The sequence below is a fragment of the Dipteris shenzhenensis genome, chromosome 11 (assembly GCF_047967505.1).
Source record: "Dipteris shenzhenensis isolate YYH24624 ecotype China chromosome 11, Dip_SZ_1.0, whole genome shotgun sequence".
In the NCBI taxonomy this organism is placed as follows: domain Eukaryota; kingdom Viridiplantae; phylum Streptophyta; class Polypodiopsida; order Gleicheniales; family Dipteridaceae; genus Dipteris; species Dipteris shenzhenensis.
In genome coordinates this window covers 16,554,944-16,627,032 of record NC_141606.1, presented here as the reverse complement: position 1 = coordinate 16,627,032, position 72,089 = coordinate 16,554,944, and the positions used below count along the sequence as shown (strand labels likewise).

Here is a 72,089-nt window from a genome sequence, read left to right as displayed (position 1 = left end):
GAACGGCTTGAATGTCTTTCCACATGCTAGTGGAGTCAATGGCCTAGGTCTCCATTTGCTGGTGGAGGCAAGAGCCTATGTAGTATCCAATAAGTAGGATGGAGATTCTTTGTTGCGGGGTGATCCTTTTCAAGAAGAAGAGACACCATATCTTTGAATGTAGTTGATGTAATTCAAAGTACTTCAAGGGCATTCTCAAAGAAAGAGATCCCTTTCATACTTGTCATGAGGATAGCCATTTTGTTCTCATCATCTAGGGAACACTTCAAGTTGGAGAGTTATTGAACTAAAGACTAAATTTTGCTATATGTGCACTCAAGGTATCACATTCTTCCATTTTCAACTTATAAAATTGCATTTTCAAAAAAAACCTTGGAGTTTGTGATTTTGTTACCAAATATATTCTCAAGGCGTGCCCAAATCTCCTTGGCCATTAACTTGAAGTTGATGTGATGAATCAAAGAATCATCTAGGCAAAGCCCAATGATTGCGATGGCTCTCGAGTTGTGTTGCTTCCAAATCTTGCACATTTGGAGGTTCCATTGTAGCAAGATCGTCATCATCTTCAATGGAATCCCAAATGTTCTCCTTCATGAGAAGGAGTTGGACCTTCATTTACCATGTGGGGAATCCTTCTCCTGTAAATTTCTCCACGAGCAAAGAACTTGTCGATAGTGAGCCCATTGTGGACGAGCTCGGAATGTGAGCAAATAGAGCTGCAGTGTGTCCCTTTGACAGGCAGCTAGTGTAGTGGTAAAGATGTGGTGCCTAGGAGCGGGCTGCTTACTACAGGCAGTGGTAAACTGAGCGGGCAGAAAAGAGGGCAGAGACGCAGCATGGTGGGCACAATGGTAGGTAGAAAAGAGGAGCAGAATAGCGGGCAGAATAGCGAGTAGAATAGCAAGCGGAATAGCAGATAGAATGGCGGGTTGTTTGCTACTTACTACAAGCTGAGTGGCAGGCTGTTTGCTGCTTGCTGCGGGCTAGGCAGTTGGCAAAAGAGTGGCACCTATGAGCTGAGCAGGGAGTTACCACGAGCCATGGAGCTGAGCTGCCATGAACCATTGGAGCTTAGCTGAGTTGCCACTATTGGTGAGGCTCAGGTGGAGGAGTGGAGAGCTCTCAAACATGGAATAGAGAAGGCAGCCCTCCAAGGGGAATGAGGGAGAGAGGCTTCAATGTCCTCAACCTCTTGGAAGTTAACCTAGCTCTAATACCATATGAGGATGCAAGACATGGAATGGAAAGAAAAGTAGAAAAGCAAGACTAGGTAAACATAATGGAAATGAAAGAATGCTAGAAAGAAATGTATAACCAAGCAAAGTACTTACATGATCAAGAAAGGCTTGAGGCTTGATGATTTGACATGAGAAAGTACAATGCCTTTATAGGATAGGCATACTCACACTCTAAGTGTCAAGTGTATATGGGATAAGTCCCATCGTGACACATGGCACTCTAGGATATAAAGTAGTATAGTACTACTCTAGAACTCAATAGAAACACACTAAAAGTCAGTCAAATTGACTCCATTTCCTAACATCCAAGCATCTAAGGATGCTCTCCACTGATTTGGCATCGTTGCTCGGTGTGAGATTTGTGTCGTCTGTGAATTGCCGGCAGACTATTTGTACTCCATTTCCCACTTGGATACCTCTGATGTTCCCATTGTCTTCTTCCTCCTTGATGAGCCAGCCAAGACCATATGCAGCAATGGCGAAGGCTCAGTCCTTCTTCGATTCCCCAAAATCATCATCTTGAGGGAAGGCCTACTTCATGATGTTGATCTCGAGGGAAGGTGTTGAGAGACCATGCTCAACATCATGTGATCATATGTGCATAGCACTAACACATATAGAGTGCTATAAAGGAAAGGGTTAGATGCCCTAACCCTAACCCTAAATGATTTGTATATATTCTACATTTTCAACTAAATCTAGTGTACAATTAGTCATTTGTCATGTGCTCTCTAGCTGTGCCCTCTCTCCTTATTTCCACTCTTCTCCTCTCTTCTCTTCATATTTTGTTAAAACCCTCAACCCATACATTAATGCAAGTTTCTCCCTAGCTTTCTCCTACTTAAATGCTAAATCCACATGTTTATTGAGTTTTGATTTGACCCGAAATCAAATTTTCAAGCTTGGAAATAACATGCAAAGGGGGATCACATCATTGTCAAAACCCTCAACCCATACATTAATTGCAAGTTTCTCCCTAGCTTTCTCTCACTTCAATGCTAAATCCACATGTTTATTGAGTTTTGATTTGACCCAAAATCAAATTTTCAAGCTTGGAAATAACATGCAAAGGGGGATCACCCACACAATGGTGCTTGCTAAATGCATTCTCTACTAGATTGCTTCTCTAGCAATGGCTAGTTGCTCTCTCTCTCTCTCTCTCTCTCTCTCTCTCTCTCTCTCTCTCTCTCTCTCTCTCTTACATTAATTGCAAGTTTCTTCCTAGCTTTCTCTTTCTTAAATGCTAAATCCACATGTTCGTTGAGTTTTGGTTTGACCTAAAATCAAATTTTCAAGCTTGGAAATAACATGCAAGGGGGATCACCCACACAATTGTGTATAGCTTCTTGAATGCATTCTCTGTTAGATCACTTCTCTAGCATTGTTGTTCTCTCTCTCTCTCTCTCTCTCTCTCTCTCTCTCTCTCTCTCTCTCCCTCCCTCCCTCCCTCCCTCCCTCTCTCTCTCTCTCTGTCCCTCTCTCTCTCTCTCTCTCTCTCTCTCTCTCTCTCTCTCTCTCTCTCTCTCTCTCTCTCTCTCTCTAAGGTCTATGTGTAATAATCACATATAAATATTGTGGCTTACAAACTCTTGAAGGCTTTTTAAAAACTTCAATATTTTCAAACTTTTATGTCATATCTTACGTAGCCTAGCCTTTTTGCTCTTGACATAGTATGTTCTTAGATTTTAAAATGAGTATATTCAATAAAAATTAAGGTGACGGTACATGGCTTGTAAGCTAGCCTACTCTGTTAACATCAATAGATATATGAAATGGATGTACTTTTTTGAAATTATGGTATACCTTTGTTGGATACTCTAATAATTGTAAATATTATATATTTGAAATTTAGTTTGGGTATGTTAAAGCTTGTATAGTACAAGAACCTTTGTACTAAGGTTTTTATTCAATATACATTAACTTATTTTGAAGAATTTGTTTAATCTAGTTTTGGGGATACATTATAGGTAGGATTTGGTAGTAGGGGGGTTTTCCAAATGTTGTGTAATTTTTTTATGTTCATTGAAAGCCTCAACATGTACCTAAATTATTCACATGTCAACCCACATGTTATGATGATTTACCAAATAGTCAAAGTTTGAAGACCATCATTATATGTTGACTATTTGTTGAAACACAATAATGGAATCATTTCTTAAGAGTTTGACAACCTCAAACACTTAAAGAGCCTCCCCGGAAGACTACCAGGGTGGAAGGGCTGGCATTGCAGCTACTCGACTAGCAGTGTGAAATCACGTTCCCATGAAGCAGGCCCTGATGTCTCAGAAGTACTCTTGACTTCTGCCAATTATTTTGTAGGCAATTTGAGCCAATCACACTCAAAACAAAGTCCAAAGACCAATCACAATCTTTCGACAGTGCAATACGGGGCTAGCAAGCCATGAAATCGAAATACTGTGAGAGCGTTGGAACCCTAGGGAGGAAGATCTATCAGCGGAGCACTGAATGCGGGGCTGCTCATCTACACTGCTAGTGGGGTTCTCTGAGGGTTCTCTTAGCCCCACTAGCATACGCAAGGAGAGGTTGATAGGGCTTTCACATCTTCTTTCAAGAGAGTCATAATGATGTATTGTTTAAACAAAGGAGACATTAACACAAAGTAAGGTGGGCATTGTACGCAAGGTGTTTTATAAGAACTATTGTAAATCTAAAGCTAGAAGGAACTTGTTGACCTCCCATAAATACGAGGCATCTCCCAAACATATGGACAATCAAGGGACATTCACAGTTTGGAGATGCTTGCCAAGCCTCAATTTTAAAATATAACGTAGTTGAAATCATTAAATAAGCCATCATACTTGTTTTGAAAATCCCCATTAGAAAGTAAAAGAAATGATGGCTTCACTATAGGCTTTTCCAAAAGAACGCAAGTTTAAAGGAACTCGTGTAAGTGTAAAAGTCCACCTTGACTAAGCAAAGAAAAAGTGATTGGTTTTAGTCCAAATATGGTTAACTTTACTACTATTCCATTTGTAGGGAGAGGAGTGAGTAATAACCCTATTAGATTCTCACAAAAGTCCTAAACACTTTGTGAGACGACAACTTCCAAATAGATGCAAGGGACCTAAAAAAGTCCCATGGCTCACTTTTGTCAATGGAGAAATGAGCGTGTCCCATCGAAAGACACAAAGGGTTATGGGTTGGAGAGTGCAACCAAGAAAGGAATGCCGTTATTAGCCAGTTGACTGAGGGGAAGAGGGATGGGGGCAGGCATGAGATTTGACTTATTACATATTGTAGGTTAATGTGTGTTTCTTGGCCATCAAAAATGAAGCCAATTTAAAATACGTGGGGGTGAGAAAAACTCTAACATCTTTTTACAAGTCCTGCAAGAGTGTCGGTGAGGCATTAAAAAGAGGAGAAGGAAAGAAAAGAAAAAGGAAGGGTATTTAAGATGGGGTGTGGGGAGGTGATTTTTAGCACTTCCTTCCAAGCAGCGCTCTAGGTACACTTTTATTAAAAAGTGTCCCACACACTTTGTTGCCATGTGGCCCCTTCTATTCTGGTTCTTTCTCTCTCACACATTCACTCATACACACTTTCTTTTTTTAAGAAAACTCTCTCTCTCTCTCTCGCACACACGCACACGGAGTTTGCAAATCATTCAAACTTTCCTATACACAGGCTTCCATCATAGGTGTTGCAAATTAATCATTTATTCATCTTGACAATTGTTTTCCTTTGACAGAACCAATTTGAAGGTAGTGATCACGAGAACTAGTACTCACTTGTTATTTATGTATTTTTACTTGGCCAGCACTAGAGCGTTTTATGAAACTCTAAAATCCTAGGAAACCATGTGGCACATTCTAAGCTGTTAGATCAACTGGCCTATTATTAGCTACTTACAATATATACTTAGCAACTGGCCAAGCATTCTAGTTTTGTAAAGAAAGAAAGGGGAAGAATTCTTGTTAAGGTAATGTTATTTCGTATTTTTGGAGAGGGGTGTGGAAATTCTATTTTGAGATGTAAAGGTTTTTTTTTTTTAATTTTATTTTTGTAAATTAAATAATAAGGGGGGGAGGATAATTATTAATGCTCAAATTTCTGTGCAGCCGGCAAGAAACGGCGGCATCGGAAGTCCGGAAATCGGGGGCGTTGACTTGTGCCAAAGGTCATCGGGAGGGAATCTAAAATGATGGGGGCGGCGATGCATGGCGGGACCAATGGGGGGACGCCACGGCATGGGGGAACATTATGAATGGCCATAAGCATGCATACGTTACAATAAATGATAATAGAAAAATGATAAGTGGCCAAAGTCAGCGCCACAAACTGTCGAAGCTCTCATCAGTCCTTGGCCAGCCTTCATCTTCATCTTCATCTCCTTCGTTTTCTTCTTCTCCTTCTTCTTCTTCTTCGTCGTCTTCTTCGTCTTCTTCTTCTTCATCTCTGCACAGTTTCTTGTGAGCTTCATCTTCTTGTGAGCTTCATCGTCTTCTTCTTCGTCTTCATCTTCTTCTTCATCATCTTCTTCTTCTTCTTCTTCTTCTTCTTCTTCGTCGTCTCTGCCCTGCTTCAGCTTCGACTCTACTTGTCATCAGCTTCAGCTTCCCTTCTTGTTATCAGCTTCAGCTTCCCTTCTTCTCCCCCTCATCTCCTCTCCCCATCTCTTTCTTCCATTTCCTTATATCTCTTCCCTTCCTCCCCTCCCTCCCTTCCCCCCCACCCATGGCTCATCGCCTCGATGACGGTGACCTCGCCGCTGTCGTTCACGCTGCCAACCTCCTCCGTGCCTCCGTTACGTCCAACTCACATGATCACTGGCCTGTTCCTCCTATGCGTGACTTTGATATGGCGCCGTCCCACAGCTTCGAGTCTTCTAGCTCTGCCGCCTTCTCTTCAAGCCCGTTTCCTTCCGCCTTCGGCTCTTGGCGAAACAACTGCAGGGCTTCGCCCAGCCTACTCTTACAACGCTCCTTCAGCGCGGTTCCGACCTTCGGCCCTCAGCGTCATGAGGAGATGAACCAGTCGCGTCATGGCCAAGGCCGTACACAAATACTGCCGTCCGCCTCCTTTACATTGAACAATTTCGACGATGGTATGCCAACTTCCGCTTGCAATACGGGATTATTGGATTCGATTTCCTCCTCTTGTTCGAAGACAGGACTGCCTTGCAAGAAAGAGATGAAGTCCGAGAATCTCCCGCAGTGTCCGATAGATGCAACCCCAAAGTTTAGAAGCACGACTATGGCAGCTGCTGCTCTTGCCGCCTCAGATATCCTCCGGCGTTATAACCTGAGTATGGAAAAAGAGAACGATTGCACGGCATCTACAGACGAGCCGAAAAAGAAGGCTTCTTCCCCTACAGCCTTGTCGACAGTTTCTGCTTGGGATTCTCCTACTCCCGAACAGCTAACCTCTAAGATGCTCGGACCTGCCGTCCGAAATCAGGGATTCCCTAGATTGTCGTCGAACAAGGTTGAGCAGGCGTCATTAAGCGAACAAGGGAGTCTCGTAACGAAAAGCAGCAGCCTCAAGGATCGACGTGGGAAAAGAGGGTAATGACTGAGGGTCGCTTATCTGTTAAAAGGGAGGGATTCGTTCGCAAGGAAGTAAACGTTACTAAACTTTAGTTCTTGTGGAAACGTAGGAGACCACAGCAGAGGCGAGTGGTGTGCGTTCCAGCGTCAGAAGGGACCGGAAGACCCGCGGGCGAATGCCTACTGAATGACCTATGGGCCTGGCGGAAGTATGGCCAGAAGCCGATCAAGGGCTCTCCGCATCCCAGGTGTGCATATATACAGCGGGTCGTATCTCCTGTGCCTGTTATTACATCTTGAAACTGTGTTTGTCGTAACGGTAGGAGTAACAATTGAGCTTTGCAAATCTGGTACTGTTGGCAGGAACTACTACAGATGCAGTAGCTCCAAAGGCTGCCCCGCAAGAAAGCAGGTGGAGCGGAGTCGGTCCGATCCGTCCATGCTCGTTGTCACGTACCTTTACGACCATAGCCACCCTTGGCCAACCCATCGGAACGCGCTTGCAGGCTCTACACGCCAGAGTTCTTTCGAGAAACAGAGCACTGGAAGCCCAGACCAGGCTCTTGCTGCAGCCCCATCCGGTAGCAGTTGTGAGCGGAGCACCGAAGAGGGCACGACCGTTCGAAATTTGGTCGACTCGGCAGAGGAACAAGAAGAGCAGGTCGATTCTAGTATGGCCCTGAACATGCCGAACGTTGATGGAGCACCTTTCGGCGATGGAGACTTGCACGTTCTCAACTGCGACAACGTGCACGACACTTTGTTCGCGGAGGCGGACGAGCTTCAAGAAGACCAACTATCGAGTTTAAGCATCATGGACGATCGATCGATTGAGGGGGGAATATGTGGAGTGGTAGACCCTTACAATCTCTTCAGCTGGTCGTCCAGCTCGTTCCCTAGTTCAGGGAGACACTGATACATGTAAAGAACTTCGATGTTTACGGAGAAAAATGACACGGTTATAGTTTAGCGTATACGGAGGAGATTCAAAGAAAGGCTGATGTCTTTCTCCACCGGAGATGTACAACAACATTGTTATTGACTTTTGAAGGCTAATAGCTCAACGTAGAGGCAAGAAAAAGACGCCGACCTTGTCCATCGGTTGTCCAAGTATGTGTATCAGTCTTCAAAACAGGCTTACGGCAACGTGTATTTGTTGGCTGAGCAAGCAGAGATGCTAGCTGGGAGCGTGCTCCTGGTTCCGGCAATGGCGTCTGGATTATAATTCAAATTTGATTGGCTTTTATTTAAGTTGAATTGCAGCGTTTGTCTGTCCGACGAGTCTAGATCGGTAGTTTTGATTGATTTTTTGGGCTGTTTTTGGGAGAAGATTGTCCGGCTACTGTCGTTGCATCGGGCATCGTCCCACTGCATGAGGAGTAGGATCGTCCTACTGCGTGAGGAGTGCGAATTACTCCAGATCTTGGGAAAAATTAAGCGTTGCGTGACTCCACATCCGGCAATCGGCCCAGTGCATCGCTAGTACAAAATCTAGACGGGAGTGGGAGTGTTCAAGATTGATGCGAACTGTCAATGCCGCCGCAGCTGCTGGGGAATCTGCTGGCACTACCGTTTGCGGGTGAACTTTTGGGAGCGGCAGGCAACTGTCAAGAGACTGGCAAGACACCGAAGGTCTGGAGGCTGGAGGGAGGCTGCAGGTGTAGCAAGTCCAAAGAAAGATCGCCAGATCTATAGAGACAGTGAAGTGCTGGATGCGTGTGCAGCTGCATGCATGATTGATGAGCGACTGTTGTGGGAGATGGAGCATCGGTTGCAGCCCTTGCAGCTCTAGCCTCTGATTTTTGGACTTGATTTTTGACTCCTGGAAACAACGACAAATCGTTGATGGTGGACGCGTCACGCGCTGTAGGACGACAAGAGAAAGAAAGCTCAACCCTCTGACTTTGTCTGTAGAATGTCCTTGTGTACATCGATCTGCAAAGTCCACCTTCTTGATCAAAAGCAAACAACAAAACACTCGTCGTCGTTCTTCTCGCCGCTTCAAGTCAACCCATTTCTTTCCCTTTTCAATTTTGTATTATATATATTCGCGCATCGCGATTCATGAATCATGCATCCATCATGGCATCATTCGCAACGACATCTCACGAACCCATTCCAATTTTTGCAAAATCCGGTTGGTTATCACTGATCAGTCACCAACTAATAATGGTCATCTGATTGATTGCCGCCTCAACCATCCTTCCTTCTCCATCCTTCCATCGGACCATCACTAAATTGATATTCTTTCCCACTCCATCGCTTCTTCTCTAAGTCACCTCACCGAGCTCCGGACTGCCCCGCAGAATCCAGTCCTCTATCGCTGGGCGTCCTCTATCCGGCTGCTTGCGTGGAAACACTCCATTTGATAATTGATCGAACGCGTCTGCCTCCCCAGTCCCGTGACTCCCGTCCACACAATAAAGGCAAATTGCAATATCAAATATCAGATGCCCCTCACAATGCGTAGCATTGCCCCTCACTATGCGTAGCATTTTTAAGATTTTCTTCTCTCGGCTTCCGAGTCCGTCCCGGCCATCACTGCAAGCAAGCAGTACTATAAGAAGAGGAACAGTTGCCACTGGCACGGAGCACGATAGGTAGTAAAAGCGTGTTCTCTCTCTTTCTAGCCAGATTCTATGTAGTATCCTGTTTCCCTGAACTCTCTCTCTCTCTCTCTCTCTTTCCTGCTGCTGCACCAATGCTTTGTAGATGGTGACCTGAAAGTAGCTTGCAAAATTGTACGATTTGATGCTCCTTAAATCAGGCCATCCATACCATTTCCGCTCAACGAGAGAGAGAGAGAGACACACACACACACAGGGAGAGAGAGATAAGCAGACAGAGAGCAGACAGAGCTACTGGTCCAAGCTAGAAATCGATATATGGGCATAAATTTTCAATAGAAAAAATTGCCATTCGTGATTCACAAAAAAGAAGCTTCATGGGTTGTTCACGTTTCCTCCAATTAGACATCCATTTTCCTCTTGCAATCATTCATTTCCCCTTATGACTATTCTTCTAAGCCCTTTCGTCCTCTCTATGACTATTTTTGTAAACACCTTTCATCATGGAGAAAACATATATCTTGGCTATGTATGCGTCTTCCTATCATATAAGCTTCTATAAGCTTTTCCAAGGTTCCTTTCTTTAGCCCTTCTTTAGCCACATGATAACCACCTTATTTCTCAAATTCATGAAAGATTTTTCATGGTTTCATACCGTGGTCAACAACAAGCGCCTTTAGGGAACAAGGAGGCTTCATAATTCTGCTTCTTCTTGTTTATCGAGCAAGAGGCTTGCCAATTTGCCTCCAAACGTTTGCCTTTCGATGCTTAAATAATACCATCATCTTTGTAGCAACTTGAACAAGAGCACACAAGCGCATATGGGCACTCCTCCTGGTATATTAGGAACCAGATATAAATTATGTAGATAGTTTTATTTGAATATGGTTGAATTTACCTTCACATAAACCTTTTACCTAAGTAACCTTTTACATGTGGAAATTCACAAATACTCTCCATTAAAAGGAGTCAACATGTAAGAAACAAACTCAAAGACCTAACTTCTAATTATAACCAATCAATATGCTATACATGCAAGTTTTCAATGGTGATCTTAAGTAATGCTGCATGTTTGAGCAGCAATACTCCATATGAAGAAATGCTATAGGAGACTTCAATATATAAGCTAGGACATAATCTAAACTCTTTGGAAACACTCATAAATATAAAGCTCTTACCTTCCCCCCCCCCCCCCTCTCTCTCTCTCTCTCGTCACACACACACACACGCCACGGTGTAAGAATCATATTTTATTCATTGAGTGCCAAGAGCATATCTAATAAGACATAACCCTTGTAATCTTATGCAAGTTGACATCAGAAAGATGCAATTAATATCAAACTGCTTTTGACCACATAATAAAATACAATTGGCAGAGCAATTAGACAAAATTTGGTAGTCACATCCCAAATTGACCACATGCACATTACATACATGCATCAACGTACAAGAACATAGCATCGAATCAGACAAGAAATTGCAAAATTTTTCTAGCAAAGGCAACTTGACAAGAAACTCACAAGAAATAAAAGCTAACAAGTGACAAGCCAAGGTCCAAAAAAAAAGAGCAATAATCAATACAAAGAGTAGCAATCAACATAAGGACAACAATCAACAATAGGACAACCAATAAAAAAGCAACATCCAATAAAGCAATTTCCTCCAAAGTAGCATCGATCTTGCAATAAACATGGACAACTTGGAAATTCAAATCATGTAGAAGCTTTCACTACAAGGTATTGGATCATTTTTTACACATATTTCAACAAAAAATGCATTGGGATTTTTTTTTTTTGGTCAAGGAAAACGGCAGTGTGTCCGTCAAAAGCAGCGTGTCAGAGGAGACGGCGGTATGTCCATCAAAAGCACCATGTCAGGCTCATGCATGATTGTGGTAGCCATTTTTTGTAAAGTTTAAGAAACTATTGCATATGGCTAACTTGCTTGATTCGTAACTTATGCATTTCTCAATCGAATTAGACAAACTTGGTGTCTAGACTCCAAACTAATCTACACATTTTGAAATTGAATATAAGATCAAAAATTACACAATTATCATCTTGAATGAGATCATTAAAGTATTATTTACAAATGCTACAATGCCTATGAAGCATGCATTCTAGACTGTATAGGATATCCCAAAATTTTTAAAAACATCAAATAATTATTCTATACATATATGGGAGCAATTTTTTATTTAAAAGTATAATACTTGAACTTCCCATAAACCAAAGGAGGCCACCAATACAGAACCTGCTATGGGTTAGGGGGTCTCCAATACTACGTTGCAATTGTGCGCATATATTTGAAAGCAACCTCAATAACTTTTTCTCATTTGGTCGGAAAGGCAAACTCTTTTAAAAAATGTACTCCAAACTTATGGAGCTCATGCATGGCGCTCTTTAAACTTTGATATTTGGTGAAATTTGTAGCTTAGCTCATCCATAAATGGATGCACTAAAGAAAACTAAATTCATACATGGGTGATGCTCTTTGAATAAATTTCACATTATTTTTCATTTTGCATTGGTTCCTTTTTAGAGTCACTACCTTGCAATGAGGCCCATAAGCATGTCAAATGTGGTTCCATTTCTTAATCCATAGCATCAAACCCACTAATGAGGGGCTAGTGAGTCATTTTGCCTTTTGCTTTCTTTACCATTTTGGGCCTCTTTGCACTCGTTTAGGTAGCTGCATAAGTTAGTGACACGCACAATCGAAAGCGACAAAACACAACCGCTAGTTTTTTTTTTTAATTGATAACTCTCGCTATAACATTCAAAATTTTCATGTCACCTGAACATTCTCCCAAAACCTGATTCGCTTATGTCTGTGACCTGGGCTTCTTCTCCTCATAGCTTCTTTTTTTTAATTATTTTCCTCGCTTCCATGCTCCTTGGGGGCATTTGCCCCAGTGGCTTTCCATCCTCCTCAAGCTCTCTTAGGAAGTTGGAATGTGCATAAGTTTGGATTCCTGTCACAAGCTTTCAGGCGAGTCCTTGATTCTCTTCACAATCTAGCTATCTAATAATATAAATCATTTCTCGTTTCTTAGTTCACTTTCTTTATTTAAATAAGGAACCACATGTTGCAAATTTGTCGTGGATTACAAGAGAACTAGACAAAGGCTATGAGATAGGGAAGTTTATATGCCTGGTTAAAGTACGAGGAGGAAATTGAAGGCCATGAAAACCAATGATATAATATCCAAACAATAATGAAAGATGCAATTTGCGATGAATGTGGAGGGAGAGACAATGCCAGGAAAATGCCTCCTTGCTAAGTAGCAAACCTCAGAGGTAGTAGATGCACCCATTTGAGCAATGCCATCATCAAATCAAAGAACATGAGTTGTGGTTTCAAAACTGGTGGGAGCATTCAAAGCAGCAACATCAAGTCTTTTGGTAGACTACCAGGCTCCTATCCTCAGAAGTTTTACCCTATACTCGAGGCTTCATCGAGTGTCCACTCTTCCAACTCCCAAGAATTGCACACCCAAGAGATCATACTCTCTAACTCAAAGGGATGGCCTCAACGATGTGAGAGCAATGTGAAAGGGGTGCATAGCTTGGATTAGCTACCTGCAAGGAGGGAAACATTAGCTATGATGATTTTGTCTAAAACAAACACGAAATGACTTGAGCGCACAAGGTCAACATTTGCCTGGGTGTAGCCAATTACAAAACTATTTTCGGGCCCATTTTAGGGCCGCAACGCGACACGCTCCTAGGTGAAATTTTGAATTTTGTGCGAACCCGCACTCTCGTCGCAAATTTTTCTCGACATCATGATGACACGCTAGCATAATAATGAGATGCAATCTATTTATTCTGAATATCACAGAGCTCGACACATGGCAACTATGCACTGCTTCACACAACGCAGTCTTTGGCCTGGCCACTTATCATCATGCAACCTTTTGCCCCTGGGGCGCCAACTCAATATGTAATATGTTACTACCCTCGTCAAAATCTAGGGTATGGGGGGACAAGGTTCATATATAATATGCATGGATTTTCTTTTAAATTTTCAAATATGCAAGGGAAAAATATGAAAATTTCATGTCCTACCTCCCACAAAATATAAAGTATATGCTTTGAAAAATATGCAAGATTTTAAGATTTGTACATATTTTTCATAATATGTGAGGCCCAAGGGGGGGGGGTCCTTTTGAATGAGGGGGGGTAAAACAAAAAATACACTAAAATATCAAAACCCATCTCCTTTCAAATTAATGTAACATTTTCATGTGTTACCCAAATTTCAAGGTGTAAAGACATATTTGAAGCTCTTTTAGTGTACAACACAACCATGTTAATTTAAATAATTTCTACTTGGCATATTTTTAAATTCATCTCATACTCAAGATTTTGAAAGGTTTCCTTACTAAAGGAAGTTGGTGCCCCATACTTTTTTTGTAGCTTTGCCACCTATCACTGGGCACCGCGTCCATGCAAATCATTAAAATTCAAAGTTGGCTTGGAGAGACCACCGCCTTGGTTCTTGGCTTACTAATGAGACGCAATCTATCATTCTGAACACCATCGTAGTGCAATCTCTGGCCTGACCACCTATCATTGTGTAGCCTTTGCCATAGCTTTGCCACCTGCCACTAGACAGTGCACCCATGCAAACCATAGGTTGGCTTGGAAAGACTATCGCGCCAGTTTTTGGCGTAATAATGATATGCAATATATCATTCTAAGCATTGCCTCAGTGGCAGTGAGTGCAGTCTCTGGCTTGACGATGTGTCATCGTCCAAAATTCAAGGTTGTCTTGGAACGACTACCGCACTGGTTCTTAGAGTTATAGCTCCATCACCTACTTTTACATAATACAAGAGAATGTTTATGATGACCAACGCACTGGGAAATAGAAGGAGATCTATGACAGCCACCGCGCTAGTTCTTGGAGTTATATATTTGTATACCAACGAAAATGTATTTCCTTTTGCAAACAAGCAAAATGCAGTTGACGATATGGCCCTTGAGAGGTCCCTAGGGGCAAGGGCCATATCAACATGCCATATCTGCCCAATGGCATCCTGGATATTGTATAATGCATGTCGATATGGCCCTTGTCTCTAGATGGGACCCCTTAAGGGCCATATCGTCAATTGCATTTTCTGAAAGTTTAATTGTATTTTTCTAGATGTATCTCCATGCAACCACAACGGTGGGTTTTTCGAGCTATTTTAGCGCTATTTTGGTCCTAAACCAAGGAAACTTTAGCCCTACTTTACTAGTATTTTAGTCCTTGTTACAGTAAATATAAATGTGGGCAAAAGTATTCCGAGCCACCACGGTGACTGGAGGCCCGGTGGTGCCATCCAGATAATCAACTACAATTCATCGAGTGAAAATTGAGCAAAAGAGATTACAATGTACATCTACATTCAATAACAGGTTATATAAAAATTAAAAACTTATACTGAGAAAAATTGAATAGAGGATCTCACATTTATAAAAACTCAGCAATTGCTGAGAGTCTTAAAGGCCAAAAGATTATAGCTAGCGACCATAACCAAACCATTCAAATATAAAAGTTAACAACATTGCATACTGAGAGCCTCAAATTGAACAAAAAGAGATTACATAAATGTAATAAAAACTCAACAATTGTTGAGAGCCTTAAAGATCAAAACATTACATCCAGTGAGCCAAAAGATCGTTGAGAACCTTAGAGGCCAAAAGATTACATGCAACTATTGATGAGTGGCTATGAGCCTCGTCTGAGCAAGAGCGAATTTGTACAACTCAGTATTTCCGCCAGCCTAGGTTGTTGCATTTAAAATTTTTTAGGGAGCCAAAGGAGGAGACGATGGAGAGGCCAAAGACCATACCCTTGTACTCCTCCTGCAGCTTCTATCCCCTCTCGTAATGGACCCTACACAATCCGGGAGCTCCTCACACAATCTTTCCTCCCCCTCTACAGCATAGTGTGAGAGCCTCACCTCCCCTGATCCTGACATATGGGAGCTCCTCTCTCGCTCTTCAAAAGCCCAATTTGGATGCTCTCAAAAACTTCACTAGGCCGGTACAGGAGGTGAATGTGAAGGAGGGGCAACTAGTCTATCAAGGTTAGAAGATTACCATGAAAGCGTGATTGAAAATGCGCTAGGAATTCCTGGAGGCAATTTTGCAAGCACACTTCTTCGAGAAGTAGTGGAAGAATAGGATATTCTAGATGCATACCCCAATGCTCATATTAGTAAAGATGGTAGAGTCAAGCTTTCTAGCCTACCAATAGACCTCCAAGATGTGCTGAAGAAGACCATTCACTTCTTTCTTGATACGACAGGAACCGTGAAGTTCTGGCAGATTCAAGCAGCAGTAGAGAAATTGAAAAGATGTGATGTATCTTTCTCAAGGGCGAGATCTCTAAGAGCATGATAACCAACCTGAAGAATTGCATGGATGGCAAATCCCAATTATCATCTCAATCCATTGGAGTTGCAATGCACCTGATGAAATCTATCATCAAAGGGATTTTTGAGCAATACGATAAGAAGATTCTCAAAAGGTGACTTTTCTACAAGAGAAAGCCACCGATGCAGCAAAGGCAGCGCAACTTTTAAAAATTCCCTAAGAGGGTGTAGAAGCCAAGGTAGAGGAAGGCATAAGCAAGGGCCTTGAGGCATAAGAGGAAGCTGAGGCCGCTACAAAAATGGTCAAACATGGAAAGGCATAGAAGAGAAGAAGCAGAGAAGCACATCAAGGAGCTTTGAGATAGGCTTGAAGAAGTGAGAAGTGATGGGGACATTGTGGACAAGGAGCTAGCAATTATGTGAAAGAAGTTTGAAGATCAGAGAGCCGAAAAGGAGGATCTTTACAAATGGCTTTGCAACATGCAGAACGCATTGAACATTCAAAAAGACCAGATGAAGGAGGAGCTAAAAAGGGAGAGTGCAGAAACCAGAAAGGTGATGCAGGAACTACGAGAGAGCTTTAAGACAAAGAACAGCAGGGTGGAGAAGACAATGAGGTAACTCTCCAGGTTAGGAAGGATGCAGAGAGCAGCAAAGGTGGAGCAAGTTGCAGCAACCACGGTGAGGGTTGTTTTTTTGAAACATTATTGGAAGTTCAAAGAGTAAGCTACAAGACGCTACAACAAGATTACGATAGGGTTGTGCACGAGGTTACCATGGCTTTTGACAGTTTTGAAAAGCAGTCCATTATCCTGAGAGATTTCTAAACTAGAGTGGAATTCTTGGAAACGGCCCATGTTGATGTTTTTGAGCCATTTAAGCAACTTCAACAGATGCTAAGGGATTCAGATGAAGTTGTTGCACAGAGTGAGCAAAGAGTAGAGGAGATGAAGGAGAACATCTGCAGCCTTAGGATGAGGGAGGAAGGAATCAAGAAGCAACTTCATCATATACAGAACAAGATTGTGGTATTGATGGCCTTAATAGTTAAATCGAATGCCTATCCTGCTATGCAACAGGGTCCGAAATGCATGGTCTGCCATACCCACATCATAGATGATAGCATGATCCAATGGCCTGTGTGCTACCACACTGTGAATGTTTTTCCTTTAGGGTGTTTGTGCATGCAAGATTGCTATGTAGAGAATGCCATTTGCCATTGCCCAAGTCATGGACAGATCAAATGGAGATCAAATGTGCCTGCCTAGTACAGCTATTTATGATGAGAAAGTAGATGCTGCAGCTTAATTTGCCAATTGGGCAAAAAATGCAAAAGACAAGGAGCTCAAACTAAAGAAGGCCAAGATCGAGCCTGACAGTGAGGAAAAGGATCCTGAAGGGAGGAACCAGCCCCCTTTAAGACAAGGGCCGAGCCTGAAACCAGGATGCTCAAATCAAGGAAAGAGGAAGCAACATGAAGGGAGGGAGCAGGCCCTTGAAGGAAGGAACCATCCCCCTTCTGGAAAGGAGCAAGGAGGGCCGAACCAGCTATCAAGGAGCTCAAAAAGGCGACCTACTCAAAGCAATGTGGAGCCCCCTGAAGGAAAGGTGTCCTTGACATGTAATCTAAAGGAAAGGAGTCTTTGAGATGTAATCTATGTAATCTATGTGTAATCTATTGAATAATTAATCTTCTCCAGAGTTTACTTGGGCAATGTTTTCTCAGCTATGTGACTAGATAGTGTCCTTTGACATGCCAAGGACCATAATGTGAGATGAAAGATTTGGATTAGACAACTAATGTCACAGTGAAAGATTTCGATTAAACAACTAATGTGAGACGACAGATTTTGATTAGACAACTAATGTGAGACAAAAGATTTGGATTAGACAAATAATGTGAGACTGAAGAATGAGAAGGTCAAGCTCAATGAACTCTCTCCCTATTTAAGTGTAGTGCACACACAACTAAGAGCCCATTATGAAATCTAGCCCCAAAACTCTGTACACCGATCCACCTACTGCGAATCTATGGCATACGGGCCCAAAAGACTTTGGAATGCTTTTGTTCTATCTAAAAACGATGTTGGATGACCTCCTCGCAGAAACAAACCCAAAGAAGGAGGAGGAAAATAGCTACAAGGAGGACATGCATCAGTGGTGGGTGTATTACTTGGAGTTGGCAAAGACGGTGAATATTAATTTCCCTGGCTATTATTTTTTTTGCTCCTTTAAGGTACTTGTCAAGCTCATGATGTAGGTTTCTTTTGGCAGGAGATGATGGAGGCGCGAAGTTGTATAGAGTGCAAATACCAGGATGAAGACCCCAAGCAAAAGGAGGAGTTACTATGGGCATACAAGTCAGCAGAGATAAGCAAGCAACGTGTGATCTGAGTGTGTGAAGAGGTCTCTGATAGTTCATCAAACTAGCCTAAAGTGTTGGGAGATGTTTGCTATAGAGAGGTTGATAAGATAGACTAAGTTGGGAGTTTGGAATTTTCTTGAGCCGTGAAATATCGTCGTATTTTTGAAAAAGTAAAAATCTTACAGGCATTTCTTGGACTTGTGGACTTTCTCGGCCTACCATCATCCATGATCTATGGTGCTCGTAATACCTGATTTTGTGTCAACCTACTTCCATATTAGTACTTAAATGTTTGTAGTCCGGTGGTTGAAATCTGACAGTTAAAGATAACCAATCTAAAGGGGACTTTTTTAGTATAGCATTGTGCAAAAAATTTTAGGATAGCACGGCTGTAGTGCAGGATAAGTGATCCCCAGTGTGATGATTGGTTGCACTAGGATATTAACAGCCACCAACGCGATGGTTTGCTTCTATTACTACAAGATAAATGGATTTGTAGATGTGTGCATTCGTTATGGTATTTAATAAAACCAGCGTGGAGGTTGTTTGGGATATGCTAAAAGCAAGCATGGGATTTATCGTTTGGGATTTACAAAATAATTTAATGAAACCAGCATGTTGGTTGTTTGGGATATACTAAAAAGCATGGGATTTATCATTTGGGGTTTACAAAAACAAGTGCAGTGGTTAGTTTGGGATTTACTAAAAGAAGCATCGTCTCACATACATTTTCCATTTTTTTGGGATAAGTGGAATATTGTTTCCTTGCAATGAGACTATATTTTCTTAGTACTATCTCAGTCGTCCTCGTCCACCGCTCCAAGACACCCCAAGATGTGCTCATGCGTGTCTAAATCCAATTTGAAGACGCTCTTTCCCTTCTTTCATTGTGGCACAAGTTGCATCTAGAACTTAATAGCTCTTACTAGATGAGAGTACACAAATGTTTGTGGGCTCTTATTTAGCAGTTCATAATTGTGGCCTCTCTTGGATGTTTTTTTGTATCAAAATGCTTCGACTACTACATCCCACTTCTCATAGGTTGTTTTCAAATTATCCTTAAATGCTTCCTCAATCTTGTGCTTAGGTTTTGTGCACTACAACAGAAAGTATGGGTCATCTTCCTCGTTCTCCCCAGAGGCAACAACACCTGCAAAGTTATCCCCCTCCTCCAGACAGTCAATGAGGTCATCGAAACTCTCCCCAAACTATGGTGAGTTGTTTTTCTCTCCATTGTTTGTCACTCCATCTGAACGTAGTGCACTGCATAAATAAGAAAGGGAATTTTTTGTATATAGGTATCTTGCATGACCCCCATAATTTATGCATTGCTCAACGAAATTCGACAAACTTTGTCTTCAAGTTGTAATACACATTCCAAACTTGCACATGAGAGCAAAAAATTATGGAATAAGGATTTGTAAAGAGACCCTTAAAGCATTACAAGTGCTATGTTGCATGTGAAGCATGCATCCTGAAGACTATAAGATATAGCAATTTATTCACAAACATCAAAATGTTGTTCTACACATACATGCAACCAAGTAAAAATTTAAAAGTAAGCTATGTGAGCTTCTCCACAACCCAAGGACACACCTAAATGAGAACATTAGGCATGGGTTAACGGCGAGCCTCAAATGTTGTGCTAAAGTAATGCATATCCATTTGAGGGCACGCTCCATAACTTCTTTTTTTATTTGTTGAAAACCAAAACGGATTGAAAATTTGGAATCCAAACTAATGGGATTACTGCATGGTGGTCTTAAAACATTAACAGTTATTGGTATTGGTATCCAGATTCACCCTAAAATGGAAGAAGTTGAAAAAGTGCAATTTGTGCATGTGCAAAGATCTTTTAATAAATCCAACACTATTTACAATTTTGAATTGTTTCTTTTTCCACGCACTTGCTTGCTATATGGCTCATAAGCATGCCAAAGGTATTGCATTTCATAATACACAGCATCAAACCCAATAGTGTGTCGTTTGGCCTATTTGTGTTTTAAAGCATTTTGGGCCACATTGCACTTGTTTGGGATATTCAATTCTACTGACGTGTATCGTCAGAGGGGGAAAAACCGATGGCGGCTAAAAATTTCACCCCTCCCACCCATCCAATCTTGGAAGATTAAGTACCTACAACTTGCCTCGCATGCACTTCGATGTGACCTTGTGCAAACTTTGGTTTGCCATTGTCTTCTTTGAAGTAAGTTTTTTATTCTTTGCTTGCCTCACCAGCTAGCTTCTCTGGGTTTATTCTGGACTAATTGTGGCCATAGCGTCAATGGCAACATGCAGCTCGCTATGCCTACAAGAGAAGAAGACAGAGGCTACGAGACAGGAAAGTTGAAAATCCAGGTCAAGGAATAAGAAACAGAATGTGGGTCAAAGAAAGCACTGGCATGATATCAAAATGGCAACGGAAGACAGTTTTGCAACATCTACGAAGGGATAAACAATGAGAAGAAAGAAGACTCCTTGCAGAGTAGTAGTAGGAAGCGGTTGAAAATGCACGCATTCAATCATTGCCACCGGAGCAAAGAACACGAGCTGTGGTGTCACGATTGGCGGGAGCATTCGAGGCAGCAACATTAGGCGATTCATGTGATTACTAGTCTCGAGTCTTCACAAGCTTTAGCCTGCACCCTAAAGTTCATTGAGTAACAACCCAACTAACACCTCGAGAGATGCACACCCAAGAGGTGATGCTCTCTAACCTGAGAGATGGCCTACAGAAAGTGAAAGGGGTGCACAGCTTAGATCAACTAACTGCATAGAGAGTGACATTAGCTATGTCGGTGTCCCCTCAAACAATGGAGAAATAGCTTGGATGCACAATGTCAAAGATGTTGTCAATCAAAAGGACCAACGTGGCTCCAGCAGTTGAACGTAGAGCAGAAGCAATGCATGATCAATCCCATCCGTGAAGTCTATGGGCTTTAACAAAATGCAAGAAAAGGAGAGACAGCCTAAGTGCGGAATTCATTGCTACACTAATGATGTTTTTGCATGAAAATATGAGAGTTTCTCCAAATAGAAAGGACATCTGTAAAAAGCGAACTGTACGTAAGGTGTTTAAGGAGCACATCATACACATGTTAGATACAATGCAGGTCAGTGGTGCCTAAACCATCTCGGTGGTTGTTTGTGATTGAGCTTTAGGATAGTTTACTTGTTTCATTTCTTAAACCAGGCTTGGACTAAATATGATTGTCCTAAACCAGCCCTGTGGTTGGAACATCATGTAACCATAGGCAGATTTAGCTCAACAATCCTCAGTTATGTGATGGTCATGAGCCAGCGTGGTTGAACAAACATTAGTTGTTGTCCAGCCCGGTGGTGTGGTTGAGCAAAAATTAATAGCAATATATTTCGCAATAAAAGAGCACTATATTGTTATTTTACTAAACCAGTCCAGTGGTTGGAACAGCATGCAAGTGTGATGGATGCTTCAGCTTAATCACCAGTTATGTGATTGTCCTGAACCAGCGTGGTTGAATAGACATTAGTTATTGACCAGCCCGGTGGTTGAAATTATTGTGTTTCTTAGTACTTAAATTTCTTAAATTTAATTTTTGCTATTCAGGTCATATACCACTATTTCAAGACCGGGATGGGTTGGACTTAATGTAATTGTCCTAAACCAGCCTGGTGCTAGTTCAAGACAAACAGCAAGCAGTTACTGACATAAATTGTGATTGAAATTGTGAAATTTAGAAATGAGAAGCAATATATTGTTATTTTCTAATTGTGAAATTCAAAATTAAAAATCAATATACTAGGTTATTGTCTAATATAGGAAGTTGAGACCGAAACTAGCCTGGTGGTTGAAATTGTGATAGTGTCCTAAACCATCCCAGTGGTTGAAATTTTGATTGTCCTAAATGTGTCCTTAACTAGCTCGATGGTTAAGTTAGGCTAAACGTGTCCTAAACCAGCCCGGTGATTGAAATTTTGACAATCCTAAACCAGCCCGGTAGTTGAAATTGTGACTGTCCTAAACTAGTGTGGTCGTTGAAAATTATTTTGCTTAATTATATACTTTAATTAGACTGTGTTTTTTCTCTTTTTAATTATATGCGAAACTCACTGTTCTATTGTTCCCGCATGTTGGGTCAGCAAGATGGAGTTGTATCTCGAGTTTATGGATCAAATCCGGACATTTCAATTAGGTAGAGGAGCTTTGAGCATTGTAAGATGTGGTATGTTAGGTAACTCAAAGACATGAATGTTTTTTGTTGCAAAACACACACAGATTTTGACCTGGCTCGGCAAGCTATGAATGACTTTATATTTGGTCGTGTTGCAGCACTGCTCCATGGTGATCGATGCCAATGCATGTGCAGTCTGTAGGCCACCTAGATCCTCATCATGTGTTGCAAGGGAGAGCAAGTTTTGTAGCCTAAGGTCTCTGTAGGATCCAGTGGTTTGTCCAAAGGGAGACCGTGAGTGGCACCGCATTGAATGCATTCGTGGCACATGCAAGCATTGTAGTATAAAGCTGAAGAAGAAGACATTTCAATCCAAATGAAATGAAGAAAGACAACCATGCTGCTCTAAAATGCAGGAGATTTGAAAATGTCAATGTTGAAGGATCCGATGAAAAGAGGTGGCCACTATCGCATAAGAGCACTCAGCCGAGAAATCTTATAGGTCACGTGGTTCAATCCATCCCAACATATGTGCTTCATAATTTCAGGGGCCAGCTGAGCAGCAGGATAAGCAATTCAGAACGTGCCTTGCCAATTTTCCCCATGACACTATTGTCTCTGTCATAGATTTTGCTGAAAATTATTCATTCCAAGAACAAGATGAGATACAAAGTGCTCACTGGTACAACAAGCAAATAACAATTCTTGTGCATATCACATATAGTAATTTACTTGATTCTTCTACGATTGATGCCAATCTGCTTGCTAACTCACAGGAGTCCAAGTCAGTGCAACGTACATACCATTTCTACATTTTAGATGATAGGGAACATGACACCTTATTTGTGCAGCATGCTTTTCTACTGCATTGGGAATGGCTGAAAAATGAAAATCCCCATGCAGAAAATATAAAACAACATTGGGTGTGGTCAGATGGTGCTGCCTCTCAATTTAAATTAGCCCGTGGATTCTACTTTGTCTCAAGGTTCAAATTTCTAACTGGTCTAGACATGATGTGGAATTTCTTTGGGTCTAGCCATGGCAAGGGTGAACATGATGGATGTGGTGCTATTATTAAGCAAGGTGTGTTTAAACACCAATTGACATGCCCGCATGAAAAACTCAATGATGTTCATGATGCTGTAACATGGCTTACCGCCAACCTCTCCATAGCCGCGCATTCAACATACAATTTAAAAACCTTAACACATAGTGTTTCATGAAGTGAAAGTGAATGAAGTTCCAAGGAGAAGCTAGCACAATTGCAAGAAAATTAAAGGATTTCGTGGTCTACATAGCATATGGGGATTTTCAAACAACCAACTGATTAAAGCAAGAAAATTGCGATTGGTCATGGAGTGGAAGTGATGCAGCTCGAAATGAGAAGCTTGTGGACATCAACTCATTGCAAGAAAAGGAGACTGCCTTAGTGAGGAAGCCTTCACTCAATGATATTGACCTGGCACAATAACACGAGAGTTTCTCCAAACAAGAATGATGCCTATAGGCTGCGTAGGGGATGCAAGTAGCACGAGGAGCACATCAAGCTTGACACAATTCCAATGCTATCTTCGCCTATCTTTTTTCCTCAACACAAAGCATTATGTTGGTTAACATTTGTTTGCATCTTACATAATCAAGAGAGAGAGAGAGAGAGAGAGAGAGAGAATATTCTTTTCCAAGCCCAGTGGTTGAATAAAACCACTATGCTGGTTCTAATTGGGGATCTATGTAAGTGTGATACATGGAGTGTGCTATGTGTGCAGTGTGGTCCAAAGTCTCAATCCTAGCACACCCCCGACTTAGCCACAATAGCAAATTGCTTATGTTGCTAGTTACAAATCTTGATTGTGCTTAATAATGGTCAATCACTCGAGATTGTATGCTTTCATGACTAGGGGCCAATGGATAATTGGGTGTAGCCTTTTTTTTTTTTAAGTTCAAGATGATGATGGAGAGCCCATATTCATTTGCTAGTTTAAGCCACCATGTTGGGTGTATTGGTTTGCAGAGGAAGAATGTCCATTGAATCCATGAGGCTACAACTTGTTGGGAAGGCTTGTAAGAGAGAGAGAGAGAGATGTGTTACAAGCAAAAGGGGCCAATGGCTTAGCACTTTTTAGAGTTCTTATGAGTGTTGGTTGGGGGGGAGAGAGAGAGACACAAACACAGGCACAGACAAAAACAATATTTTTTGGCAAGTGAAAACCACTGTGCTAGTTGCAAAGAGAGAGAGAGAGAGAGAGAGAGAGAGAGAGAGAGAGAGAGAGAAAACTATTTTGAATTAATAACCACCACGTGCTGATCAAAGCCACTGTGTTGGTCAAAGCCACCATGCTGGTTGAAACCATGTTGGTTGCAACCTTAGTCTGCATAGGTTTTCAATGTACTCTTTATAATTTGTTGGATGAACAGACATAGATGTACTTGAGGTTTAACGCTAAGAACCCTAAAAAAGGATCAAGCAAAGGAGCTTCAAGCATTACAAACCTTGGTATGTCAAGAGTTTCAGAGATAGGAATGTGTGTTGCTACAAAATACACATAGACTTCAACCTAGCCTATCACTCTTTAAATGACCTACGAAGTGGTCATACTAGTGTATTGCTTCATGGAGATACATGTCCATGTCTCCCAAGTGAATGTCAATTCTATTAGCCCTTTGGATCCTCATTGTGTGTTGCAAGGGCAGGCAAGTTTCACACACTACATTCAATGGCCTCACTAATGCACTAGAAGAGGGGGATAACTTTGCAGTTAAAGATATATCTAAGGAGAATGAAGAAGATGAACCATACTTTGTATTACAGTGTACCAAATCCAAACATAAGGTGATGGAAGCATTTACAGATAATTGGGGCCCGAACCTATAAATGGAAAGTAGATGTCGGAGGTGGGTCAAAGGCTCTTCAAAACCGATGTAGGCCCTCACGAGCACATCATGGGTGTATTGAAAGCATCGATGATTGAGCTAGCCAACTACTATTAATTGACCAAAAATGACCGTGGGTGCCATCCAACCAAGGCCATAAGTTGCTACAAATTTGTCTTGGAATCTCTACCTCATGCTCTTTTGTGAAAGTGCCATCATAATTCAATGTCCCACTCTACAAGGAAGAAGAACAAGCATCCATCATCAAAGCCAGGCCTCAATTTGAAGGGTGGCCTAGAATTTTATTTTTTGAAAAGTAATTTAAAATTCAGCCCAATCGGATTCTTGGGCATTTTGAATGACTTTCAAGTATTCACGTAGCTCCCCTAACACCGCATTGGTTTCCTTAGTGTTCTTTCATGTTCCCTCTATCATGCCACAACATTCAATGCATTTGTCATATTTGCAAAGCTGTTTCAAAAGGCTATCTTTTTCCACCTTTTGACTATCAAGGGTTGCTACCATGGACATCATCTCCCTCTCTGCATTCTCCACCTCCATTAAAGTGTCCTTCATTTGTTTCTTTAGACAATGAGCTCCTCTACTTCTTTTCTTCTCGGCCTCTCCTCCATAGCCAACTTTTCAACTTTATTTTCCTTTGCCTCGAGTGCCTCGATAACCGTGCTAGTAATTCTCTTATGTGTGATGCATCTACCTCGTATTATGCCAACTATGCCTTGGCTCTAGCATCATCCTTCAGATGTTGCTCGAATAGTGCATTCAAGTGTTGGTTCTCCTTTGTACCTTCCTCATCTCCTCATCAACTTTGCGTAGGTGAGTCAAAGGGACCATGCCCAACAAGTGCATTGCAATCCCATTGGCCTGAGGTGTTAGTGGATACTTGTGTCCAAAAAGTTTGGTGATCACATTTGAATAGGAGCCTTGAGCTCCACGCATTGCTCTACTGCTACCTAAACTTGCCAGTACTTCATAGTTCCTCAAGTATCTAGAAAGAAATGCCTTGTTTTCTTTAGTTCTTTCTAAACTTCTTCTAGCAAGGTCAAAACCTTGACTCCACAATCGTTGCTAACCTATGTAGCAAAGGAAAATTCCTTAATGAGGTCCATTTCTTCCATGAATGCTCTAACAAACTAGCGTGCAAGCTATATCCATATCTCTCCTTCACACACTTCCCTCAGGTGTCTTGAAAAGCTATTTATCAAGAGATCAGTGAGCACACTAGATATCATGATTCATGGAGACTTGAAGAAAGAGATGTCTCTCCAACCACCGCTCGGTTTTGCTCCCAAGTTTGGCAAGGTTTGTCGTTTGTGCAAAGCCTTGTGCGGCTTAAAGCAAGCTTCTTGGACACGATATCTTAAAATCGACTCCTTCTTCATCAAAAATGGCCTCTCCTATTGTTACACTGATACGAGCCCTTACAGTTGCACCTCTAACAATCTTTTCCTTGTAGTTGCCCCCTATGTACATGACTTAATCCTAACCTGCAATGACATTCATCGACTTGAGCCCTTCAAATCCAAGCTACATTCTACCTTCTCCATGACCGATTCATGGTATCTACACTATTGTTTGTGCATTCAAGTCGGGACCTAACAACTAGAAGCACCTGGATTCACCAACAAAGGTATATCCAAACCATGTGGGATAGGTACCAATATATGTTGGAATGCACTCCAATCTCCATGCCCATTGATCCTAATGTAAAACTTACAAAGTAATTGTGCTTGATGACAGATGATGAACACGTGTACATGCAATCAGTCCCCTATTACAACTTGATTAGCTACCTTATGTACGCATCATTTTACACCCGCCCTAATATCACTACTGTAGTAACTAAGCTAGCCCAATTTACGACTGATCTTAGCAATGATAGTGGCTAGCCGCGAAACACTTCGGCATTGCATATTGTCGCCACTCCTCAGATCTCCTCGGCTATATAAAGTCTTATTGGGCTAGTGATCTAGATGATAGCATGTCCACAAATGGATATGTGTTCCTTCTTGTAGGAGGCCCCTGTTAGATATGCTCAATGCCCCACCCTCTTGGTAACCACCGGTGGTCCACGGTGCTCAAGTTGTAAGGCCCCCATATGAGGAGAAGCCATGTGTGAGCCCGGGACACTAGATGGATCATGACTTGCATGTCAGATGAGGTCTATCAATGAGACCGTTGATGGTAGAAAGGTGATTGTGTGGGAGCCCCTTATTTTTGTTGGGGCCTAAGGGCCAGCTGGCCCCCAACTGGGGGGTCCCAAGGGGGCCAACAACCGCCCTGGTGGGGGTTCGGGGGCAAGAGCCCCCGAGGCAACGGTATAGAAAATATTCCTTGAATATTCCATGGATGACTAGTCGGTTCCACCGACTAGGTTGACTGGTCGGCTCCACCGACTAGGTCGACTACGTTGATCCGACTACCGTCCTCATAGCTATAAAGAGGCGACCTCCCCAGTCCATTGCATCAGATCAGTTCAAATCAGATCTAGCTCTTCACCTAGTATCTGTCTAGATCGTCATCTAAGCTCCACTGTGGGAGCGCACGGGTGGACGGAGCCATCATCTGTACTACATCAGTATTAAAGGAAAAGTTTGTTCCTCTCGAGTTTGTTGTGTACTCTCTATTCTTTGTTCAGTTTTTGTTCCGCTGCACCATGTAATTTAACAGCCCCATCTCTTGGGCCTCAGGAAAATCCAAATCTATTACAGTTGCAATGCCACCAAAGAACATATTTGGCTACAAGCACTAGCTAAGGAACTCAGGCTTCAATGATGGTGGCTAGCCGCGAAACACATGCTCAAAAACCTCAAGTGTAGAGTTGAATTCGACATTGCATATTATCGCCACTCCTCAGATCTCCTTGGCTATATGGAGTCTTATTGGGCTAATGATCTAGATGATAGCAAGTCCACAAATGGATATGTGTTTCTTCTTGTAGGAGGCCCCATCTCTTGGGCCTTAGCAAAATCCAAATCTATTATAGTTGCAATGCCACCAAAGAACATGTTTGGCTACAAGCACTAGCCAAGGAACTCGGGCTTCAATTCATAGGCAAGACTCTTTATAACAACAATAATGGCTGTGAGCTGAGCAAAAATGATTGCAACCACAAAAGAAGCAAAAAATTTGACATGCAATACCATTACGTGAGGTACCTAGTTCAACAAGTGACAAACTAATGGCTTTAATATCTCCAGCAATGTGTAGAGATAAATGCCACAATGCACCTAGATCCTCGGATGATTTCATTTTAGCATCCATCACTAATGCTTTCACCTCCGACATGGAGCATATCATATCTTTAGACTCACTTTCCACTAGCAATGGTCTCAACAGATCAATCTTATTAGGACATTCCAACATCATCTCAATCATTCCACATTGCACCATACTTGGATCCAATGATCACCACCATCTCTTCAAATCAATAGTTCATTCCTTCATAAGAGGAAGTTCATGTATCGATGTAGTCCTATCCCAGTGCAATCCATACTCAATGCAAATTAGTGGTTGGATTCAAGACTTCACATTGTCCTAACATCAACAGTAGTCGACACCTCATATGCCTCAAGGATATCTTTTTAGTTATATTCCATGCATTTAGGCCTTTATAATATTATCACGACCTTGAGCGTATGACGGGCGTTCCATCCCATGCCACTTTCCGTTCACGCCAATTGAGCATACACATTGGATTGGATTGCCATAGCTTTGCTAATTTATGAGCCTCTTCTTCAATAGAGCATAGCCTTCGACCTTAGCTTTTTATGTAGCCATTAGATTACTCTCGTTGCACTAACTATGTAGTCTTCTACGACCATGCATCCTTTGACAAAGATTATTCTATTGCAAAATATATCAATCATTGTTGTCAGTGCTTTTGGGTTGATGACCCCCTTGTATGTACTACACCAACTAGCCTCACATTTCAACAAACAATGCTTCTTTATCAGAGCACCTTCATAGTTTCCAATGACATATGACTTATCCATCTTTGACATGTTTATCATGTTGTCATGCACGCAAGTATTCACAATATCATCATATGATCAACCAATCTTTGATGCATACGGACTTCAATTTTTTTGGTTCTATAGTCACTATGCTCACACTGCACATAGTACTCTAATTTTTTCACTCTCTTTTTCAGTTTTGGTCGTTATCATATGCACCAGGTAAAATTTTAAAACAAAGATATTGTACATGAATCCTCTACTAACCTGATGCAATTTAAAAGGGAGTGTTAAGGATGTGAAAACCTTAACCCTAACTCTAACAATTTCTCATGTATATATATATTCATGTTTATGATCAATACATCTAGTGTACAACGCATAATATACAATTACCTATGTTGTGCACTCTCGATCCGCTAACAAATGAATAGCTAGGCCTTTTGTTGTATTCTCAATTCTATCTCCAATTTCTACTATCCATATTTAATCAATAGTGATGTTTTGTCTTCCTATATATCTCACATTGAGCTTTCCATATTTAATCAATTGTTTTCCCATATGACACACATAGAGCTTTTGTTCATTGTGCATTGTTGGCATTCATTGTCTATTTCTTTTGCCTAATTCACCCCATCTATCATGTTGACCACATATCACGCTGTCTATGTGTAACACAACTCCAAGGGGTTACACAATTTCACCAAGGAGCAATCCTTTGTTTCTTTCATTATGGATTTCCTTCTGGAGTGGGTACACCTTCACGGGTAATCATGAACACCTCGTCCCAATTTGAGCCATGATTAATATTAAGGATTTCCAAGAACGTGAAGCCTCCTCACACAATCTCACATCCTAGAGAATATTTAACCATCTGGACAAATCATTGAGGGAAATATGTGTCCATAAAATCACAAGCCTAGAGAAAATTTGACCATGTACCATGATCACTACACTATAGACGATGGCTCCCAATGGTCTATTGCTCTCTTAGTTTGCCATCCTCACCTTAAATTACACATGATGGCATGTTATTGCACACCCAATTAAGCATGGTGGATTGAGGCATGTAAACCCCTTTAGTTGTACTAGGGGATTGACCTTGACGTAGTTTCTAGTTTTCATTGTTCTCTAGGAGTGTCCAAAATTCATCATGTTGCTCTTTTATTTTTCCATCCTCACCTTGAACTACAAATGATGTCTTCTATTCAACGCCCATGGTTCAAAGGCTAGCCAAACCAGATGGTGAGATGGTGGACCATTGATAAATTAGCCCTAGATTATGCATGGCTCACATGCAATGAATTCATCAAAGGGAACTTGGCGATCTTCTCAATGGTGTAGCAGTATTTCATAGCATGAAGTACCAAGTTTGTTTCTCTATCTCGATGAAAAGCTTGCACAATTGCATGATGCTAAAGTAGGGATGGAACTAGAGTAGCTTCTTGCTGATGAATAAGGTTCATCTACCATGGTTCAAACCTCTTCAATTGTAAAAGGGATTGAACTTGACCATAGGTCTCAAAAATTTCTAGGTTTCGTTGTTCTGCCCCATTGTCCAACATTCATCATGTCCTTTGTATCGGTGTCCATCCCTTTAAAACCACTAGAAACCTTAGAAGCAATCTAGTAAGGGAGGATGAAAGCTTCTAGACTTTAAAGCCTATGTCTGTTAAACGGAATGAGCCACAAAACTAAAATGAAAATAAGCCACCACCACATTGGCAATTGTGCCAAACAAGGAGTTAAAAAAGGCAAAACCAAGATTCAATGATAAGACAAGCAAACTGTATAGAGCATAATCACACTAGATTACCCGAGAGAATTATCAGCAGAAGGAAAACAACCACATCATCTTTAAGAATAATAGATTTAGCTATGCGAGAGACTTGACTGCCTGCTATGAAGCTCATGAGTTAGAAAAAATACACAAAAATAAGAAGAGACCCTGGCAAATCAAATATGCTGCTTAGATATGTGCCCAGCAAACTGCGACCAAGAAAAAGGCATAATTCAGGCAATGGTTAGGCAAAGCATGTAGTTCAGTGAAATTGCAAGCAATTCAAAACCGCGTCTTCTCATACGACAGTAAGTCATGTATTCCCCCTTCAACTTGGGCAGCACCAGTACGAACCTGCAATTTGAACTTCTGGAGTCAAAACCAGGGAAACGCTTGCTGAAGAAACACTCCAGACCATCAAGAAGATCCATGTAACATCAGAACTTCCAATTCACCAGAGAAAATCAGGGTGAGACGCATTGTGATAATTTGAGAAGCCTCAAGTAAAATTCAACACGTCATGGCTAAGTAAAGCACAGCAAGAACAAGCCTAGTTTCCATTTTTCTTCCTTAAGATGAAAAGCAAATTGGTACAAGCTGTATCAACAAACTGGTAAAAACAGAATTCTTTCTTATTTCCTTCAGAAAAACCAGACCATGGAATAGAACAGAACAGCACATGAAACCTGTGGCAATGATAATTCTGAAGGCAAGGATGCTCTACATGAAGCAACTTCTAAGGACATGAGAAGCAAGTTGGAAGGAGGAGAAGCAGAGTCCAGACATGATTTGCAACCTATGAACAAGATCTGTACAACACAGGAAGATGTGTACCCATGACATTAGCACACATATGTGAGCAACATGAGAGGGAGTTGACTACAGGGTGAGATAGTAACATGCATACAAAGCATGCATTCGATAGGCCAATGTGGAAGGCAGTAACAATTACTGTCCAAAATTTGTGAATTATACAAGTTAAAGAATTGGCTCAAAGCGGAAGGATTGAAAATTTGGTTACTGCAACAGGGTGCTCTGCCAGTAAAAGCCAACATGACTGCTAAGCGAGCAGATGAGGGAATGCCCAGATTTTAAAATTACTTGGGAAAATCAAGAAGGGAGACGAGAGAATTCAATTTGCACGGCTCAAAATTGTAACAGCACATTGCATTTGATAAACGTATGCAACAACAGAGCAGTTGCCTTGGCAGACTTTATTTATCGACTTTCAGATCAAGTGCTTCTATAATCAAATCAGATCTACGAGCCAGATACTACATGCAGACTTTATATGCAATGAGCTGCATAGATGCATATCGCCAGTCTATTCAGAAACACTTGTCTTTGTCTGAGAACAAAACTCTTTAAAAAATGTCAGGCGGCAGAAGAAAAGAGAGAAATATTCAAAAGACAATATCCACAAGAACTCCCTAGGAGCTGGATCTTCCCCGACCATAAGGGAGTGGACAGAGTATATATTTGCCAGTAGCAACTAATAACCCTCCTAGTGAGTCTACGCCCACAGCCTCTTTTCCCGGATCTCATCAACGACTCGCAGGCACATATGTGGAATTGGGATATGCGAAAGTTTCTATACACCATTCTTGCTCAACAGGACTCCTTTACGGATGCCCAGCTTGGGCACCCTGCAGAGGGTATCCCGCAGCCGAAGACTGATAGAGCATCCCAGGAATGCACGCAGAAATGTTTGGCTATGATATCACAACTTCTTTACTGTGTGTACTTCACAACCATTTGTGTGTATATGCAAGCTAGTAAATAGACAGTGCTCCAAGAAAGATATAGAATCCAAAAAAGTACATTTCCATCCAAAACCGGACACAATACAAAAGAGAGACGCAGAGGCCCACCAAACCGTGGTCCTCTGATTTTACCAAAAGTTCTCCTACTATTTGCTTGGCACTCCTATATCACTGAGCCCGTGTGCGCCTCTCTGAGCTTATGTAGACTCTCCGTCCATGATCCCCGCACCTTACTGCCGAAGAAGAAAGCCTATGGTACAGCATCTTTCTGAGCAGAAAGAAGCCTTACGCTGAGAATAGCGGGTAAGCGGTGATCAGACGCTCGTGAGAGAGGTGGCAAATCGCAGGAGAGCAGAAGCGAGCGGAACTAGCGAAATCTGAGAGAAGGGTGTCTGATACCAGAAGCGAGAAACAGTTGGAGTAGTGCTGCGATGGAATAGGCTGTGCGCTGAAGAACCCTATCTGTCCCTCCTTCTGTTAAGCACTATCTCTACTTCCCCTCTTGAAGATCACGGGAGTAGCACCATGAATCTCCACCCAGCCATATCTCGCTGAGGCTAACAAGCAGACAGAGATCTTCGTTACAAATTCAACGTGAATCCTTTCCTTCTCTTCTCTCTCTAGCCTCGGCAAGCCCCAATTCCCTAGATAGATCTAGATGCCACATGTCATCCATATAGGGCCTTCCTAATGCAACATTTCACCCCTCTCTTGGGATGCATTAAATTCCTTGCCCCTAGGCACAATCTTTGCACTAGGCCCTTGGCCTTAGATCTACCTAGTCTGGTGCTATCAGCCCTCACCTAGGACCTTGACATTAAATCCCTCCCGATCATTTACATGAAGCGCAAACACATATATTACAGAGATAGATCCTTTAAGGGAAATGTCGACTGATTCTTCCGAGGTCATGCTACCTCGGCTAGAGCGTAACACCTTCACCTCCTGGATGTAGGCCCAAAGCAGGGTCTTCTGCTGCTCCTTTCTGCTCGTGAATGGCTGCTCTGCTGGATGCCGAGTGAGGCCCCAAAGGCCTCCTTATATAGTGCTGAATACCCCTGAGAATAACCAACTGAATCTCTCTCTCTCTCTCTCTCTCAACAAATCAGCAAGGGAGAGGCAAAGATGGAGTGGAAGGATGTGGTTGAAAAAGGTACATCAGCCCCCAACTGAAGCCTTGGAGGAAGAAAAAAGAGGGCCAGCAAGGCACTAAATGTTTTAGTTAGAGACCTAGCAATGGGAGACACCCCAATGGTGTTGGAAAGTAGAGGATAGAATCACTCACTCCTCTCACTCCCGATCGCAGCTCATACAACACTCAGTGGACTGACATAGATGATTACACTCGAACAGAAAACCTTTCTCGAAGAGAGAGAGAAAGATAGAGACAAAACTCAGATGTATTCTTCCACTATCAGTGGGCTGACAAAAGCTCAAAAGGTGAGCAGAGAAAACAGCAAAGAGATGCTGATACAAAAGGGCTGAATGTTCTCCTCTCCTAGCACGCTTGCCCGGGTGCAAGGCTTTCAGTGCTTAGAAATGAGGGGGATAAGGGGAGCTATTTATAGGCCCATTGCTGGGCTCAGAAAACTGACCAGCAGGGGGTCCGCCCCCTGCTGCAGCACCGACCTCTAGGGCTTCACCACCGACCAGGCTGGTCGGCCACTTGCTGGCTGATCTGGCCGGCTTGTGTCAGGCCTATATAAAGGCCCATGTGCTGGGGCCTATATAAAGGCCCATGTGCCCAGCACATGGGCTGCTGATGCAGTCTGCAGACCCCGCCTATATGCTGCTCCAGGAGGCGCCTCCAATGCTGCACCATATCATCCTGCTGCACGGGTTCCAGGCCAGGTAGTTCCTCTGGTTTTCCCCCCCCCCCATCCCCCTATAGTCTCCTGCCCCCTTGTCCCCTCCAATCGGGGGCTCACAAGTGGGACAGTGACATTCTAACACCCCCTCTCAATGACACAACTGTGGGCCGATCCCCATGCGTCGAATGAGGTGTTCCATCTGCTCCCCTTCGTGAAGACATCCGAGATGTCGTCATCAATCGGGCAGTAGATCAACTCTATGACACCTTCGTCGATGAGTTCTCAAACAAAGTGGTAGTGGACCTCGATGTGCTTCGTCCATGCGTGAAACATGGGGTTGCTGGTGATTGCTATGCAACTCTAGTTGTCGCACATGATCAGCATCGCATCTTCTTGGGCCACATTCATGTCCCCCAAGACCACCTGAGCCACAATGTTTCGCATGCCGCTATACAAGCAGCCCTATAATCTCTCTCTCTCTCTCTTGATGAAAGGGCAACAGTAGGTTGTTTCTTCCTCAACCATGACACAGCTCCTCATGAGAGTATGAAACAGTATCCAAAAGTCGATCTTCGGGTGTCAATATCACCTGCCCAATCACTGTCGCAGAAACCTCCCAACTCAATGCCTCTCGTGTAAGTGATGTCATAGGTGCAAGTACCTTTCATTATCTTAGTACCCTCATACGTGCATCCCAATGGGCTTTCTTGGGTGTGGTGGAGAACTCACAGAGCAATCCAACTAAGAAAGAAATATCCGGTCTGGTATTGGTGAGGTAAAGCAAACTCCCCACTATGTGTCGATACAGTGATGAATCAACCAGCTGAGATGGATCATGTACACACCAGCTTCCATGGGAGTCCCTGCTGCTTTGCAATCTTCCATCTGAAAGCGTTTGAGTAGCTCCCTGCAATACTTTTCCTGTGAGATAAAGATGCAGCTCTTTCCCTGCTTCACTTCAATCCCAATAAGGTAATGAAGTACGCCCAAGTCCGTCATCTCAAACTCCTCCATGAGAAGTCTCTTGACCTGAGCAATCTTCTTCATATGATCTCCTGTAATGATGAGGTCATCCACATACAGGATTAATACCAGCCGCAAATCCCCCTCTGAGTCGAGATAAATATTTGCCTCTAATGGACTCCTCTGAAGCCCGATTTTCTGAAAGAAAACATATATCCACTAGCACCATGCTCTGGAAACCTGTTTCAGCCCGTATAAGGCCTTCAGCTTGCATACTTTTGATGGGGATCCTGCAATCTGAAATCCTGGTGGTTGTGCCACATATACCTCCTCCTCCAGGGTTCCATTCAAAAATGCAGACTTGACGTCCATCTGAAAAATAGGCCAACTGTAATGAGTAGCCAAGGCAATGATTGTCCAACTGGTCACCATCATGGTTGTGGGGGTGAAGGTCTCGTCGAAGTCAAGTCCTTCTAACTGTGCATAGCCTTTCACCACCAATCTCGCGTTGTACTTGTCCAAGCTCCCATGTGACTTGAACTTAAGCTTGTGCACCCATTTACCAATTACCTTCCGCTTGGTCAGCTTGGCTACCAAATCCCAGGTGTCATTTTTCAGAATGGCATCCATCTCTGCTTGCATGGCTTCCTGCCATTCTGGAATATCCTTCGCTTCCTCGAAGGAACGGGGCTCATCAAGCTGAGCCACCATAGCATAGTTCACGGAGGGAGTCTTCATGTTGCGTTGAGACTGCCGTGCTCCGAAACTTCTCTTGGGAATGTCCGTGACCCGTGAGTCTGCTACTAAAGTCTTCAAATACCACTGAGGTAGCTTCTTCTCTGACGGAGGTGCCTCTGCTGAAGTTGCCTTTGAAGCCGGTTCTGGAACAACATGCTCCTCCTCCTCCTCGGGTTCTTCAGTCGTCTCCACCTCTTGGATGGTGACCTTGGGTGGGGGTAATGACAGAAGTTCTTGAACCTCTTCTGCAGGCAAGGGCTCTAACTCCTCAAAGATCACGTCCCTGTTGATAAGGATTTGCTTCTTGACCGGGTCGAAAAGACGATAGGCCTTGGATTCTTCACTGTATCCCACAAAGATACATCTTCAGCTATGGGAATCAAGCTTCATCAACTCATCTTTATGCACATGAACAAATGCATCAGAACCAAAAATCCATAAATGAGATATTGTTGGCTTCTTACCATAGTAAGCTTCATACAGCCTTGGTCTTGGTTCTGTTGAGGATGTGAATGGCAGTGTTCACGGCTTCACCCTAATAAGCTTTCGGAAGATTTCTCCCTCGCAACATGGTCAAATCTGTCTCTATGACGGCCTTGTCCTTCCACTCAGTAACTCCATTCTGCTAAGATGTGCAAGTTGTAGTGAGTTCTCTCTTGATCCCGTGCTTCTTGCATAATCCATTGAACTCGGTAGAAGTCAACTCCCCCCCTCTGTCTATGCGGAAGGCTTTGATTACCTCCCAGCTCTCCTTCTCTACCTGGACCTTCCAGTCTTTGAATTTCTCATAAGCCTGAGACTTCTTGGCCAGGCAAAATACCCACGTCATGCGACTGAACTCATCCACAAATAAAAGAGAATATCGCGAACCTGCGAATGAATTTGTTGACATCGAGCCGCAGATGTCGGAATGAACCAACTCGAGCGGCTTCTTGGCCCATGAAGAGGCCTCCTGTGGGAACTTGTCCATGTGTTGCTTGCCCTCCAAGCAAGCCCTGCAAACACGATCATTGCCTGCAATCGGTGAAAGTCCATCCACCATCTTGGACTTTTGCATCTTGGCAAGAGTGCCATAATTGGCGTGACCGAACCGCTCATGCCACAATTTGGATCTGCCATGGTCCCCGTGCACCAATAGAGCGTTGAGCCGATATAGCCCTTGCTCCTCAATGCCTTGAGCCACCACCTTTCCATTTACCTTGGATGTGACAATGACTTTGCTATTGTCGAATAAGACTGACATGTTGTGCTTGTCCATCTAACCGACAGACAAAAGGTTCTTGCACAAATTCGGTACATAGAGTACACCAAAAATCAGCTCCTCGTTTCCTACAGTCGTGATGAATGGAATACTACCAACACCCTTCACAGGGCATGTCCGGTTATCCCCCACAATGACCTTGGAATCGAGATGCGTACCTTCCATGGATTTGAACTACTCCTTGTTAGACGTGTTTGGAAGCTCCACTGTCCACGTACCAGCCTTCCTTTCCTTCACTGACTACATAGGCTGAGCAGTAACTCAGTAATGATAAAGAGAGCGAAGGTAGTCAATTCAATCTTTGGCTCCTCCTTGGCTTTAAACTCCCTTCTTTCGCTTGAGGTCCGCCTTCTTCTTGCGGCATTCCTTAGCTGAATGACCAAGCTTTTCACAATAGAAGCACTTCATCTACCTCTTTTTCTCTGCATCCTCAGTCTTCTTGTTCTTGGAGTCTTTGAACTTGCCCTTGCTGGGCTTGTCCCTTGCCATGGGAGCCTTTTCGTCCGATTGAGTTAATAGTTTTTCCCGATCCTCTTCCTGCAATAGTAAAGGGCCAAGCTCTTCGAAGGTGAGAGGCTTGGTCCTCTATCCTACAGTGACCGTAGTCACGAAACTCTTGAAACTGCGAGGTAGCTTGTGTAGAGTCAACAACACTAGATGACTTGAGTCTACCTTTTGACTAGCTGCTGCGAGCTAGTCCCTTACCACCTTGACTTTTGTCAGATAGTCATGAACATTGTCCCCCTCGTTCATATCCAGATTGTATAGTTGATGTTAAAAAAGCAAGATTCGAGATGTTGTCTTCCTCGTACATATCCTTCAGAATGGCCCACGCCTCTGACAAACGTCTCGGCCATCTGGATGTGAGGAAGCACAGAGTCCGCAGTGGTCCCTATGATCAATGCCAAAAAGTGGGCATCTCTACCTTCCCAACCTTCGAGCTCCTCTCCATCTACTAGAATGAGAATCTTCCCCTTGTTGTCCAACAGATCTTCCGGCTTTGCCTCCACTCCTATTGTCAATTTCCACACCTTCCGAGCCACTAGAGGACTCCGTATCTTCACCTTCCAAATCGGGTAGCTTGTCCCGTCCAGTTTCCTAGACTCTCCAAAGTTAGGGATGGTGAAAGAGAGACATCTAGAGGAGGAGGAAGGAAGACAAGGGGCTGAAGAGGCTACAGATGAATCCTTGTTCTCCATCTTTGCTGTAATAGCAAACAGCAAACTGAAAATGAACTAGAACTTGACCACGCAGCAAACCTAAGTGTCGATTGGAGTCGCCTTCTTGCTGAGGAACTCCATTCTAGAGCTGGAAACCGCTCTGATACCATGTTGGAAAGTAGAGGATAGAATCACTCACTCCTCTCACTCCCAATCGCAGCTCATACAACACTCAGTGGAATGACGTAGATGATCACACTCGAACAGAAAACCTTTCTCAGAGAGAGAGAGAGAGAGAGAGAGAACTCAGATGTGTTCTTCCACTATCAGTGGGCTGACAAAAGCTCAAAAGGTGAGCAGAGAAAACAGCAAAGAGATGTTGATACAAAAGGGCTGAGTGTTCTCTCCTAGCACGCTTGCCCACGTGCAAGGCTTTCAGTGCTTGTGATGAGAAATGAGGGGGATAGGGGGGGCTATTTATAGGCATTGCGGGGCTCAGAAAACCGACCAGCAGGGGGTCGGCCTCCTGCTGCAGCACCGACCTCTAGGGCTCCACCAACGACCAGGCTGGTTGGCCACTTGCTGGCTGATCTGGCAGGCCTATATAAAGGCCCACATGCCAAGCACATGGGCTGCCGATGCAGTCTGCAGACGCCACCTATATGCTGCTCCAGGAGGCGCCTCCAATGCTGCGCAGATTCCAGGCCAGGTAGGTCCTCTGGTTTTCCCCCCCAAGCCCCCTATAGTCTCCTGCCCCCTTGTCCCCTCAAATCGGGGGCTCACCAGTGGGGCAGTGACATTCTAACAAATGACAGATGCCAAAGTCTTGTCCAATAAGATGGGAATCAATCTTAGTTGTGAAACAGCGTGGAGAGTGGGCAAGACGGAGACACCAATGAGACCACTAGTGAAGAAGCGAGGGACTGCAATGGACAGGTCTACCCCCATCAGCATGAGGGCAACCTTGAAAGGAACTGAGATTTATTTGGATGATGACCTCACTCTCCTACAGCAAGAGCACCGGAGGGAGGGAATGGTGCACATGATGGATGGATGAGGTGATCATATCTTTTCGAGGGGGAGATCCTACCATTGGGTGGGGGGGTTCTATCGGAGGGAAAGCCGCCTCTTCCCATAACAAATTCAAATGTGTGGCACACATATGCAAGATCTCTCTATGACGGCCCGAGGTAGGCACCACATGATATGTCATCTATGCTCAGGCCCACTACTTGTCATCTGTTCACTGCACATAATGTATGGGCTGCAGCCTGCACACCATCGGCTCCATAACCGGAGAACACGGGATCATGAAGGACTACGAACTGTATATAGTACCTCCCTAGCCCTTTAGACCCCTCTATCTTGCAAACACCAAAAATACTAGTTATCCTAACCCCCACTAACTTAACCCACTTTTGGCCTTCATTACACACTCTGTCACCGAGAGATCACTCCCCCAAAAAGGTGCTACATACATAGCAGTCGGCCTTACTAGGTTGTTGAAAAGTTAGCCCTTCGTCGATGGATCCTAAAAGTGCGTCTAGAAGGGCTGCCCCTCTAGTCGGCGGGCCAAAGCACCCTGCCCTCGCCCTGGCTGCATGGGTCATCAAAGCACCCTGCCCTCGCCCTAGCTGCATGGATCATCGTGAAAATCGGCCCTGTGAAGACTGTCCCAAAGTATCTGTAAGATTGCACTATCTCCATCGGTTCACCCTGGTAAGTGAAACTACGTCTGTGAGGTACATGAGGTCTTCCCAAGGTTGACTGTCAAGTCTCTCTCTTTGCAGGTGTTTATGCAATCCCTCTGTTGAAGATGATATGAGGACTACGTCATCTACATATAGTAATATATGTATCATCAAGTCTAGCCAGCTGTCACGGGGGCGTGAAATTCTAAGTACTTTAATGTACTACAAGACCGTGACAACTTTGGTTTTAAAAGTCCAAGCGTGGGCTTAATAATGTGTAATTAAACACGGCATGGTGCCTAGCAAATAAGCATAATTAATCCCTAGGCCCAAAGGCATTCCAAGGAATTAAAAGAGTGGTTGTTGGAAAAGGATGATGTGGCATTTTTAATGGTCCCCAAGAGGGCCATGTACCTTCAATGGCCCCCCTAGAGTTCCAAGTGGCTCTAGTGCCTTCTACATGCTCCTCTGCCATTCCTGGACCTTCCTGGGCCTTCTAAACTTCACATGTGTGGTTTTCTCTCTCATCTTCTCCCTTTGTTCGGATTTTGGACTGGTTTTTCAGCCTCCTTCAGCTGAATTCTGTTTTTCTTCATAACTACTCACCCGTTTGGATTCCTCGACTTCCGTTTGGCCCGATGGCTTCCCCTATGCCTCCCCTTCGCAGTGATATGCTTTTCCCGCTGTGCGCTTGGTAGAACGGGCAGAGTTGAGCACTTCTTTTGCTGGTCGAATTTGCAAAAGTAACCTTTTTGCTTCTATAACCTCCTGGGCCTCTCTTCTTGCAAAGCTACAGTTTTCTGTTGAATTTCGAGTGATCCCACGCGCTGGTTGACTGGTTTTTCTCAGTTTTGGAGGACTTTCAGGCGATGAAACTTCGCCAAAACCTTCTCAATGCATTCCTCTCTGAAACACGCTTCTTTTGAGCCCAAGAACTCCCACTTCTTCACGACAGAAGAAGTGGCCCGATGGCTTCCCCTATGCCTCCCCTTCGCAGTGATATGCTTTTCCCTCTGTGCGCTTGGTAGAACGGGCAGAGCTGAGCACTTCTTTTGCTGGTCGAATTTGCAAAAGTGACCTTTTTGCTTCTACAACCTCCTGGGCCTCTCCTCTTGCAAAGCTACAGTTTTCTGTTGAATTTCGAGTGATCCCACGCGCTGGTTGACTGATTTTCCTCAGTTTTGGATCAGGCGATGAAACTTCTCCAAAACCTTCTCAATGCATTCCTCTCTGAAGCACGCTTCTTTTGAGCCCAAGAACTCCCACTTCTTCGCGACAGAAGTGCTTCTTTTCGCATTTTTCAATGGAATTCTTGTTGGTCGGCTCTTGTAAATGCTCTTTCTTCAGGCCTTTGCACTCCTCTTTGGCTGAGAATGCAATTGGGCATTGGCTACTATGTCCTCTTGGCGATTGAGGACTTGGTTCGAGTTTTCAGGGCTTGGTGAGTTGTGATTTTGCTGCTGCAATTTCTTTTTGCCATAAGCTATTGGTTGGCCTCGTGTGCCGCCTCTTTCTTGGTTCACAGGTGCCCAAGCACTGCTACATGAGTCATTCTTTGGTTGGATACTTTGCTGATTTTATTTTGGAGCTTTGAAAAGCTTTGTGAATGCCATCCGAAAACCACTCAAAGAGAGTGCAGCTGGGGTGCAGTGTGATTGCATCTAGACAACCAATGGAATTGCACTCGGAAAAGAGAATGCCTTTGGGTTGAGAGGCTTACGAAGGCTCAATGAATTGAGGCTGCGTGCTCAATTGCAAGGAAGGTCTCCTAGATGCAACTTGTAATCATTTCACTGTGAAATATAAAGAAATACCGAAAGGGACGCCACGGTGTTTGGGGCCAATCGGGTGCACTTGTCTATGTTTGTTGAGCAGGGGCATTTTAGCCTCCATCCCTTTTTCAGTGGTTTTGTTTGTGAACAAATGGATAAATGCCAAATGGTGCTTATGCAATGGTTAATGGTTGTGATATATGCTTTGTGAGCTGTAAATAAGTGCTGAAGTGATTAAAGATTTAGTTCCACTGCCCTCTGAGTGATTGGAGGCCGGTTTCACCAGCAGTGATCCCTCGCCTCCTAGCCTCCATCCCTTTTTCAGTGGTTTTGTTTGTGAACAAATGGGTAAATGCCAAATGGTGATTATGCAATGGTTAATGGTTGTGATATATGCTTTGTGAGCTGTAAATAAGTGCTGAAGTGATTAAAGGTTTAGTTCCACTGCCCTCTGAGTGATTAGAGGCCGGTTTCACCAGCAGTGATCCCTCGCCTCCTAGGCAGTCTATAGGATGTGATCTCATCAATGTAGAGCCCGAAGAGAGTCAGTGAAAGGGGGCACCCTTGTTTCATCCCGATCGTGCTCTCAACCCAATCTGATAGGCCTCCTGGGGTATGAACTCTCCCTCTGACGGACTCGTAAAGGCTCATCACTCCCCAAATCATAATCTCTGGAATCTGCATCTCCTATAACCTCCTGTTGAGGTGGGATTGTGGGACAGTGTCAAAGGCCTTTTGAAAGTCTTGGCGTAGACTTCTTGTCAAAAGCAAGTGTAGACTTCTTGGTGTCTCGACCTTGTGTCCTCAATGATAGCCCTCAAGGTGAAGATGTGGTCTAGGGTGGAGTGTTGTCTTTGAAATTTTGTCTTCCCTAGAGCCCGCTAGCCATGAGCCTCTTTGTGGCTAATGATCTTTCTCTCTAGTATCGACCCATAGATCTTGGCGAAAGTGTGGCCAATCATAAGAGTGCGGTAGTTCCTAGTGTCCATGGGGTCCCCTGCTTTGGTATATCGGTACAATGATGGTAGTGCTCCAAGCAAGTGGCATACATCATGGTTGAACAACTGCGCTAGAACTAGAGCCAGGACCCTACCAGACAGAATTCAGCAACGTTCCGCAACACAACCCAGCAGAGCTCCATCGATAATCACTCCAAGAGGCTGAGTCGAAATGATTCACGGCTTGACTGGAATGGCCTAGCTGCCTCCACAACTGAGACACATGCTCCTTGTTGAGTTCGTTGAAGTAGCCTTCCACCAGAACCAGGACACATCAGCCGGAGGAACTTCCCAGACAATGTACTGCTACAAGCTCCAGCGTGCCGATAGCCTACAGGCTACATCCTACATGCACTCACCCGAGCCTAAGTAGCCTGAGCATCAATCACAGCTCGAGCATGAGCGTCAACTACCGGGTAACAGGAAAGCCACTGCCGCACTACTCCGAAGCTTCCCACGAACCAATCTAACACCACGCGATCGGTGCCTCCATTGCTCAAGGGATTCCCATCAGCCAGCCGCCATCCGTCTCTCCACTAGGCCCACAGCCCGTCAACCGGCTTCCCTCAGATCCATAGCCACCATGCTCAAATCTAGCTTCATTTTCGTCAAGGCTTGAAAGCATGTCTATCAAGCAGCCATTCATTTCAACAACATGATTCCCTCCTATGATTACAGTCTGCACGTGGCAATGAAGGAACTAGCAAACACATGGGTGATCTTCCTATGATATCAACACCCATGGACCTTCATTGTTGGTAAGCTGTAATAACTGCATGCGGCATAAAGAAGCATAATGCCCTAATGACAAATATGCCAAAATTTGTGGCCCAAAAGCATCACCATCACACTGCATTAGGACTGCAATCAAAACAGCTGTATCTCGGGGCTTGTCTTGCTGGCTTATGTCTGCAACTTGCTAGACAAAGAACCATTTTACATATTTATGAATTTCTAGCTCATAGGCTAGTGATATCTGCAAGTTACTGGTAGGCAGCTTTGATGAGCTATAAGTACTAGTCCTAACATAACCCTCATGGGTCTATTTCATAGTTGCTAGCCGAAACGAAAACGGAAGAAACGGAGTTTCCGGCCCCCGCCGAAACGGAAACGGAAGAAACGGCAATATGATACAATTTATGTATAAAAATTTATTTTTTATACATAATATAATTATCAATAGAGTGCAAATCATACATAATACAATTATCTATACTTGAAGCATCATGCATGCTTCTATGATTCTAAATTCCTATGATGATTGATCTATCTCGTATCATCTATTATGCATGAATGATGCTTCAACAATCAACATGTGTCATGAACTGAGTTCTAAGTTCCAAGTTCTAACAAGTTTGAAGTTATCACAATCCGAAGTTTGAGAGGGAGAATGAAGAGGTGAGAGGGATGATAGAGAGGTGAGAAAGGATGGAGAGGTAGAAGGAGGATGGGGAGGTGAAAGAGGATGGAGAGGTAGAAGCAGTCGGAGGAGGAGGATGAGAGGTAGGAGGAGGATGGAGAGGTAAGAGAGGAGAGGTAGTGGAGGGATGGAGAGCAAGCTGAGGATGGAGAGCAACTGTCAGCCTGCAAGATGGAGAGGATGGAGAGCAGGCAACAGCCTGTAGGGTGGAGAGCAACCTGCAGAATGGAGGGATGGAGAGGAGAGCAAGCTGCAGGTGCCAAGGCCCAAGAATCAAAGATGGAGAGGCTGGAAAGCAGCAGCACAGGAGGCGGCAGAAATGACGACACGAGGCGACGAATCGGCAAAAAACGTTTTAATTAAAAGAGGGCAAAAAACAATTTAATCAAAAGAGAGCCAACCACCCCCAACAAAACAACCCCCCCCCCCCCCCCCGCAAAACCACCCAACCACACCACAAAAAAAAAGGTATTACGAAACGGAAACGCCGTTTCTGTTTCCTGGCAAGGAATGGCCGTTTCTTGCAACTATGGTCTGTTCAACCTCATCATTTGCATAGGGATTTGCTTTTGCAACTACCAATACCATAGTTACTAGGGAACGGCGTTCCAACATCCGGGACGTATGGAACGCCATTCCAGGTGGCAGGCCGGAACCAGAACGGCCCGAAACGTTCCCACAAAAAAAAAAAGGCTCTTTGAAAGTTTCAAATGGGTATTTAGAGCTTGTATATAAAGTTTAAAGCTGTAAAATGTTAGTTTCTTTCATTTTCTAACATAGTTTTAAGCCATATGATGACGTGTTGTGTATGACATGGCGTTCCAGTTCCCGTTCCCCCTTCCCAGAACGTTCCCGTTCCGACAACCGAATTTCCGGAACGTTCCTGTTGCCTGGTAACTATGGCCAATACATGGCAGCATTTATCACCTGTTGTACCAAGCACGAGGACACCCTTACAAAGTTCTGCCCTCTCATTTACAGCAATCCTATGAGATGCCATTGTTCTCCTAATGGCTGCTAAGTGTAGCAAGCAAAACTCCCAACTATACTCACCTAGTGAGCAGCAGTGAGGGCATCAGTTATGTTGAAGTTGTGGCCATATTTCCCACTGTCATGCTCTTGAATGTGTTGTGAGACAGCTTCAGAAGTAAAACTGTCTTGCATACCTCTTTCATGCTGCACAAGCTGCTCCTTGTCACTGTGGGTAAGTTTACTTTGGCATCCCTTGCTATCATGTCTTCTATATTTTTGTCATCCTCCTCAAAAACTGTCCCCTCAAAGTTTGCATGCCTCGAAGGACGGAGTGTAGGTGCATCCACATCCTTATCTTGCTGGTCAACATCTGCATCTTGATCAATATCACGGATTTGCTCATCATTTCTTGGCACCTCAACTACCTTTTCACCCCGCAGGCCTGCTTCATTGTCACTGTTATGTAGGCTACTCTGAATATAGGCATTTCTTCCATTAATGTGCTGAGCTGCCAGGGCATCATCTGGAGCAATGTATCGGTCCAGCAAACTGATATAACAGCCCCCTTGCTGTCCATATTTGTTTCCCTCATGTAGGCTGCTGCTTTTATTTGAGCATCTATCCCAGCATAACCCTTTTGCAATTGCAGCTGTGATAGCCTGGAAACAACCAGATTTTTGTCCTGCATATTCAGGCATCTTCCACAGCTTTGAAGCATGATTTAGCTGCGTACTAGGGAGAGGCATAGCATGGCTGGGCTGCATAGCTCCGAGAGACTCTTTGGGTGGAACAATATCTTCCCATCCCCATCATTTTGGTGCATAGGAGGAAGCATGGGCTGTTCTCCCATTGACTGCATTGCAATGTGCACAACCTCTCCGACCTTCTCACAAATTTGTTTGCTGATTTGCTAGCCCATTTGCTTCTCTGCCGTGCTTTGAAGCATCATCAATGAAGCATCCATGAATTTAGCCCTTGTGCCATCAAGGCGCATTGCAAAGCTAGGAGGTATAACCTTGGGTGCTCCAAAATGACAGCTTTTGATTCTTGCTGTTCATAGCCATTTAAGCTGCTATTTTCATTGGAACACTTCTCTCCCCTCCACCACCTGCTCTCCCCTCCGCCCCTACTCGCACCTCCCTGCTCTCCCCTCCGCCCCTACTCGCACCTCCCCTCTGCCCTCGACCCTACTCACACCTCCCTTCCGCCCCTGCTCATCCGCTCCTCCCCCCCCCCCCCGCTCTGCCCCTGCTTGCTGCAGCTCCTCCCTCTGCTCCGCCCTTTGCCCGCTCCTGCTCCTCCGCCTCTGCTGCTGCTGCGACCCTGCTCATCCGCCTTTGCTGCCCACCGCCTACCTCTCCGCCCTGCACCCGCTCCCCTCCGCCCTGCCCGCTCCGGCACTCTCGCTGCCCCTCCCAAGCTGCTCGTGTTTTTTGCCCCCTCCGCCTACAGCTCCGCCCTCCTGCAACCCCTCCTTTGCCCGCTACTGCCACCCCCTCATAATGAATGGCAAAGGGGGATGAGGAGGACAGGGGACTAAGCGGGAGACCCTTCAGTCCAAACTCGCGTACGCGAGGAGATGGGGAAGGGGAATGGTGACAAAGGGAAAACACAAAAGCAACTCAGCTTGGAGGACTTCAAGAAACGTAGCAACCGGAGCAGTTTGACAGTGGACAGCACCGTGGCCCAGAAGAAAGGGGCCCACCAGAAGCCCATGCCGCTCAGCACATCCGCGACCTCTATGGGTACCACCACTATTTCACCACCATCATCCACCTCATCATCTACGCCATCTCTCTCCTCCCCCTCTCCTGCATCATCATCACAGTTCTCTCCAATAGCCCCACCACTAGCCCAACCGGCCACGGCTCCACAGTACTTTCCCTCATATCCCCTCTACCTCTTAGTTAGCCACCCTTCATCACCTCGTCCGGCCTCGCTACTCCTACATACCACTCCCCCACCCAGATGACGCTGTCCCCACCCCCAATACAACCTCAACAGCCCACCTTCATTCCAACCCCTCCAAAGATCCAGTTCCCACCTGGACCAAGATATCTTAGGCCCCCACCAGATGCTTGGGACTACCTATTGGCTGAGATACACAGCATCCGGGCCTGTCGGGTAGAGCTGACACATTACACCGGAGCAGGTCCGATACACCCAGGAGTAGGCCCGCATTATACACGAGTAGGGCACCCTTATCCAGGGGCTCAGACACGATATCACATGGCTTCAAGAGGAGCTCGGGATCTGACTGGCTAAGGCCTGGCTAAGGCAAGCGGGGATGACGGGGGAGCAAGGACGTGGGTGCTCCGTCGGAATAGTAGGAATTTGCAACGTCAAGGGGATTCATAACAGTTGAGGGATTCATGGCAAACCTGCTGTACGCGACGGCGATGGCAATCTCCTACGCCTTTTTTTTTTTTGGGAGCTGGTGGCTGGCCTCGCTATCCATAGTGTGCTTGTCTGCTCCGTGACCGCGTGAATGATCAGCTGGGCTGGCCATCCCTGGTGCACAGTGGAGAGACTATCCCTGGCGCACAGCTTTTGGAAGATTTCATTCGTTCGTTTCTGTCCATGGCGCACAGCTTTTTTTGGAGCTTTCATCTTCGTTTCAGTCTGGTTCTCTAGGCCGGTCTGCTGTGCAGCATTGGTTTCTCCACTTAGGCAACTAGCTAGACCATAATTGTTCTCTCTCACGTTTGCGTAAAAGTTGAAGTGAAGGGTGAGAGGGGAAGCAAGGGTGCCAAAGTCGGTGCTCTGATACCAATGTAGAGAAGGGGGTAGGGACAGATTTGGAGAAAGGGGGATAGAGGAGCAGAAGGGGGAGAGAGAGAGGGGAAGAGGGAGGAAGGGTAGGAGAGAGAGAATGAGGTAGGAAGAGAGGGAGAGATTGAGAGGGAGTAGGGAAGAGAGAGGGAGAGTGAGTCAGCGTAGGCAGGAAGGAGGAAGGGAGAGTAGATAGGATTAGATGTCACATCAAAAAGTACATAGTAGTGGGTGGATGGAGACTTATATAGTCCCTCCACATTTTCCACCTAAAGGGCCTCTAACTTGGCCTCCTTTTCCCCTTCATTACACTTTTTCTGAAAACAAACTATATGCACAAGAAAGAGAGAGGAGGAAAAAACAGAAAGTTGCAAAAGTATACCTTTGTAAGACTAGAATAAGTCCAATCATACAAATTTAGAGTTTTTGTTGTTCTAAAGATCAAAAATCTACACAGAAAATAAAAGAGAAAATGAAAGAGAAGAAAAAAGAGGTAAACAAAAACTTTTATGAAAAACAAAAGGAAGAAATTTGCAAAAGCATCTATTAACTATTACCCACAGACATCCCCCTCCCCCCCCCCCCCCCAAAAAAGGATGACATATGGCAGCTTGGAGGAGAAGAGCTGCCACGTGCCACAAAGGAAGACTCTCCCTAACTTTCGTGGATTGCTCGATGAGCTTGGGGGAGGCAAAGAGACAAATGGAGGTAAAAAGACACAAGGCTTTGCGAGGGAAGGAGATGGAAGGTCAAAGGAACGAAGCTGTAAGAGAATAGGCTCCACTCTTACGACTTTATTGCCTACTGACCCTGGCAATAGACCTCCATCAAGCTCCAAATCCTCCCAACAATTTCTGCAGTTCCTTGAATCGCTGGATGTATCAACACAGATATTGATTCAGGGGGCTGACCGGAAGCTCTGTCTTAGCAGATACTGGGATTGAAGAAAAAAAATCTAGAACGAGCCATTGCCATAGTATTGTCAAATACATTTGGTCTTTCTACACCCATCCTTGATCTCAACATGAAGCATGCATGATATGGGACACTGTACCATACTTATGCATCCCGTCATTGAGGACAGGCAACGACTGCTCTTTCTCCCACCCATGTCAGGTTGGCCAACATCCGCAGAAGCAACTCCATGCACTCCTGCAGCACCTTGTGGGTGCTAGCTGGAATTATAAGCCAAAAGGCTGGGTCGAAGGAGAAACCCACAGCCAAGAAGAAGAGTGAAGACAGAAGCTGCTGCGAGCAAGCAGGGGGTGAAAAAGAAGATATTGCATTCATCTATCACCTCCTCAGTGCTATGGACTTACATCATGCTTCCACTATCTCACAAAGATCATTAATGGTTCATGATCTTCTCCAGCTTCATGCACTCACCATTTGCGGCAGTGAGAAGAATAAGTGTTTGAGCGCAGATGCAGATGGAGTTGCAAGTGTCTTCGTTGCAGGTTGATGTTCCCGTGGTCACCTCTGATGTTGTGCATGCCTCACGTCCCCCTCTCCCTTTACAATGAGGATGGGCATTCACCATAGTACAGAAGTGCTGGGGGAAGATGGCTTTTCATTCCAAGACTGAGGAATCCCAAACATTCATTGCCATGGCTTTGCCACGGGTTGGCAACTAGTCAAGATTAATATCAGTCCTTTCAATGAAACCCTGCATATAGCTGTCCAAGAAGCACATGGGACCAGTCATGATTTGCATATAGGAAGGTGCATTATTTTCCAGCAGCGATTGGCATCCTCCAGGTCATGATTGGACACAGACAAGTCACAGGCCCCAGCTGCAGGAGCAGCAGTAAGTGTGTCGCAGCAGCAGCACAGCCACACCAGCATTGACGGCAGCACTGCCATCTTGGCAGCGTAGGCAGCAATAGACAGTTGAGCTAACCAGATATTGATCTCCATTTAAAGAATACTTGTGGAACCCACTTAATACACATATCAGGAAAAGAACAAAAGTCCTTGATCGCAAAATTAAAAGATAGTTCCACCAGGGATAAAAAGCCACTGGATGAAGACTGTGTGAACTCACAACAGAACTGTATTTAAGAGAACATTACTCCATATTGAATCAAAGAGGAACTTTACTCCATACTGAATCAAAGAGAAACATAAAATTGAGTATCTACCCTAGGGGATGCCTTTTCTTCACTTCCCCAAAAGAGACTGCCTTGAGGAATCAGAGTTTCAACCCCTTCTGCAAAGCTTTCCCTGTTTGGTCCCGAATTCAATTCCATCCATTATCTTCAAACTATTCTTCGTTACCATCTCCACATCTACTTCGTTGATGTACAACATTTCTCAATATTTTCCCTGTTGCCCCAACCTATTTTTTGTTGGAATATGGAAGCAAGAACTAGAACTAGAAACTGGAAATGAAATAACAAGACTGAAAGACAAGAAATACCTTGAGAAGAGTGTAGACAAGACACAAGCTAGACTGATTGATTACAATGATGTGACCCATTGAATATATGGGCCAAAGTACAAGACATAAAGCAAGAGTGCTTATGGGATAATTGTAGAAGTGCCACATGGCACACACTCAAGACATAAAGACTAGACTTAGACTTAGACAAATGTAGACTAGGAAATAGTACACTTAGTGTGCACTTATCTCCAACACCCTCAGTAAGTGGACACTAGGAGTAAGACAGAAAGACAAGACTAGAATACAGACATAAAGACTGATAGACTGAGAGACAAGATAGAAGACATGACAGACAAAGATCCTGAGACACCCCTCCTCAAGTAATATCCTCATATGGGTCCACAAGGGTAGGGACAAGATGGATCTAAAACAAAACACAATCAAATTGATAGACAGACAGACAAGACTAGATAGACAGAAGACTGACTGTAGACAAACAGAAAGACCAAGACACTAGAACCCCTTGACCTACATCATCGGTGGTCAAGGTGGTAGACAAGACATAGAAGTAATCAAAAAGCCCACTTCTCATCATGTGAGGAAGGAACAGCAGGGTCAGCTGATGGAGATGTTGCAGCAACATGGGCTGAGGTAGATGCAAGGGCTGATGTAGAGGTTTTGGAGTAGCAGTCCCTCTCCCGGTGATTATCATGGCCACAAATGGTGCATGGATGAGCCTTGAAACAGTCCTTCTCCATATGATTAGTTTTGCCACAATGGGTGCAAGGCTTTCTTACCTTAGAACTTCCTTTCTTTGCTAAAAATGCAGTGTCAGTTACCTTTCGTTGTTGAGTTCTTTCTTCCTCTTGGAGAGCATTGATGATACCCTCAAGAGAAGGATTATTATGATACTTGAAGGTAGTGACAAGAGTAGCATAGGTGTCAGGTAAGCTTTTGAGAAGCACAGCAATAGCAATATCTTCAGAGATGGGAGACTTGACTGACGCAAGCTGAACCATCAGACTGCGAAGATAATTGACATGAGAGGCTATAGTAGCTCCTTCCTACATATGTAGATCAAAGAATGAGATCATAAGTGCAATCTTAGAGTTTTTAGATCGGGCTCCAAAAAGGGTATCCAGAGTGATCCATGCTTGAGGAGCAGACTGTATGTCGGAGATGTGATGAATGTAATCATCTCCAAGGCCGAGCAATATGATAGCATAGGCTTTGTCGTTCTTGGCAGTGACAACTTGCTCAGAGGGACCTTCAGGAGCAGCACAGTGAACAATGTCCCAAAGACCTTCTTTCATAAGATGGCACTTGATTTTAATCTGAAAGAGTCAAAGCTCAGTACCTTAATCCCAGGCAGAGGTAGAGGTGCAAAAAGGGCGCAGTCAAGGAGGTCGAACAGATGGCGCAGATCTCCGTGAAGATGGAGCTGGAGAAGTCGGCCTGTGCAGGTACGGAGAAGTCGGAGAAGTCGGCCTGTGCAGGTACGGATTCCGTACAGTCGTACGGACTGTACAGACAGCAGAGTACGGAGTACGGAATACGGGTAGCAGGTACGTTGATGCAGGAGCGACAGCAGGAGCGGGTGCAGGACTGCGCAGATCTGGCGTGATAGCAGGTGAGTGACAGCAGGACTGTGCAGATCTGGCGCTCAGATCTGTGGCTGAACTGCGCAGATCTGGAGCGCAGATCTGGCGCAGATCTGGAGCGCGGATCTGGCGCAGATCTGGAGCGGGAATAAACACAGATCTGGCGCACAGATCTGGAGCGCAATGGCGGGGCAGAAAGAGGGGAAAATGTGAAGAGGGAGCGCAGATCTGCAGCGGGGGAGAGATCTGAGAAGAGGCAGACTGAGGGGAGAGAAGAGGGATCAACCTAGCTCTGATACCATGTTGGAATATGGAAGCAAGAACTAGAACTAGAAACTGGAAATGAAATAACAAGACTGAAAGACAAGAAATACCTTGAGAAGAGTGTAGACAAGACACAAGCTAGAGTGATTGATTACAATGATGTGACCCATTGAATATATGGGCCAAAGTACAAGACATAAAGCAAGAGTGCTTATGGGATAATTATAGAAGTGCCACATGGCACACACTCAAGACATAAAGACTAGACTTAGACTTAGACTTAGACTTAGACAAATGTAGACTAGGAAATAGTACACTTAGTGTGCACTTATCTCCAACATTTTTAAGTACTAACCACATCTGGCTCAATCTCTGCTTGATAGTAATTATCTCATTGAGCATGCTTAATATGTATTTGATCCTGCTTGATAAATTTTGACCCAGCCTGAAAAATAATAATAATAATTACTGGTGCACAAAAAATCAGCCAAGCCAATTCCAATCAGAAGTTCCCTCGCATTTCAGACAGGCAGTTTCTAGAATTGCTGAGTATTAACTTTTTATACTCTCTTTTCACCATCCAAATAGCATTGCTGAGTCAAACTTAAGCATTATGGAAAAAAAAGACGCACTAACTTGATTCGCTCAACAATTTTTCTCTATATCACAAGCCAAATATGCTCATTTTGTCAATATGACAAGCCAAATACGCTCATTTCTACACTCTGAAGACTTCTATCGACCATGTTGGCAAATCAACAAAGAAAAATAAAAAGGGCAGGATGGGCGACGGGCAAATGGGTTGTTACATACCTCCAACTGTATACTTCCATTGGTGAGTGATTTATGAGCATCTTGTATAGACTTGACTCCAAGATCTTGAAAGCCTTGTTTCACTGCATGCATGGTGTAAGGTATTAACTTGTAGACTGACCCTTTGTCAGCTACAACACCTGAGACTCCCTGTGCAATCTTGATCCTAGACTTGTCACCTAGATACCGAGCATCGCTTCCTTTCGCCATAGCTTCCAGAGATCCCATCCCTCTATATTTCTTCAAGCGGCGTCCATCCTGTAAAACAGCTGCGATTTTGAGATATAATAAACATGATTTGCCTTAAACAAACATGGTAAATGATTCACAAAGGTAGAAGGTATATGCAACTGTTGGAGAGGTCACCGCCCCATCTGTAAGCCCCCATATGAGGAGAGCATGGGGGGGGTGAACCTAAGCACAAAAGCATGGCACCCAGGTGCTAGTGAAGGGCCTGGCAGAGGCAGCTCAAGGAGCCTTCATGGCAGGATGCAGTCACGGAAGAAGCGACCTGGATGGCAAGGGTTGCAGGCAGGATCTCGACCTGCAGCAAGCCCTGGACAAAGCGCATTGACAGCAGCAGGAACAGCAGTGCTTTGGGGCCTGGAAAGAAACTTGGCAGGCCAGCACAGCAGGCTGGAACAGGCCTCACATGGAGGCAGACAGTGGCGCAGGGCCACGTGGCAAAGAGGGGGATCAGAGGCTGGACTGGACCCTATATTTATAGGGCATCTGCCCTTGAAAGGTGAGCCAAGGGCCCTTGTATTGAGAGCCCCAAAAGGGCAGCCCACAGTCCCATAAATAGGGAGCTGTGGGTCGGTTTTGGTCGGCCAGGGGCAGGTGGCTGAACCGACCAGCAGTCGGCCCTTTCTAGGGCTGCTGGGTCGGTTGGCTGGCCAGGCTCTTGGGCCTATATAAAGAAGGCATTCAGGCCTTATTTGGATATCACTTGCAGCAGCAGATCCAGAGCAGAAAGGAGCAGCAGGCAGCCACCCTCTGGACCTACATTCAGGAAGATAGAGAGGTGCTAGCAGGGCTGCAGACTTAGCCAGGAGGCTGCCCACCTAGGCTGGTTTCCAGACAGCAAGGTGGAGAGGATCATCCTAGACGGAAAGTCTACTCACGCTCGAGGTGGAGCACGCGGATTCTAGTCTAGAGATAGCCAGCAGATAGGAGAAGGACTTTGTGGTAAGAACAGAGGACCACACCATTGGTGGGACTCTGGCTCTGTCTCTCTTGTATTGTGTCCATAGTTGTGGACGGAAATATATTACTTGGTGGTTTCTCTATCTAGTTTGGTTCATTGTCTATTGATGAGTCTGCACACCTATTGAATGCACATAAGTAAAGAAGTTTGTGATTCCACACCCACACCGCACACTGTGTGAGCTCCTGGGCATTATTTCCGCTGCATGTACCCTCTGTTGGGTCATTTCTAACATGGTATCAAAGCCCAAGTAGGAGGCTCATAGGTGTGGGAGCCTGAAGGAAGGGACCTTGCTGAAGGACGACCCTGATTCAGAAGCTCTAGGGAATCGACTTCCACGACTGGAGGATTGTGCCCTTGCGAGAAGGAGGGTGACTCACGTTCAGTCAGGTGCGTTCTGAGTTCTGGTTTACTGAATTTGAGTTTGGTTGACTTTGTTGTGTGGTATATACAGCAGAGATGTCGACAGCTACAGCCTCTTCAGCCCTGCTTTCCCTTCCTCCTCCTCCAGTTTTCTCTCTTTCACTATCCCTAACTTTGGAGAGTCTGGGAACCTGGACGGGACTAATTACCCGATCTGAGAGTGAAGATCCGGAGTCATTTAGTGGCCCGGATTGTGCTTCTTCAGCATCAACTCTACAATCTTGATATGGAAGAAGGCGATACGGTACATAGCCATTTGACGAAGGTCAAGGTGGTGCGGGATCAGCTAGCAGCAATTGGTCAGAAGACAGACTCATGCCATCTGGCCTTGATGGTACTGAGAAGACTGCCTCGGAGTTTCAAGAGCTTTGTTACGGCTGTGACAGCAGGACAAAGGACCAAACCTCTGACATTTGAGGAGTTGTGTCTATTACTGCTACAGGAGGAAGCTCGGGAGAAGCTCTACAACAAGGACAAAGATGACAAGGCGATGCTGGTGAAGGATTCCGCTGGTAAAGGAAAGGGCAAGCCTAACGGTGGCAAGTCCAATAAAGATGACTCTGACGACTAGGAGACTTCGAAGAGGAAGCACAAGAAGAAGTGTTTCTATTGTGATACGCCCGGACATTTTGCAAAGGACTGCAGAAAGAAAAAGGCGGATCTGAAAAACAAAAAGGCGGATCTGAAAAACAAACAGGAGTCTGACTCAGATTCAGAGGGAAAGGCCAAAGCTAATGTGGTAATCGAAGAATTGTTCCTGGTGACATCACCGAGTGTTACCGAGGTCAGGTATGTTGATCCAGAAATCACAGTAAAGATGTCTGACATAGAGATGTGGGTCGACGAGGAGTCACATACCTTTGTGAAGGTGAAGGACAGTATGGAGCGCTTGGTACCTTCCAGGTGTGTAGCTGTTGACACTGACACGAGGGTGGATTCCATGGAAAGCCCTGGGGTCTCATGGTCAGATGGATGCTGGATTTCAGAAGGGGACAGTACAGGATTACACAGGATCTTGGCGGGTGCCTCATTGAGGTACAGGGCTTGCTTTCAGAGCGAACATTCAGGCAGTACAACAGTCTGGTATGTATTTGATATTCTGCATTTGAGCCTTTATAGCATGCTATGGAGAGATTCTGCTCTTCATTTGTCTCAGGTGATAAGAGATTGGAAGGAATTGGCCTTCTTCGAAGGAAGAAGGGGAAGTATTGGTGCTTCTTCAAATCTCGGACGCAGATTGCTAGAAGGTGGTGGACAAAGAGTACTGAGGCCAGAAGAGTACCTGCTTGAGAACTCAGCGAGAGTTCATGGTCCAGGTTAACTGGAAATATTCATTGGTTGCAGACCTTGCCAAAGGAAGGACGGGTTGAAACAGACACTCAGAGCATGGTGCCTGGAAGACTCCAGGTTGTTCACTCATTATGAGGGGGACGACTGGAAGATCGTGACGACTGGGTTGCTCAAGTTCAAAGGCGGGAATGTGACTGAAGGTGGTACCAGGAGGTGCTACCAGAGATGGACCTGTGTACCAGGATGGTGTGCGGAAGCGGAACCGGACCTGGTGAAGCAGGAGCCACTGGATGAAATGCCAGGAAAAGATTTCGACACCAAAAGGTACCAGAGGACTACGACCAGGGAGTTACTAGAGCATTTTCATTGACGTGTTGGCATTGGGCTGAGATGTGTCGGTGAGAGGGGGTGTTGGAGAGGTCACCGCCCCATCTGTAAGCCCCCATATGAGGAGAGCATGGGGGGGGTGAACCTAAGCACAAAAGCATGGCACCCAGGTGCTAGTGAAGGGCCTGGCAGAGGCAGCTCAAGGAGCCTTCATGGCAGGATGCAGTCACGGAAGAAGCGACCTGGATGGCAAGGGTTGCAGGCAGGATCTCGACCTGCAGCAAGCCCTGGACAAGGCGCATTGACAGCAGCAGGAACAGCAGTGCTTTGGGGCCTGGAAAGAAACTTGGCAGGCCAGCACAGCAGGCTGGAACAGGCCTCACATGGAGGCAGACAGTGGCGCAGGGCCACGTGGCAAAGAGGGGGATCAGAGGCTGGACTGGACCCTATATTTATAGGGCATCTGCCCTTGAAAGGTGGGCCAAGGGCCCTTGTATTGAGAGCCCCAAAAGGGCAGCCCACAGTCCCATAAATAGGAAGCTGTGGGTCGGTTTTGGTCAGCCAGGGGCAGGTGGCTGAACCGACCAGCAGTCGGCCCTTTCTAGGGCTGCTGGGTCGGTTGGCTGGAAAGGCTCTTGGGCCTATATAAAGAAGGCATTCAGGCCTTATTTGGATATCACTTGCAGCAGCAGATCCAGAGCAGAAAGGAGCAGCAGGCAGCCACCCTCTGGACCTACATTCAGGAAGATAGAGAGGTGCTAGCAGGGCTGCAGACTTAGCCAGGCGGCTGCCCACCTAGGCTGGTTTCCAGACAGCAAGGTGGAGAGGATCATCCTAGACGGAAAGTCTACTCACGCTCGAGGTGGAGCACGCGGATTCTAGTCTAGAGATAGCCAGCAGATAGGAGAAGGACTTTGTGGTAAGAACAGAGGACCACACCATTGGTGGGACTCTGGATCTGTCTCTCTTGTATTGTGTCCATAGTTGTGGACGGAAATATATTACTTGGTGGTTTCTCTATCTAGTTTGGTTCATTGTCTATTGATGAGTCTCCACACCTATTGAATGCACATAAGTAAAGAAGTTTGTGATTCCACACCCACACCGCACACTGGGGAGCTCCTGGGCATTATTTCCGCTGCGTGTACCCTCTGTTGGGTCATTTCTAACAGCAACTGTAACGTGTTTCAATTTCATCAGCCCAGTCAACTATTGCCTAACAGATCATCCTTGATTTTAATTAGATGCAGCGCCACGCTTCACATGCATCAGCTTGGATAGTTTATATCCACGCCAAATGTACAAGCTTCACATGGGAGAGCACAAAATCAACATGCTGAGTTCCAACGTGTCTTGAGAGCAAATTTAAAGAACTGATGTCCTATAACTCAAGCTTATGTCTGACAACACAACAAAGTACAGTCGTAGGTGTTGAACTCACCTCCCAACCAAGGGATGTCCTTGGCTCTCTAGGCCTCACAAGGAGATCCAAGCTAATGGTGACCAATGCCTAGGTCCCAAATGATGAGTTTGGGTCTCTGCTTATGCCCCACCTCCTCAATCTTAAGCACTCACGATACCTTACATCATTGGCTGCCAAGGAATCATTTGGTTGTTTTGGTGGTGGTGATTGGTTGGGGGTTGGGGATGTCTTTTTTTTTGGGAGATGTGTGCACCAAGCTATTTAAATTCAGGACATTTTCAATTTCATAAAAGCCCAAGCACTAATTGCCTGACAGATCATCCTTGATGTTAATTAGCTGCAGTAGCACCCTTCACACTCATAGCTTGGATAGTTTATATGCTCGGTAGGTAATTGTTGTCATGTAACTTAACATCTCAAGTGAATATCTGAAGATACAACAACGTACAGTCGTAAGTGTTGAAGTCACCTCCCCAACCATAGGTCTCAATACATTGGACCACCCCCCAGCTAAAGCTCTGGACTCACCTAAGCCTAGTTCCCGTACAATAAGCCATGGCGTCCTGTACCACTAGAAACACTCCCCAAGCGATGTCCTCGGCATAGACTAGCTCTGATATCCAAGCAGAGATTAAAGAACACGAAGCTAGATGTGATAATGCGCTGAAGATTAGAATAGGGGGGCTCCCAAAAGATTGGTACAAAGAGGAGGATACATATAGTGAAATATTGACAAAGATCAAATCAAGTTTGCCCAACATCGAATGGGTGAATGATGATGAGCAGGATGATGACGACTCCAGGCCAGCTTCTATTTTGCACTATAGCGGTCATGCAATCCTTACACTGAAGTCAAAAGATATGCGGATCAAGCTTCTTCGACAATCTTACAAGCTGAAGGGCCCCAAAGTATGGATAGCAGAGGAGCTTACACAAAATCAACTCAAGATTAAGGCAACTGAATTAGCTAAAGTCAGGGCTGCCAGAAAGGATGGAAAATGGGCAGTTTACCGTGAAGGGGTAGCACTAATCAGAGATTTTAAATCAAAACCAAAAGACTCTCAGTCTTAAACTGATGTATGGCTGTTTACTCTCCAGAATATCATGTAGGTACTCTAAATAATTGGGGTTGCTTTTTGCACTCTTTGGGAGCTGCCATGTGCCCTCCCTAAAGCAGATGTATTAGAGGGTTTCTTGCTGTCCCATAGACCTTTTGGTCTCCAGTGGACGTTAATAGACTTTCTTTCTTTCTTTCTTTCTCTAGGCCTCACAAGGAGATCCAAGCTAATGGTGATCAATGCCTAGGTCCCAAACAATGAGTCTAGGTCTGCTTATTTAGCCCCTCCCTTTATGGCTATAATTAGCCTAATCTTAAATGAAGTGCTAACCTCCCTACAATGCCTACTAAATTTGTCCTTGGTTGATTCTAAGCCGACCCTTGACCCTTAGAAGTTTCCTTACTGTAATGAAGGTGGGAAAAGGGCTACTTTAGTGGCCCTTCAAGCGGGAAATGTGGAGGGACTATATTAGTCTCCATCCGCCATGCGTTGTACACTTTACACTTTTTAATGTGACATCTAATCCTATCTACTCCCTCCTCCTTCCTCCGCATTGCAGCCTACTCTCTCTCTCTCTCTCTCTCTCTCTCTCTCTCTCTCTCTATATATATATATATATATCCCCTTCCCACCTCTTCTCCCCTCTCCAACCTCTTCCTCTATCTACTCCCTCCTCCTTCCTCCTCCTTGCAGCCTACTCTCTCTCTCTTTCTCTCTCTCTCTCTCTCTCTCTCTCTCTCTCCTTCCTCTCTCTCTCCCTGAACCCTTCTCCTTGCTTCCCTCCCTTCCTCTCTCTCCGGCACCATTGCTTCCCCTCTTTTCACTTTCATCCTTGACCTTTGTTGGAAAGGTCACCTCCCCATCTGTAAGCCCCCAATGAGGAGAGTGTGGGGGAGGGAGACCTAGGGCAGGATGTGCCCCAAAAGAAGAGAGGCGGGTACCTGGCTGATCTGCAGGAGCATAAGGCGGAGCAGAGGACAGCAGTAAAGACCCAAGAGAAGAGACCACGGATGACGTCAGCAACAGTACGGAATAGTACAGAGCTGAGGCGCACACGTGGCAGATCAGGAGCACAGGGTAAACAGGCGCTGACATGGCAGGTCAGGAGCGCAGGTGTACGGGGCTGCATGGGGCCTGGTAGAGCAGCAAATGGGGCTGCCAGTTGGCAGTGGCATGCCTTATATAGGCTGGGCCCCTGCCTTGATTGCACCAAAAGCCCTAAAAGTGTGGGCCATAAAGGCCTAGTTTTGAGAGCCCTTAAAGGGCTGGTTGGGCTGAGCCAACCAGGTCGGTTGGGCCAGCCAACCTGGTCTGTCCAGTCGGCCCAGATTGGGACAGACTGGTCGGATTTTTGACAGGCCCCTAGGCCTATAAAAGGAGGGCCTCCAGCCCTCATTCATTATCCAACAGATCAGCAAAAGCAGGAGCAGACAGGAGCAGCCAGGAGCCACTCCCTTGGGCCTCACACTCGGGGTGAAGGAGAGTTGAAGGTGAGCTGCTGCAGACTGAGTTCCTAGAGGCTGGACCTTGGCTGTCTTCTAGGGCAGCAAGGTGTTGTGATCACATTCTCTGGAGCAGCCCTCTGACAGCAGACAGGAGCAACAAGAACGCAAGCCTTGGGCCTATACACAGGAGGTGAAGGTGACCCTGAAGGAGCTGCAGACTGAGCTTGAGTGGCAGCCCACCTAGGCTGGTTTCCAGACAGCAAGGTGGAGAGGATCGTTCTGGACGGAAAGTCTATAGACGCTCGAGGTGGAGCACGCGGACTGGAGTCTAGAGATAGCCGGCAGATAGGAGAAGGACCTTGTGGTTAGATCAGAGGACCACACCATTGGTGGTACTCTGGATCTATCTCTTTTGTATTGTGTCCATAGTTTTGGACGGAAATATATATTTTCGTGGTTTCTCTATCTGGCTGGTTCATTGTCTATTGATGAGTCTGCACACCTATTTTATGCACATAAGTAAAGAAGTTTGTGATTCCACATCCCACACACACACTGTGTGAGCTCCTGGGCATTACTATAAGTCTTCTGCTGCGTGTACCCTCTGTTGGGTATTTTCTAACAACCTTCCCACAACGTAAGGCAGCACTATTCGTGAGAGGAAAGCTTTGAGCATTGCTCCATCGTCAACGACGCAGAGGTTTCAACATTGCTGGCTGCTAATAAATTGCAATTAGTGTGCATTTCAGTCAGATTTCATCCGAAATGAAAAGGATAACACTTTCCCTCAACAAATTTAACTCTTCCAGCTCAGTATTTGCCAAGACCCGCAACATCTTGTACATTCTTCCACTATTGTGCTCAGTCACATTCTCCCTTAAATTTTTCAGTTTCGATTTTTCATTTTTCATTCCAGAAAATTCAAAACGTTTTATAATGCACCTTCTACTTTAACAGTGCAACTTAAGAGGGGGTGATGACAATGATGTGAATCGCACCATATACTAAGGTCTATAGAGGACCCTAAAATAAGACATGGGGAAACCTTCACCCTAACCCTAACGAATAAGATGTACATATTCTTATTCTTCTTTCATTTACAATCTAGTGTATAGTTAGCCTGTGCACTCCTCTCTCTCGTCCTTCACTTCAAATTATAAGACTGCCACAATGATGGCCTGTTGATTGCAATATACTTGATGCTTTAGTCTGCTCAAACTTGCTGAAACTAATGCGCAATAGTGCTGCTGAACTAACTGTTTGATGGAGCTGCTAGACTAGGCTGCTCTGAACCAGCTTTGCATCATGAATGAGGAGGGTTAAGTCTCCTTCCTTAGGCCTGTCACATCTCTGTATTTAGGACTGTCCCAGACTTTCACACACATGGCGACTTCGCATCGGGCTGTTAACAGCTTTCATTACAAGACTACAGTTTTATGGCAACCAGAGTGTTCTTGCAAAGCAATAATATAGTTCTGTAATTCGTCTCCACAGAGACTCTTCTCTAAAGCTACTCTCCAAGTCAGAATTTGCAGCTGTCATCTGCTGCAATGGTTCGGGTGGGTACATCATGGGAAAGTGAGGACCATGCAAACATGGCATGACAAAGATACAGGAGAGTCTTGTTGCTTTTCTAATTGGAAACAAGGGTTCAACAACTAATTTCCTTTGACAAGTTCTGTTGTTAAAGACCTGCTGCTTACGTTCTAAATACCTGCAGACAAACAACTAATGGGTTTGATCTGATTCAAGCTACAGGGCGTTTTCATCCTGCGACCCCACGAAGGCCTCCAGCAAAGCGTGATCATCGTCCCACAATCTTGCCATGATCGAATAGGTTGCTGTCGATTATATCTTAGCTCAGTTGATACAACACGATATCATGCTCAGGCCAATTGCTTCTCAAGGATAGGCGAGCACTCAACTATTTGCAACTCGCAACAAACTTTGGAGACAGCCAGTGTTCCCCTCTAGCATTAAGCCTGCATTGGAAACCTTCCACTGAACTATTAGCAATTTACAACAAACTTTTTGAGACAGCCGGTGTCCCCCTGTGGCATCAAGCATGTATTAGAAACCCTCTACTTGAAAAAGCAAGGGTAATGTGTACCATTCTATAACACTCTCGGAGCTTTACCCCATAAGGTTTTCAATGACCACTATCACAGTTCTAAGCATCACAACTGCTCTATAATTATCTCCTTGCTAGAAACCTAAATGACTTACACCTAACATTTTCAACAACTATTCTCATCAATCTTGCCATCACAAAAGTTCTACAGCTGCTCTGCATCTGTGTGCTATAACAAAAATGTATAATCTATGAGTTTCTATGCAAACTCGCTGTATAAGTATTTACACGCACAGAGATACAAGTATAAATTCTTATATATACAGCTTATACAAGTAGAAGCACTTGAAAGGAGAAAAATGAGAGAGATCCGATAAAGACCTGATAAAAGTAATCACCAGGAGCCTCTGCAGTCCCAGCGAGAAAACTCCCCATCATAACAGTAGAAGCACCCAAAACAAGAGCCTTGACAATATGCCCTGAGTTCGCAATACCACCATCAGCAATTATAGGTACATCCATTTCGTTCGCTACAGACGCCGTTTTGTATACTGCCGTTGCCTGGCAATAGCAGATAAATCTTCAGATGCATGCAAGGCTACGAGGAACTGGCACAGGAAACTATGAAACACACTGGAGAAGGACCTATATTGATCGGCAATCCCAACAAATTCTACTACATTTCTGCTATTAAGATGGTTTGGCCAGTAGATTCATCTGATACAGGATGGGGGAAACACACTAGACTTACTTGGCCTCTTCCCACGGCACAAACCTCCTGGGTGGTGCATATGGAACCTGATCCCATGCCCACTCGCAGTGCGTCGGCCCCTGCCTCTATCAAATGACGAGCTTGATAGCTAGTCACAACATTTCCAGCCACAACATCCAAGTCTGGATAGGCTCTTTTAGAGAATGCCAGCATTTCCTTTTGATATCGAGAATCGCCTTGTGAGCTGTCTAAAACAACCACATTAACGCCTGCTTCCGTGAGCAGTTGCAACCTATCCTTATCACTTTCTCTAGTCCCGATAGCAGCGCCCACAAGAAGTTTTCCGTCTGGTCCTAGAGAAGGTACGCCTGAAGGAGGAAACTCTCTCTGCTTTGACAAATCTGTTCTGCACAATAGCTCGACAAGGTGTCCTTTCTCAGAAACGACAGGCAAAAGGCTTTTCTTACTGCGTATCAACGTCTCCGAGGCCTCGCTAAAGCTACATCCTGCCGGTGCAGTAATGAGTTCGGTGGTCATCACCTCTCGGAGCTCCGTTTGCCGATCATTTAAGAAGTCAATGTCACGACTGGTAACAATCCCGAGCAATCTCGATCCGGGGCTTCCATCTTCCGTGACAAGGACAGAAGAAAAACCTCGGCTCTGTTTCAAGAGGTCGACGTCTCTCACAGTATCGCAAGGACGGAGACAAGCGGGATCATGGACGAATCCGACGCGCTGGTTCTTCGCCTTGGCAACGAGCGCAGCCTGATCGGGGGCAGGGAGGTTGTAGTGGATGAAACCGATACCACCGACGGCGGCCATAGCGACGGCCATGGAGGATTCAGTGACGGTGTCCATGGGGGAAGAGACGCAGGGGGTACGCAATCGGATACGGCGGGTGAGGCGAGAGCTGAGGTCGACGGAATCGACAGGGAAGTCGATGAAGCCAGGGAGGAAGATAGCATCGTCGTAAGTGTAGGAGAAACCTTGAAGGAACAATTGGGAGGCAGGGAAGCCATCAGAAGGGAAGCAGAGTTCACCGTTGGAAGACGCCATAGCCAGCGCTCGGAGAGAGTGAAGATGAAGAAGCTTTGTGCATTGCTTATATAATGAGAATGTATGTATATTTATTTATTTATTTATTTATTTATTTAATGAGAATATATATATATATATATATATATATATATATATATATGTGAGAGAGAGAGAGAGTATTCTTTCGAGTTCCTCATCCTCATCATTTCTCCAAAGCAAGTTTTAGACACATTGCCACACTACGACAACATCATGCGTTTCTATAGAGGAGGCCCTCTTACCTAGCCAGGTTCGGCTGACTCCCGGCTCGGGGTGGGGGCCGGCGGTCCCCTACCCCTAGCCGCACCTCGTTAGGTACGTGGTGCCTTCTCTGTAGAAACTCATCATGTTGAATACTACATACCTCGGACCGGCGGCCCCCTGTCCCTAGCCGCACCTCGTTAGGTACACGGTGCCTTCTCTGTAAAAACTCATGATGTTGAATACTACATGGAAAAGGGCCTCTTTCCCACATGGCAAAACTTCCAAAATGTCTTGTGCTAGCTCCTCCCTCCTCTCCTCCTCCTGGAGCTCATGAGCTCGCTCCCGACCCCCCGTTGCCTGCGGCGTAGGCCACAATCGCCTCTATGGGTGCACCTCATCGCTTCCCCATTCGAATTCCCTTCGAAAAAAACCACAGTCACGTGTGTGTCGGTATGCCATCACTTCCCGCATTTTGGTTCCCTCCAAAACACCCACTACCAGTGTGTGACTCCTCGCATTCGATTCCCTCTCGAACCCCCTGCTACCTCCTCCTTCACCACCATATTCTCTCGCCCTCACCTTCATCCTATTACCCCTCCAACTCACAAGATGGTCTTTCGAGTCATTGAGAGAACTCTCTCTCTCTCTCTCTCTCTCTCTCTCTCTCTCTCTCTCTCTCTCTCTCTCTCTCTCTCTCTCTCTCTCCCTCCCCTGTACCACAAGTTCTTGTCAAGGATCCCCATTAACACTTGGCCCTACCCACAACCAAAAATCTCACTTAAGTCCTCCACACCAATTTGGAATATAAATTTGGGTATCTCTTTCCAAAGATTCTCTTTGATAAGTGTAAATGATTACTACTAATGGCGTGGAGATTGCTTCTAAGGATATGGAGGAATATAAATTTGAGAATCTCTTGCCAATTTGAGGAGTGTATACATCAAAGCAAGAGGCATACACTCTTCACTAACCAATTGCAAATTAGTATTGAGGATATGCCATACTATATATTTGAGCATCTCTTCCCATATAATACGCACCAAAGGCTCCCTTCTTATAGGGAGAGCAAAAAAATGTAGTAATGTTTATCCTTCAATACTTGTATATTAGTTTTTAGGATGAGGTGGAATTATAAATTTTTTCAAAGAGTCCAAATTAAACACAACAACATCTTTCCATGTTTGGGTGGTTGCACAACCAAAAGTCATGTGATTATATAGTGAGAAGACATAGAAGATAGCACATCCATCTAATACCCAACTAGTTAGCATGCATCTTAGCACACCTAAAGCACTCATATCAAAGGGAATGATCTAACATACCATTGAGTCACCCGTGTTAGCTTTAAGAGCAACCTCCCATGCTTAGTAAAATGCTCCATTGTTCAACAAGTTATCCCATACATTTTTTTAAAATTGAATTATAGCTTGGATATCCTTGTGGCATAAGATTGTTATACATTGTCATATGCATTCTATATTGTTCCATTGGTATAGATTTGTGACCTTCTTTCCTATATAGCCAATGACAACCTCCCTTTCCAAGTTATTACTAGTGCCATGAACAAGGGGTAATCTAACATGATTTGCTATACAAGCTCCAATACATCCTACCATTGGTAGACCTTTCCCTATGTAGTCAATGACAACCTCCCTTTCCAAGTTAATATTAGTGTCATGAACAAGGGGTAATCCAATATGAATTTGCTATGCAAGCTCCAATACATCCTCCAATATGACATAGGTAATGAAGACATGCTACCTTCAATGTTTTAAAACAATAATAATAATTTAAATCAAGCCTGAGTTTATGGAGACCTGTTACCGCCAATCTTACTTCCTCTACACACACAAACCAACACATGTAAAGCATGCACCAATGAATCTAATTACACCAACATTTATGGGCACATAACATATACACATGTGCACCACCAAGGACCTTTAGGCACCACTTGACTAATATACATGTTTTTGTAAGCATGTAAAACATATGCACATGCATGCATGTATGCTCACAAACATTTGTAGGCATGTAAAATGTACACACGTCTATGCATGCATGGTAGAAGCCATCATTTATAGGCATGTGAAATACACACACATGCATGCATACTCACAAACACACTAAGACTAAATTTGTATACAATTATGCATGCATGCTAGAAGCGATCATTTCACTTACATAATCTGCATTCATGCATGCTCTATCATGAGAGCGAAGATTCATAAGTATAGATATTTCATCGAGGATACCCTTGTGTGCACATCTCACATAAGAGTAACTTTGTATGGTCCTCGTGTGCCAAGGTTTGATAAAGAAATGTGCAAGATTGCAATAAGAAATTGCAATACAGATTGTGATAGAGTGGCAATAGCACACAAATAAAGAGAGTTAAATTTTAACATAAGCAATCAATTGCTTTCAATCACACTAGTGGACTAGATACTTGTATCTTTCAACACTAAAAAAGCATATCGCAAAGCAAAATCCAAGAGCATTTGTTGGACTTTATGATAAATTTTAGTTGTGAATGGTTTGGGATCCACCTCCACATTACAAAGTGTGATTCACATTACAAAGTGTGGATGGTTTGGGCGTCACATTACAAAGTGTGATTCGTAAAGTAGGGCATGATCTATGAACCAAATATGGCAAGTTCATCTATTGACATTTGAATAAATAGGCCTAATAGAGCAAAATGATAGATGATTTAGGCTCCACCTCAATGCTATAAGGTGTAGAGATGGTAAAGGGGTATGGTTAGGGAGCACATGGAATGCACAACCATTTAGTGCATGTCTGTACATGATGCCTACCAAACTGTATGTGTACATGTGCACATCTACACATACATGTGTGCCTTTGCATACATGTGTGCATGTGCATGTGCACATGTGTGTGTGCAAGTGCGTGTACATGTGCAAGTTGGTGTGTTGGTGCATGTGCATGTGCACGTGCATGTGTGTGTGTGCGCACGTGCGCCGCATGTGTTCTTATGCATGCATGTGCGCATGCACTTGTGTGTGTGTGTGTGTGTTTACCTATTCCAATTAAAGTGTGGCAATCTTTGTTGGAAGGGGACCACACTTTCCCAATAGCTTTCACTTATGTTGGGAGCTTTTGCATCCTTAGAACCTCATCAACTACATAATTTTAGCAAATTGAATATTTGAAGACAGAGGAAGAACATTAACTTTTGATAACAGCTTGCAAAAAGTAATAATTATGATTACGAATTGCAAACAACCACCAACCATGGACTAAAAGTTCTACCAATTCTTCAAAAGGAAGAGAAAGAGGGAGAAAAGAATAGGTTAGCACAATACCCAACAGTTATGGAATCTTTCTCTTGAGTCAACTAGCATAAAAGTATTTTTAAGAAGAAAACCCCAGTATGGGTCTCACAAGTCACTAATTCTGAATGCTCCACTTGCATGAAGATTCCATTAAGAAGTGTGTCAAAGGGAGATAAGAAAGCCACTTGCATGAAGATTCCATTAAGAACTGTGTCAAAGAGATAAAATAAATTCAATAGAGAACAATATAAGAAAGAGAAATGTTGTCATAAGCAAACATGTCCTCTCAACCACATTATTTGATCACTTATAGATTTTCACGTGCATCAAAAAGTGGAAAGGATGACACCCCACCCCATGTAAAGCAAGTTTGAGGAGCATTTTTGGACTTTAGGAAACATCATAAAGTGGGTGGTTTGGGCTCCACCTCCGCCTTACAAAGTACAACTAGTGATCGAATATGGACCTTTGAGCACTCAAGGTGCCACTCCTATATACACACATTCATATACTTATGTGTGTTTGGATGGAGGGATAAGAGAAAGATAAGGGGGTGGGGGGAGGGAGAAGGGTCGTGTTTTGTGTGGCGGTGGTGGTAGTGGTAGGGTAGCAATGGATAGTTGAGTAATAGTGGTAGTGGTAGTGGTAGTGGTAGTGGTAGATAGTTTGGCATTTATCTCCATATATGCTTGTTTAGATACTGAGGGAGCATAGGCTAGCATGTAGAGTGGCACAACCATGTGCATGCATGCACATGCAATGCGTGAGAGAAATTGATTGATTGGCTTTGTATGCATGCATGTGTAACACATGTGTATATGTGTGTACATGTGTGCATTTGTGCATGTGTGCATGTGTGAGTGTGCACATGCACGAGTGTGTGCGCACACAGACACACACATGTGCATGTGTGCATGTGCAAGTGTGTGTATGCACATACGTGTGCGCAAAGGCATAAGCACCAAACACGCTCACATAAGGCAGATACACATGGAAGCGTGAATCAATAACTCGGGAGCAAATGGCAACCACCAAAGACAAACTCAAAATTGCCAACACAACAATATTTTTCCAAGTTACCCCAACTAGGCACACTTAAGAACTAGCATAAATATGTAAAAAATAATGTTACAAATAGCAAACAAACCAAACACAAGGGTAGCAACTAAAGCTCCCCAACCATTCTAACCCAAAGACATCAATATCAAACACAACCTTTGCCACAGCAATTTCACAATCAAACAAAGACACATACAATTTATTTGTATTTAAACCATGACAATAATACTTTTTAAAACTAAACAATAAGGAGGCCTTCCTCATTTTGAGTAAGAAATGTACAAGATCTTAGTTGTACCTTGATTTTGAGGTGAAAGGGTATGTTGTTACTATTTTTTGAGAAGTATCTTGATACTTTTATGGCTTTTTTTCTTTAAGCATCACTAATGTTAAGCATATCTTTAATATACATATTTATGTATTTTTAAACAAAAGAAGATTTGGCAATGCATATTTGGGATGCATGTCATTTGCACTCAATACTACATGTATATAATAACATTCTTACAAAACTTATACGTAAAAATGATATCCAAGTCCAAAGTAAGCAATTATTTTCTTTATAACGTGGAAGAAATGCATTATAGTACCATATGAGAATGGTTTTGCAGCACAAAAGTCATAATTGAACAAAAATAGATATATACCTTGTATTGAAGTCCATATCTACATTATCCATCATGTGGATATTATTCATCTTTAAGCATTGAAGTCCATATCTACATTATCCATCATGTGGATATTATTTACCTTTAAGCATTGAGTACTATGTAGCTTTCCTATTTTATAATGCAATCTTTGGAATTGATTGGATAGCATTTTGGTGTAAATTTAGTCCGAGCAAACCTATCACCACTATAAATGACATAGGTGTTAGAATAATACATTGAGTAAGATAGGAATAAGCACTCTAAATTGTTATCATACCACCCTCAATTGTTATACTCTCACATTTTAAAGCACATTAAGAAGCAAATCGAATATCTTGCTCATATATATTTGTTCCCTTTTTTTGAAGGCGGTATGGATCTCATATGATGTATGCAATATTCAAAGTGTGTCATACACATAATTCCTAATTTATCCTTTTTATGGAAGTGTGGAATCAAAATAAAGTATCTATGGGTCAAGTATATTATCATACCCCATTTTCATGGCTAAGAGATGAAATATGTTCACTATGAGTGTAAGGCTAGATGAAACACATATGTAAGAGGTTATTTCTTCATTCTACCACCTTGAAAGTTTAATGTAGAGTACTCAGTAACCGAGTTGACAAGATTGTGTGTTTTGTTTGGATTAAAACATACTTGCTTCATATCAACTATTTGAAAATGTACCACCTGGAATGTAAATGAAATATAACTCCACTTTTTCTCCTTTTAAAGCAGACTCCATTGCTACATGGCAAATCTCGAAACCACAATGGAGTACTAGTGTTAGACATCTATTTTGAGTGTTTTATTGTGTGTGCATTCATGCATTGTGCATGTGCATGCAGTGAGTGTGTGTGGGGGTGCATCTGCCTATGTGTGTGTGTGTGTGTGCATGCACGCGTTTGCATGTGCATGTGCTTGTGAGTGTGCATGCAAGCACATACATGTGTATCAACTTCACTTGGATAAGTAATGTGTGCATGCATGCGCGCACATGCGTGTGTGTGTGTGTGTGTGTGTGTGTACATGTGTACATGTGCACGTGCACCTAGACATAATCCACTCCTAGGAACAAGTGGTTCTTTTGCTCTATTGGTATTCTAGAGAAATACATGTGGGAATGATAGCCATAAATTATCCACTCAACTAAGTGTGAAATAGACAAAAACTTTGCACAAAAAGGGGGTTACAACAGCAATTACAACAAAATTTTGATAGCTTAAAAGGGGTTGATATGAACAAGTGAAAAATATACAAATGATTACCTTTTCAACAACACTCCAATGTTAAGGTCTATTACCTACATCCCTCTAAGCACAAAGTTATGTTCGAACATAAGCTCCTTATACCTTGGGATTGGAGGTATGATTAACCATGATTGCTTGTTATCGCAATAGTGAGTATATAAAGGTAGTATGCTGAAAGATCTAGAACAATGTATTCTTGAAAAAAGAGGGAAGTAATAGTCTAGTAGAGAAAGCTACTCATATAAGATTTATGTAAGCCTCCAAGGCTTTGGCCTAGTGGTTTGAGTGTTGGGCTTCCAACCCTTGTGTCATGGGTTCAAGTCTTGGAGATTGGGGCATGGAGTCCTAGCTTGTGGTTGGGTGCGTGTGTGTGGTGTGTGTGAGTGCCATAGCTATGGACCCATTGTCCCCACCGATCCATAGCGGAGTTTCCCTCGATATGACCATAGGTGCATGAAGCGTGGTGTGGGTGTGTTCCAAAAAGAAGAAGAAAAAAGATGTAATTGAGGGATATCCTTTAAAACATGCTAGCTGTTGGAGCTCAAGGATTACAATATTTGTTGTGCACACATAAAACATAAAGATCCTCACATGAAATGATAACAATAGTAAATTAAAAATCGAGATGGAGATTGCATATTGCACCCAAAATGCAACCAGAACATGAATAGACCTGTTGCTACTCACCACTACTATGTTTGTCATAGCTTACAAGACAACTTCAAGCTTAAAGCCTAGCACAAGGCAACAACTATAGACAGCCACACACTATCTACACACCTATATGAAAGCTGAGGTCACCACCTAGGAAATACAAGATATGTTGTGAAACACACGTAGTAAGTTTCAATGGTAGGAACTTCCCCTCTCCGCAACTCTTTGTGCATCTGCTTTTAATGGAGAAAGGCTTGTGGGGTGTAGTCTTTGGATCTGAGAAGAAGCCCACCAACAACTAGAGATTGGAGAAGATGGAAGCATGGGATTTGAAGGATGAGAAGGCCTTGTATCTTCTCGAATGAGTACTTGAGGTGGATTTCTTCCACTATGTCGACATCTCAAAGATAGTAGCACAAAACTAGAGCATGCTCGAAATACTCTTTGGCTTCAAAGTATGTAATTCCAAGAATGCTCAAACAAGAGCTTTTGGCTCTTCAAATGGGTGAAGGCTAGTCTTTGGTGACACATTTGAATCACATGCAAGCAATTGTAAGACTTGAAATTCGAGTAGATGATAAGGATGCTAAAGCAATCCTATTAACGAGTCTTTCATCAAAGTACAACGAGCTAGTCACTATCCTAAGGGTAAACATTGACTCCTTGAATTTCCATGATGTTGTTGCAATGTTATTGAGGAAAAGAGAGTGGAAATGAGTTTTGCAGGCACAGAAG

General features: G+C 44.0%; 2 protein-coding genes across 3 annotated transcripts; one reads left to right on the top strand and one right to left on the bottom strand.

Annotated features, from left to right (window-relative positions):
• The first annotated feature begins 5,707 nt into the window (after positions 1 to 5,707).
• LOC147896686 (uncharacterized) lies at positions 5,708 to 7,980 on the top strand. Its single transcript, XM_087381669.1, has 3 exons — positions 5,708 to 6,763; positions 6,856 to 6,993; positions 7,109 to 7,980. Exons 1-3 carry the CDS (start codon positions 5,934 to 5,936, stop codon positions 7,659 to 7,661), a joined length of 1,521 nt encoding a protein of 506 aa, XP_087237795.1. The 5' UTR covers positions 5,708 to 5,933; the 3' UTR covers positions 7,662 to 7,980.
• A 22,894-nt stretch (positions 7,981 to 30,874) lies between these two features.
• Positions 30,875 to 64,251, bottom strand: LOC147896685 (inosine-5'-monophosphate dehydrogenase-like). Of its 2 annotated transcripts, XM_087381839.1 has the most exons (5): positions 63,198 to 64,251; positions 62,828 to 63,007; positions 53,382 to 53,460; positions 53,203 to 53,285; positions 30,875 to 31,174 (listed from the first exon to the last, which is right to left on the bottom strand). In XM_087381839.1, the coding sequence occupies exons 1-5, from the start codon at positions 64,212 to 64,214 to the stop codon at positions 31,103 to 31,105; spliced, it is 1,431 nt and encodes a 476-aa protein (XP_087237965.1). In that variant the 5' UTR covers positions 64,215 to 64,251; the 3' UTR covers positions 30,875 to 31,102. The 2 variants fall into 2 exon arrangements, with proteins under 2 accessions (XP_087237965.1, XP_087237964.1); XM_087381838.1 differs by having other exon boundaries at positions 53,203 to 53,460.
• Between the last annotated feature and the right edge of the window lie 7,838 nt (positions 64,252 to 72,089).

Coding starts and splice junctions, on each gene's coding strand:
- LOC147896686 (XM_087381669.1), top strand. CDS start 5,934: ATGGCTCATCGCCTCGATGACGGTGACCTCGCCGCTGTCGTTCACGCT. Junction 6,764..6,855: donor GATCGACGTGGGAAAAGAGG/GTAATGACTGAG, acceptor GTGGAAACGTAG/GAGACCACAGCAGAGGCGAG. Junction 6,994..7,108: donor AAGGGCTCTCCGCATCCCAG/GTGTGCATATAT, acceptor TACTGTTGGCAG/GAACTACTACAGATGCAGTA.
- LOC147896685 (XM_087381838.1), bottom strand. CDS start 64,214: ATGGCGTCTTCCAACGGTGAACTCTGCTTCCCTTCTGATGGCTTCCCT. Junction 53,461..62,827: donor CTGGTGATTACTTTTATCAG/GTCTTTATCGGA, acceptor GCTGTTTTACAG/GATGGACGCCGCTTGAAGAA. Junction 31,175..53,202: donor ATGGAAGTATACAGTTGGAG/GTATGTAACAAC, acceptor TTCAAATTGCAG/GTTCGTACTGGTGCTGCCCA.